Source organism: Epinephelus fuscoguttatus, linkage group LG21, assembly GCF_011397635.1.
Source record: "Epinephelus fuscoguttatus linkage group LG21, E.fuscoguttatus.final_Chr_v1".
In the NCBI taxonomy this organism is placed as follows: domain Eukaryota; kingdom Metazoa; phylum Chordata; class Actinopteri; order Perciformes; family Serranidae; genus Epinephelus; species Epinephelus fuscoguttatus.
This window is the reverse complement of record NC_064772.1, coordinates 39,169,478-39,228,840: the sequence shown is the minus strand read 5'-3', so window position 1 is coordinate 39,228,840 and position 59,363 is coordinate 39,169,478. Positions and strand designations below refer to the sequence as shown.

The 59,363-nt window shown below is 43.0% G+C and overlaps 3 protein-coding genes across 11 annotated transcripts in view; 1 reads left to right on the top strand and 2 right to left on the bottom strand.

Annotated features, from left to right (window-relative positions):
* Window positions 1-10,795: 10,795 nt before the first annotated feature.
* On the top strand, window positions 10,796-30,837 carry chodl (chondrolectin). The gene is made up of 8 exons (XM_049565620.1): window positions 10,796-11,059; window positions 17,208-17,383; window positions 19,497-19,684; window positions 19,811-19,968; window positions 20,078-20,128; window positions 29,153-29,236; window positions 29,311-29,407; window positions 30,414-30,837. The coding sequence occupies exons 1-8, from the start codon at window positions 10,990-10,992 to the stop codon at window positions 30,496-30,498; spliced, it is 909 nt and encodes a 302-aa protein (XP_049421577.1). The 5' UTR covers window positions 10,796-10,989; the 3' UTR covers window positions 30,499-30,837.
* An 8,157-nt stretch (window positions 30,838-38,994) lies between these two features.
* On the bottom strand, window positions 38,995-48,539 carry LOC125881980 (endothelial zinc finger protein induced by tumor necrosis factor alpha-like). The gene is made up of 4 exons (XM_049565514.1): window positions 48,401-48,539; window positions 47,285-47,539; window positions 43,166-43,498; window positions 38,995-40,604 (listed from the first exon to the last, which is right to left on the bottom strand). Exons 2-4 carry the CDS (start codon window positions 47,523-47,525, stop codon window positions 39,178-39,180), a joined length of 2,001 nt encoding a protein of 666 aa, XP_049421471.1. The 5' UTR covers window positions 47,526-47,539; window positions 48,401-48,539; the 3' UTR covers window positions 38,995-39,177.
* Window positions 48,540-58,610: 10,071 nt separating this feature from the next.
* The window catches only part of LOC125881953 (receptor-type tyrosine-protein phosphatase mu-like), a 202,425-nt gene continuing 201,672 nt past the window's right edge, over window positions 58,611-59,363 (bottom strand). For all 9 annotated transcript variants that reach the window (XM_049565455.1, XM_049565447.1, XM_049565451.1 and 6 more), the window contains one exon: window positions 58,611-58,751. In XM_049565455.1, the coding sequence (XP_049421412.1) occupies window positions 58,698-58,751 (54 nt within the window). In that variant the 3' untranslated portion in view covers window positions 58,611-58,697. The remainder of the gene's footprint in view (window positions 58,752-59,363) is intronic.

Genomic DNA, 59,363 nt, shown 5'->3' with positions numbered 1-59,363 from the left:
TCAGCGAAACATTCTGATGGTGAAATGTTCTGTTGGTGAAATGTTCTGATGGTGAAATGTTCTGATGGTCAGTGAAGCACTCCGATGGTGAAACGTTTTGATGGTGAAACATTGATTGTCAGTGAAACATTCTGATGGTGAAATGTTCTGATGGTGAAACGTTCTGATGGTCAGTGAAGCACTCTGATGGTGAAACATTCTGATGGTGAAATGTTCTGATGGCCAGTGAAACATTCTGATGGTGAAACGTTCTGATGGTGAAATGTTCTGATGGTGAAACGTTCTGATGGTCAGTGAAACATTCTGATGGTGAAACGTTCTGATGGTGAAATGTTCTGATGGTCAGTGAAACATTATAATGGTGAAACGTTATGATGGTGAAACTTTCGAATTGTGAAACATTCTGATGGTCAGTTCTGATGGTGAAATGTTCTAATGGTCAGCGAAACATTCTGATGGTGGAACGTTCTGATGGTGAAATGTTCTGATGGTGAAACGTTCTGATGGTGAAACGTTCTGATGGTGAAATGTTCTGATGGTCAGCGAAACATTCTGATGGTGAAACGTTCTGATGGTGAAATGTTCTGATGGTCAGCGAAACATTCTGATGGTGGAACGTTCTGTTGGTGAAATGTTCTGATGGTCAGCGAAACATTATGATGGTGAAATGTTCTGTTGGTGAAATGTTCTGATGGTCAGCGAAACATTATGATGGTGAAATGTTCTGTTGGTGAAATGTTCTGATGGTCAGCGAAACATTCTGATGGTGAAACGTTCTGGTGGTGAAATGTTCTGGTGGTCAGCGAAACATTATGATGGTGAAACGTTATGATGGTGAAATGTTCTGATGGTCAGTGAAACATTCTGATGGTGAAACGTTATGATAGTGAAACTTTCGAATTGTGAAACATTCTGATGGTCAGTTCTGATGGTAAAATGTTCTAATGGTCAGCGAAACATTCTGATGGTGAAATGTTCTGATGGTCAGCGAAATATTCTGATGGTGAAACGTTCTGATGGTGAAATGTTCTGATTGTCAGTGAAACATTCTGATGGTGAAACGTTCTGATGGTGAAATGTTCTGATGGTCAGAGAAACATTCTGATGGTGAAACGTTCTGATGGTGAAACTTTCAAATTGTGAAACATTCTGATGGTCAGTTCTGATGGTAAAATGTTCTAATGGTCAGCGAAACATTATGATGGTGAAATGTTCTGATGGTCAGCGAAATATTCTGATGGTGAAACGTTCTGATGGTGAAATGTTCTGATTGTCAGTGAAACATTCTGATGGTATCACATTCTGACAGTGAATTGCTCTGATGGTGAAATGCTCTGATGGTGTAATGTTCCGATGGTGACATGTTTCAATGGTGAAACATTCTGATGGTGAAATGTTCAGATGGTGAAACACTTGATGGTGAAATGTTCTGATGGTGAAAGGTTCTGATGGTCAGTGAAACATTCTGATGGTGAAATGCTCTGATGCTGAAATGTTCTGATGGTCAGCGAAACATTCTGATGGTGAAATGCTCTGATGGTGAAATGTTCTGATGGTCAGCGAAACATTCTGATGGTGAAAGGTTCTGATGGTGAAAGGTTCTGATGGTCAGTGAAACATTCTGATGGTGAAACGTTATGATGGTGAAACTTTCGAATTGTGAAACATTCTGATGGTCAGTTCTGATGGTAAAATGTTCTGATGCTGAAACGTTCCTATGGTATCACATTCTGACAGTGAATTGCTCTGATGGTGAAATGCTCTGATGGTGTAATGTTCCGATGGTGACATGTTTCAATGGTGAAACATTCTGATGGTGAAATGTTCAGATGGTGAAACACTTGATGGTGAAACGTTCTGATGGTGAAAGGTTCTGATGGTCAGTGAAACATTCTGATGGTGAAATGCTCTGATGCTGAAACGTTCCTATGGTGTCACGTTCTGACAGTGAATTGCTCTGATGGTGAAATGCTCTGATGGTGTAATGTTCCAATGGTGACATGTTTCAATGGTGAAACATTCTGATGGTGAAATGTTCAGATGGTGAAACGTTCAGATGGTGAAAGGTTCTGATGGTCAGTGAAACGTTCTGATGGTGAAACGTTCAGATGGTGAAACGTTCTGATGATGAAAGGTTCTGATGCTGAAACGTTCCTATGGTGTCACGTTCTGACAGTGAATTGCTCTGATGGTGAAAGGTTCTGATGGTGAAAGGTTCTGATGCTGAAACGTTCCTATGGTGTCACATTCTGACAGTGAATTGCTCTGATGGTGAAATGCTCTGATGGTGAAATGCTCTGATGGTGTAATGTTCCGATGGTGACATGTTTCAATGGTGAAACATTCTGATGGTGAAACGTTCTGATGATGAAAGGTTCTGATGCTGAAACGTTCCTATGGTGTCACGTTCTGACAGTGAATTGCTCTGATGGTGAAAGGTTCTGATGGTGAAAGGTTCTGATGCTGAAACGTTCCTATGGTGTCACATTCTGACAGTGAATTGCTCTGATGGTGAAATGCTCTGATGGTGTAATGTTCCGATGGTGACATGTTTCAATGGTGAAACATTCTGATGGTGAAATGTTCAGATGGTGAAACACTTGATGGTGAAACGTTCTGATGGTGAAAGGTTCTGATGGTCAGTGAAACATTCTGATGGTGAAACGTTCAGATGGTGAAAGGTTCTGATGGTGAAACGTTCTGATGGTGAAAGGTTCTGATGCTGAAACGTTCCTATGGTGTCACGTTCTGACAGTGAATTGCTCTGATGGTGAAATGTTCTGATGGTGAAAGGTTCTGATGCTGAAATGTTCCTATGGTGTCACGTTCTGACAGTGAATTGCTCTGATGGTGAAATGTTCTGATGGTGAAAGGTTCTGATGCTGAAATGTTCCTATGGTGTCACGTTCTGACAGTGAATTGCTCTGATGGTGAAATGTTCTGATGGTGAAAGGCTCTGATGGTGTAACGTTCCTATGGTGTCACGTTCTGACAGTGAATTGCTCTGATGGTGAAAGGTTCTGATGCTGAAACATTCCTATGGTGTCACGTTCTGACAGTGAATTGCTCTGATGGTGAAAGGTTCTGATGCTGAAACATTCCTATGGTGTCACGTTCTGACAGTGAATTGCTCTGATGGTGAAATGTTCTGATGGTGAAAGGTTCTGATGCTGAAACGTTCCTATGGTGTCACGTTCTGACAGTGAATTGCTCTGATGGTGAAATGTTCTGATGGTGAAAGGCTCTGATGCTGAAACGTTCCTATGGTGTCACGTTCTAATGGTCAGTGAAACACTCTGATGGTGAAACGTTCCAATGGTGAAACATTCTGATGGTGGAACGTTCTGTTGGTGGAACGTTCCAACGGTGAAACACTTGATGCTGAAATGTTCTGATGGTCAGTGAGTGTCTTGATAAAATCTGATGAACAATTTAACAACATGAATTGATGATCTGAGGCTGATGGATAAACTCATCATCCTCCTCTTCCTCTCTGCTCTGAAGTTAACTCTGTGTGTGTGTGTGTGTGTGTGTGTGTGTGTGTGTGTGTGTGTGTGTGTGTGTGTGTGAGGTAATCAGCAGTAAGTGGAGTGTGTTTCTGGACGGAGACGATCAGCCGCCTGCAGCCGATCAATACGGAGATCAATACTGAGAATGGAGGGAGAGATCTAACAGGTCATTATCTGTGTGTGCGTGCCTGTGTGCGTGTGTGTGTGATTATGTAAAACACTTGTTTATACAAACAGTGAAGTTGTGTGTGTTTGACTCTCGGCTGAACTCTGAACTTCCTGTCAGAGGTTTTAAAGAAGACGCAAAGTTTTGGGTTCAAACTGTGGTCAACACACACACACACACACACACACACACACACACACACACACACACAGTGACAGGATGTTGTTGTTGAACTGTGGTCATTGACACGTGTGTCCCTGCGGTATCATCCTGCTGCAGAGCCACTGTTTGAGATGAGTTGAAGAGGACGGGATGTCTGTCAGGCATTTTTTAATGTGGCCAATCAGAGGCTCACATCTGTCTGTCAATCAAACACTTCTCAGTTTTTAATTCAGCCAATCACCTCTCTGATCATAACGTGTCACTTCAACCATCGCTCGTTTTAGACGGACCGCTGCAAGAAGGCGTGTTCTTTGTTTAAGTCATGGGACAGTGAATCACAGCTGTTTGTTTCTGGCTGCCAGCGTTAGCTAGCGCAGTTAGCACGTTAGCTAAGTTAGCTGAAAAGTTCCACTTTAAAATGATAAATAAAAACGTCTTGTCTGTTGATACTCTGTCGAGGGTTAATGTTGAAATGGACGGTCCAGAGGGACGAGTCCAGCTATCCTGAGGACAGGGACACCAAACCCATGTCTCCACATCCAGGAGTGTGTGGACACTGGAGGAGAGCCGACAGACCCCGCTGACGTCCTGCCCTCCCTCTGGTTCTTGTAGCAGAGGAGCAGATCACAGCCTGATGGTCAGCGGAGTCTGACTTAGAGTCAGGACGCTTGTCTCATCAGTCCCCGGGGATTTCATGTCCCTGTCCTCAGGACAGGTGAATGTGCTCCTCCAGACCAGTTCAGCACTAATCCAAGTATCAACAGAAGGAGACGTTAAAGTGTAAACTTGTCAGCGAGCTAATGTTGCAGCCAGAAACCAACATGTATGATCCATCGTCTGTTTGATCATCTCTCAGTGCTCCTCCTAAAATGTTCCTATATCCTGTCATGATCCAGGACTCAGGAGCTGATCAGGGGACAGCGTTAGCTAACGAGCTGGTGCGCTAGGAAGTAGATAAGTTTTCTATTTCTGCTTTAAACAAGCAGCTGTAAACACAAGGCTAACGTTATTTTTACTGTAACAATCTAACATATGTTTTTATCACTGTGCGTCTGAACAACATGAAACTGAGAGCCTGGTACTTTCTCACTTCCTGTAAAACCTTTTAACAGGTTCATTGTGATGCATTGTCTGATTGTTACATAATGATGTTACACACACACACACACACAGGTTGGGTTTCAGAGTCTAAGTGTGTCAGTAAAATGATCTGATCTGATACTGAACGAAGGGATGAAGTGTCAGAACCAAAGATCCTCCAGGACAAAAAGAAACGCATCACAAGATGCGGCAGCAGAATAAAGATGGCGTCCAGAATCCTGTCTGCTACAGATCCGTTTCCACTGAGCGGTCTGAATCATTGTTTCAATTCAATTTTATTTATACAGCCCAATATCACAAATCACAATTTGCCTCACAGGGCTTTACAGCATACGACATCCCTCTGTCCTTATGACCCTCACAGCTGATCAGGAAAAACTCCCCAAAAAACCCTTTAACGGGGAAAAAATGGTAGAAACCTCAGGAAGAGCAACTGAGGAGGGATCCCTCTTCCAGGACGGACAGACGTGCAATAGATGTCGTACAGAACAGATCAGCATGATAAATTAACAGTAATCCACATGACACAATGAGACAGAGAGAGAGACAGAGAGAGAGACAGAGAGAGAGAGAGAGATGCAGGTAATGACAGTAGCTTACAACAACATTAATGAAAGTAATAATATTATAGTTATAGTTCTGGCTACTGCGGTACAATATGTTGAAAGTATGTATTAATATCTGATAGTATACATGTGTGGGATGTTTCTGATCCCACAGTGAAAAGTTGTGGACATCGCTGTGTCTTCAGAGCCAAACTCCATTCAGGAAACCACTGATTTAACCTCTCTGAAGTCAGGAGCTGCTGCTGACCAGTAGCAACAGCAGACCAGTAGATGCTGGATGCATCATGTTTTCAGGTGGTGTGTACGTTGTCCGTCTCTCAGCTGTGAACGTAATATCTCAACACCTTGAGGAAATGTCGTTAAATTTGACACAAACATCCACCTGGACTGAACCATGAACTGACTGGAGCTTGGTGGTCAAGGGTCAGAGGTCAAGGCTGCTGTGACCTTGACCTCTTATTCTTGTGAATGCAATGTCTCCAGAACATCTTGAGGATGTTGGTTTGATTTGATTGGATTGGATTTTGATGGGTCAAAGGTCATTCTGACCTTGCATCGGTCTCACTTATGAATGTGATATCTCAAGAACACCTTCAGAGAATTTTCCAAATTTGGCAAAAACGTCCACCTGGACTGAAGAATACACTGATTATAATTTTGGCAGTCGAAGGTCAAAGGTCAGAGTGACCTCACAAAACATGTTTTTGCCCAAAACTGAAGAATTCACACACTAATGGTCAAAGGTCATCTTCACTGTGACATCATCATGTTTTCACAGACATGGATGGAAACCTGAGCGGTGGGCGGAGCCAAACAACTGACTCTTTATATTTTGGTTGTGGCTGGAGGTGATGTTGTGTTTGGTGTCTGAGGACAGACGAGGCTCATGTGTCCGTGCTGCGTTCAGGGTCTGTGTGTCCACACTACTGAGCGACACTGAAAGCATCTCAGACTCGTATTGATCATATTGATCTCTGTTCTCCATCAGAGGAACAATAAAGAGTGTTTGTCACGTCACTGCACATGTTCACCTCCTGTTCCCACCAACACACACACACACACACACACACACACAAAGGGGCTTAACGACTGATGCTCTGAAACACATCAGGAGCTGCTTCACCGTCTCACATTTCTGATCAATAAGGAGACGCACAGACGCAGGCTGCGTTTACTGTCACACACCTCACCTGCTCATGATGACCTCATTAAACTCCCTCCGACCAATCAGTGAATGGATGAATTAAACGTGGTTTAATTTGATAGATTAAATTATTGATAGAGAGACGAACCAGCATCTCCTCCTCCGACCCTGATCACCAGGCTGTGATCCAACAGCAACACACTGCTCTGACACTGAGGAAGAGGAGGAAGAGACAGAGGAGGAGGAGGATGTCAGCTGTTTGGTTTGTCTGTCTGAAGGCACTAAAGAATGTTGACCTCATTTTCTCTCCAGTGTTATCAATCAATCAATAAATTCAATCAATCAATTTTATTTATACAGCCCAATATCACAAATCACAATTTGCCTCACAGGGCTTTACAGCATACGACATCCCTCTGTCCTTATGACCCTCACAGCTGATCAGGAAAAACTCCCCAAAAAACCCTTTAACGGGGAAAAAACGGTAGAAACCTCAGGAAGAGCAACTGAGGAGGGATCCCTCTTCCAGGACGGACAGACGTGCAATAGATGTCGTACAGAACAGATCAGCATAATAAATTAACAGTAATCCGTATGACACAATGAGACAGAGAGAGAGAGAGAGAGAGATGCAGGTAATGACAGTAGCTTACAACAACATTAATGAAAGTAATAATATTATAGTTATAGTTCTGGTTACTGCGGTACAATATGTTGAAAGTATGTATTAATATCTGGCAGTATACATGTGTGACAATAGTCATATGTGTATAATAACAGTAGAAGTATGACTAATGACTAATGATGGCAGCAGCAGCAGCAGGAGGCATCTGGCAGGACCACGGCAGCAGCACAACCACACACGTCACGCTGTCCAGGCACTGCTGTGATATGAGTTAATCTGAGAGACAGTGGAGCACAAAGGCTCCGGAGAAGAAGCCGAGTTAGTGACATCCAGAATGGCCAAGTTAGCAAGATGCAGTAATAGAATACGAGAGAGAGAGAGAGAGAGAGAGAGAGAGAGAGAGAGAGAAGGAGAGAAGGTGCCTGGTGTATTATAGGGGGGTCCTCCGGCAGACGAGGCCTAAGTCAGCCTAACTAGGGGCTGGTACAGGACAAGCCTGAGCCAGCCCTAACTATAAGCTTTATCAAAGAGGAAAGTCTTAAGTCTAGTCTTAAATGTGGAGACGGTGTCTGCCTCCCGGACCGTAACAGGAAGATGATTCCACAGGAGAGGAGCCTGATAGCTGAAGGCTCTGGCTCCTGATCTACTTTGGAGACTTTAGGGACCACGAGTAACCCTGCGTTCTCAGAGCGCAGTGTTCTGGTGGGATAATATGGCACTATGAGCTCTCTAAGATATGACGGAGCTTGACCATTTAGAGCTTTATAAGTTAACAGTAAGATTTTAAATTCAGTTCTGGATTTTACAGGGAGCCAGTGCAGAGAAGCTAAAACAGGAGAAATATGATCTCGCTTAGTTCCTGTTAGTACACGTGCTGCTGCATTCTGAATTAGCTGGAGAGTTTTAAGGACTTACTAGAGCTACCTGATAACAGAGAGTTACAGTAATCCAGCCTTGAGGTAACAAAAGCGTGGACCAATTTTTCTGCATCTTTTCAGGTCAGGATAGGCCTAATTTTCACAATATTACGCAGATGAAAAAATGCAGTCCGTGAGGTTTGTTTTAAATGAGAATTAAAAGACAAATCTTGATCAAATGTTACTCCGAGGTTTCTTACGGTAGTGCTAGAGGCCAGAGCAATGCCATCTAGAGAAACTATGTCATCAGATAAAGAGTCTCTGAGTTGTTTGGGGCCAAGAACAATAACTTCAGTTTTGTCTGAATTTAACATCAGGAAATTGGTGCTCATCCAGGTTTTTATGTCTTTAAGGCAGTTATGGAGTTTAGTTAATTGATTACTTTCTTCTGGCTTCATTGATAAATACAACTGAGTATCATCTGCCTAACAATTGAAATTTATAGAGTGATTTCTAATGATGTTACCTAACGGAAGCATATATAGAGTAAATAGGATTGGTCCGAGCACAGAACTCATGGAACTCCAAAACAAACTTTGGTACGTAAGGATGATTCATTATGGACGTCAACAAACTGAAAACGATCAGATAAATAAGATTTAAACCAGCTCAGTGCAGAACCTTTTAGGCCAATTAAGTGATCCAGTCTCTGCAGTAGAATTTGATGGTCAATTGTGTCAAACGCCGCACTAAGATCTAATAAAACAAGTACAGAGACAAGTCCTTTGTCTGAAGCAATCAGAAGGTCATTTGTAATTTTAACTAGTGCTGTCTCAGTGCTATGATGCACTCTAAATCCTGACTGAAATTCCTCAAATAAATTATTATCCTGGAGAAAATCACACAGCTGGTCTGACTACTTTCTCAAGGATCTTTGACATAAAGGGAAGATTAGATATTGGTCTATAGTTGGCTAACACCTCTGGATCCAGGGTGGGCTTTTTTAGTAGAGGTTTAATTACAGCTACCTTAAAAGGTTGTGGTACATAGCCTGTTAATAAGGATATATTGATCATATCTAATATATGAGTGTTAACTAAAGGAAAGACCTCCTTAAGTAGCCTAGTTGGGATGGGGTCTAAGAGACACGTTGATGATTTAGATGAAGAAATCACTGCAGTCAGTTCTTGAAGAGAAATTGGGGAGAAGCAATCTAAATATATATTAGGTCTTACAGCTGTGTTTGAGGTTAGATAGGTACTATCTGAGGACAGGAGGTCATGAATTTTGCCTCTAATAGTTAGAATGTTGTCATTACAAAAGCTCATAAAATCATTACTGCTAAGGGCTAAAGGAATACAAGGCTCAATAGAGCTTTGACTCTCAGTCAGCCTGGCTACAGTGCTGAAAAGAAACCTGGGGTTGTTCTTATTGTCTTCTATTAATGCTGAGTAATAGTTTGCTCTGGCATTGCGGAGGCCCCTCTTATAAGTTTTGAGACTGTCTGTCCAGATTAAACGAGATTCGTCCAGTTTGGTTAATCGCCAATTCCTTTCAAATTTTCGCGATATTTGTTTTAACTTACGGGTTTGAGAGTTATACCAAGGAGCGAACTTTCTTTGCTTTGTTAACTTCTTTTTAAGAGGAGCTACAGAGTCAAGTGTTGTTCGCAGCGAGCCTACGATGCTATCGACAAAATAATCAAAGTCGGTACGGGAAACCTCTGTTACTGAGGGACTTGGTATTGAATTTAATGACGGAGTAATCTTTTCCTTAAATTTTGCGACAGCACTATCTGATAAACATCTAGTATAGTAACTGTTGTTGAGTGGCGTGTAATTGAGTAAAAAGAAATCAAAAGTAATCAGATAATGATCCGATAGCGAGGGATTCTGTGGAAAGACTTTTAGGTTATCAATTTCAATTCCATACGTCAGAACTAGATCGAGGGTATGGTTAAAACAGTGAGTGGGTTCATGTACACCCTGACTGAAGCCAATGGAGTCTAATAATGAGATAAACGCGGTAGCCAGGGAGTCATTATCAACGTCGACATGAATGTTAAAATCGCCTACAATAATAACTTTATCTGATTTAAGAACTAAACTGGATAAAAACTCTGAGAGTTCAGATTATTTGGTTTCAGTTCTGTGTGTCTGTTAGCCTAGCTTAGCACAAAGACCCTGCTTCCGTTCATTGTGCTAAGCTAGGCTAACAGTCTCCCTCTGCTCCCAGTCTTTGTGCTTAGCTGGGCTAAAAGTGTATCTTAGCATCAGATTAACCTTTTAGCGTGTGTGTGGGTGACTGAGGTGAGGGGGCGGAGCTCAGGTTGGTCAGAACTGCAGCAGATATCAGATGATGTCATCGATGATGTCATTAGTTATCAGTGAGAGGGATTCATGTATTGATCAGCTGCTCTGCTGGGAACCAATCAGTTGCCTGTGTGTGTTTAAGTGAATTAAAGTGTGTGTGTGTGTGTGTGTGTGTGTGTGTGTGTGTGTGTGTGGCCCCCCAGGGCCCAATGAAAGAGGAGGTGTACATCTGCATTGATCAGAGTGTAGGAAGAGTGGGGGAGGAGAGATGGAGGAGGAGGAGTGGGGGAGGAGAGATGGAGGAGGAGGAGTGGGGGAAGAGGCGGAGAAGACAGAGCTCAGATGTTGGCGTTGGACAGAAGGCGTCTCGCCGCCTCACGCTTCACATGCTGGCAGCAGAGACGACAGGAAGTGAGGAGAGATGGAAACAACCAGACAGACTTGAGGAAACAAAACAGCTTTTATTTTGAAATTATTTGAGGCTGTTTTGTTTTTTTCTCTGAAAGATTTTTTTTATTTTATTTTTGTGATAAAACATAAGAGGACGATGCTGCTGATGGTCGAGGTCGTCATGGCGATGATGGTGGCCCAGGTGAAGGGAGCACGGGTGGTGAGCGGTGAGTCTGTCACAGTTTGTATTTGAATGAAACCTGAACTGAAGATAAGACGGGGCCTGATTAGGTTATGTGTCAGCTTTTTAAAGGTAGACATTTTGTATTAACGATGTAAAATGAGAGGATTTTAAGATTATTACATAAGAAATATTTCAAGCATCTCGTGCATGGATGAAGATATTTCATTAATAATATTAAAAATTTTCTGTATTTTCTACAGATGAAACTTCCACCATGTGTTTCTTTCTCTAGAGTCAAAATTAAAGGTTTTTTATTCTTTAAAAAAAATCCTTAAACAGTACAGATAAAATCATTTGATTTATTATGATCAATGAATCAAACATGTTCAGCCATATCAGATATCAATGAATAAAGGTGTATCTGAAATGTTAATTTAATGTTTTAATAAGATTTGAAGGCATTAAATACTTAATAACATCATCAGCTCAGATCTGAGTGGAAATAAACTGGTGTATATTTGTTGTGTTTAAAGAACCTGGATCATTTTAATATCAGCTGTTTGATCATTTTCATGTTTCATCTGTTTGTTGTTTTTACAAAGTTTCGGAACGGCCAACGTCTAAAGTTCAGTTCAGACTGACGATTCACGACGAGACGAATCATGTCAGAGAAAAGTGTCAGCGGTGTGAACTGGCCGGTCTGAGCTTGACTCAAGCCGGCTGATGGTGTCACCTGACACTCAGCTGGTCAAATGGCCCGCGGCTGGTTTTAAAGCACGTCACCTGTTTCGATAGTCAATCAGCTTGTAGTGAAGTCTGCTGGTCAAAATGGCCACAGACAGTGTGTTGGCTTGCTGCAGCAGGTGCTCCGTCCCCACAGAGCTCTCTGTTTCTGTCCTCACGGTGTGCCGGTGTCAGACGGTGGGTCGCTGCTGCTGCTGGCTGTATGTGCTTATGCCCCGCCCACACACATTCTCACTGACTGATGAATTGACGCTGGTTATTTATATTATTGTGGCGTATTGATTATGAATACAGTCCATCTGATGCTGGTTTTGTTTCATCACTGTAGCCAGTATCTCACTATCACTATCCTCATTCAGATTTTAAGAAGCTATAAATTATATTCAGCCACAGAATAAGTCTGAAAAGCTGCAAATCAGAACGAAGTACAGAGAGTTGTTGACTAGAGATGATACGCCGTCTCATGGCGGTCACTTCCTGTCAGCGTTACAGATCAGAAGCACAGAGAGTGGTTGACTAAAGATGATACGCCGTCTCATGGCGGTCACTTCCTGTCAGCGTTACAGATCAGAAGCACAGAGAGTCGTTGACTAAAGATGATACGCCGTCTCATGGCGGTCACTTCCTGTCGACGTTACAGATCAGAAGCACAGAGAGTCGTTGACTAGAGATGATACGCCGTCTCATGGCGGTCACTTCCTGTCAGCGTTACAGATCAGAAGCACAGAGAGTCGTTGACTAGAGATGATGCGCCGTCTCATGGCGGTCACTTCCTGTCGACGTTACAGATCAGAAGCACAGAGAGTCGTTGACTAGAGATGATACGCCGTCTCATGGTGGTCACTTCCTGTCAGCGTTACAGATCAGAAGCACAGAGAGTCGTTGACTAGAGATGATACGCTGTCTCATGGTGGTCACTTCCTGTCAACGTTACAGATCAGAAGCACAGAGAGTCGTTGACTAGAGATGATACGCCGTCTCATGGCGGTCACTTCCTGTCAGCGTTACAGATCAGAAGCACAGAGAGTCGTTGACTAGAGATGATGCGCCGTCTCATGGCGGTCACTTCCTGTCGACGTTACAGATCAGAAGCACAGAGAGTCGTTGACTAGAGATGATGCGCCGTCTCATGGCGGTCACTTCCTGTCAACGTTACAGATCAGAAGCACAGAGAGTCGTTGACTAGAGATGATACGCCGTCTCATGGTGGTCACTTCCTGTCAGCGTTACAGATCAGAAGCACAGAGAGTCGTTGACTAGAGATGATACGCCGTCTCATGGCGGTCACTTCCTGTCGACGTTACAGATCAGAAGCACAGAGAGTCGTTGACTAGAGATGATACGCCGTCTCATGGTGGTCACTTCCTGTCAGCGTTACAGATCAGAAGCACAGAGAGTCGTTGACTAGAGATGATACGCCGTCTCATGGTGGTCACTTCCTGTCAGTGTTACAGATCAGAAGCACAGAGAGTCGTTGACTAGAGATGATACGCCGTCTCATGGTGGTCACTTCCTGTCGACGTTACAGATCAGAAGCACAGAGAGTCGTTGACTAGAGATGATGCGCCGTCTCATGGCGGTCACTTCCTGTCAACTTTAACACCTCAACTTCTTTAATGTTTCAGTTCAAACTCCACTTAAGCTCCTTTCAGGTGGTAATGTAATGTTTGCAGTAGTTTGATTTCTACAGATTCTTGCTCCAACCTTCAGGGCTTCACTCTCCACTTCAGCTTCCTCTCGTAATGTTTCAGTTTTGATTTTTATTTAAACTAACCGGTGTTAAAGGTGTCGCACTGAGTGGAGTAGAGGTGATGTTGAAACTGAAATATTGTCAAACTTTAATTAAAAGCCTGGTCCCTTTTACCAGCCCACTGTGGCTACATGTTTAAACAAATAAAGGCCTGGTCTGGTTACCAAATTTCTTCAGATGTATAAAACTGGTTGTTGAATACCCACTGGAGCTAACGTTAGTCAGTGTGATCGTGATTCACTCAGATTTCCCTGCATGATGACAGAACAAGCAGTGACTCCATACGTTTTCTCTGAAGCTGTCATAAAGTCAGATTATGTGTCTGTTCCTGGATTATTCTGTCAATTCTTCATCTTCCTTCAGTCTCTAAGAGTCCTCACATCACAAGAACCAAAAGGGTTTTTTATCCAGATTAATCACAGTTATGAGGAGTGTTTTAACAGGATAATGTGATGTTGTGTCAGGTGATGTAATCCTCTCAGAGTTCAATCAAATCAATGATTGATAACTGATATATTATCTGAAGACTAATTTCTATACAGTAATATTCAGACTGGTTTAAATTAACAGTTTGATTGTGTTTCCTGATCTTTGCTGGGACACAGTTTAATGTGAGATTAATTAAAGGCCTGTCTCAAATAGAGGCCTGTTGACTTCAGTAATTACAGTATGATAATAATCTGGCTGCTGTCAGATGTTTTACGGTGTACAGAGTCAAAGTGGCGTCTGACAGTGAGAGCTGAAAGAAGCTGAAGCGTCAGTTGACACAAAGACTCAACGCTGGGCGGTCAGCTGGTAAAGTGGTTTGTGAGGGAATTATGAGCGTGTTCAGGCTGGTTGCCACAGAGATTCCTGGTGGTTGCCTGGGCGTTGGTATAATGCCAGTCGGTATTTAATCAGCAGATGATGATGATGATGAAGCTCTGTCACACATGTCATAAAAAGTAATAAAACCTGAATCAACAGTTTGAACACAAAGCAGCTTTTATTCTTTTCTTCCAGTAAATCTGATCTCCAGTCTGTATTAGTGTTTGATCATCACAACAAATCGTCCATCGTCTGCTGACGAACAACCTGCCTCAGCAGCAAGACAGCAAGTAACAGAGACGCCAGGGAAGCAAAACTGAGTTTAACAGAGAGAGACGGAGGGATGGAGGGAGAGATGGAGGGAGAAAGGGGGCTGATGGGAGACAGATATATATGGAGCTCTTTAGTGGCTTTAACAGTAAAGTGATGATGGTGCAGAAGAGAATCCAGCTAATCACTTAAAGTAGGTCTGAGTGTGTGTTTGAACCAGAGTGTGTATTAATCACTGCAGCCACACACACACACACACACACACACACACAGATACACACACACACACACACACACACACACACACACACACACACACACACACACACACACACACACACACACACACACACACACACACACACACACACTGTGCTGTCCTGACATCAGCAAACTGTTTCTGGAACTTGATTGTGTCACTGATACCGACTGTTTAAACTTGCGCAGTGGCTACTGTGACCTCACAGTAAGAGGGTTCCTGGTTTGAATCCAGGGTGGGGGAGTCCCTCTGTGTGGAGTCTGCATGTTCTCCCCGTGTCAGCGTGGGTTTCCTCCAGGTGCTCTGACATGTTCTCCCCGTGTCAGCGTGGGTTTCCTCCAGGTGCTCTGACATGTTCTCCCCGTGTCAGTGTGGGTTTCCTCCAGGTGCTCTGACATGTTCTCCCTGTGTCAGTGTGGGTTTCCTCCAGGTGCTCTGACATGTTCTCCCTGTGTCAGTGTGGGTTTCCTCCAGGTGCTCTGACATGTTCTCCCTGTGTCAGCGTGGGTTTCCCCCAGGTGCTCTGACATGTTCTCCTTGTGTCAGCATGGGTTTCCTCCAGGTGCTCTGACATGTTCTCCCTGTGTCAGCATGGGTTTCCTCCAGGTGCTCTGACATGTTCTCCCCGTGTCAGCGTGGATTTCCTCCAGGTGCTCCCACATGTTCTCCCTGTGTCAGCGTGGGTTTCCTCCAGGTGCTCTGACATGTTCTCCCTGTGTCAGTGTGGGTTTCCTCCAGGTGCTCTGACATGTTCTCCCCGTGTCAGCCTGGGTTTCCTCCAGGTGCTCCAGCTTCCTCCCACAGTCCAAAGACATGCAGGTTAATTGGTGACTCTAAATCGTCCGTAGGTGTGAATGTGAGTGTGAATGGTTGTCTGTCTCTATGTGTCAGCCCTGTGATAGTCTAGAAAAACTCCTGGCTGGGGCTTGGGGATTACTTGGTGCTGATTGGATATACTTGAGGCGGAATGTGACGTCAACAGAAAGCAACAAGCCAGCATTTTTAAAACTCAGCAGACGAGGGTTAGCTCGTTCACATAGCTTCCGCCGCCATGTAAAAAAAACTCACTAAATGGCCTGTGAAAGAAATATTTTTTCCAGCGGATATCTTAGTTACAACATGACTGAGCTAGCAAAGTAGTTTTGTGTTGCTATGTGTGGTATTTATTCAGTTTTGGTAAATCACGATGTCTAGAAATCATCAGCTGACAGGGACAGCTAACAGCAGCAGCAAGCTATCTGTTAAAAGCCTCCCGTTATCGGATACGACATGAAACTACTCCAGTTAGTTCAATCATGTTGTAACTAAGACATCTGGTGGAAAAAATATTTTTTTCACGGGCCACTTTGTGAGTTTAGTGAGTTATTACAGACACCGCTATTGGCTAACAGCTAACAGCATCCCTACATCGCCCCGGTCAAAATGGTCGCGCAACAATTACGTCACATCCGGAGCCTGTAACTTCACAGGAACCTTCCTCCTACTCCGCTCTCTCAGTGGAGACACGGCGGTTGAGAGGGCCAAGCGAGAGGATGTTCTCGTCTGTAGTAGTTCCTGCCCCCCAAATAGTACCAGGAACTTCTTCAGTGGAAACAGGCCTTAGTGACCTGTCCAGGGTGAGGATAGGCTCCACCCCACATGACCTACAGGACCAACAGGATAAGCAGTTACAGAAATGAATGAATGAATGAATGGATGACATCAGCTGGCATGAAGTAAACAATGCAGATCCAGTGAAACAGTCTATAGACTGAGTCACCGTGACTTCACACTAACAACAACAGCAACAGCAACAACAGCAACACTTCCAGGTTGAAAAAGGTTGATAATAAGTGTATATAAAATCAGCATCTTGTTTATCCCTGTTGTCTGTAAGGTTTGAAGATCAATCAATCAATCAATCAATCAATTTTATTTATAAAGCCCAATATCACAAATCAAGGAAGAAGAAAGCTTTAAATCGGGGTTTACACAAGAAATAAATCTTCTAGTGAGAGATCGAAGAAGAGGAAGACTTCTTGGTCGAGAGGAAGGATGAAGGTAGTTTCTCACTTAGGCATCAAGCGAGACAGACGCTTCCTAGGTTGGGATCAAGTAAGAGCGAATTCTTCTCATGAGAATTCAAGTCAAAAGGAAGCCTCTGCATCAAAGATAAAGAAAGGAGAATTATAATAATAGGAGATTGCTATCAGAGATCAGGTAAGATAAAAGCCTCCTAGGAAGGAATAAGCCAGGAACCCTCCTAGTCAGAGCTCAAGCCAAAGGGAAACCTTGTTGTTCTAATCAAGCAGGACAGAAGCTTCTTAGTTGAGTCAATCGACCCACAGTGGGGAGGACTAAGACTGTGTCTTTCCCTCTCAGGTCAGACGGTGTGTATGGGGGGTCCAGAGCGTCCCTGCTATAAGATTGCATATTTCCATGATGTGTCGAGCCGTGTCGCATTCAGGGAGGCACATCAGGCCTGTGAGATGGACGGAGGGTCGTTGCTCAGCATCGAGAGTCCAGCCGAGCAGACAGACATCGAAAACCTGCTGCAGGTGAGATTTACCATCGGGGCATGTTCGGTCTGGAAACACTGTTTTGCTACAGTTCTAGGTAGAACGTCATGTTTCCTTGGAGCGGTGTGCAACATGGGTGTGTCAGAGGTGTTACCCAATCAGCAGCAATAAACCTCCTGTATTGAAAAGGCAGTGCGCACAATGAGTAATGATAGTTCCTATAATCATCATAAAGTTATTAGCTCATAGAGATGCTCAGACAGTCTCACAGGTAAGAAGAACCACATAGTACACGTAATCCCTTCACTCAGTTCTGCTTCCAATTTCATCCTCTTATCTGAGGCTGGGTAGTAGGCTGAGCAAAGTCTTCCAGACATCCCTCTCCTCAGCTCCATCCATCCAGCTCCCTCTCGAGGATCCCGAGCCATTCCCAGAGAAGTCCCTCGGGAGTCCTGTGGGGGTACTGTGGGAAGTCCTGTGGGAAGTCCTGTGGGGGTACTGTGGGAAGTCCTGTGGGAAGTCCTGTGGGGGTACTGTGGGAAGTCCTGTGGGAAGTCCTGTGGGGGTACTGTGGGAAGTATTGTGGGGGGTACTGTGGGAAGTATTGTGGGGGGTACTGTGGGTAGTCCTGTGGGGGTACTGTGGAAGTATTGTGGGGGTACTGTGGGAAGTTTTGTGGGGGGTACTGTGGGAAGTATTGTGGGGGGTACTGTGGGAAGTATTGTGGGGGTTACTGTGGGAAGTATTGTGGGGGGTACTGTGGGAAGTCCTGTGGGGGTACTGTGGGAAGTCCTGTGGGGGAGTATTGTGGGGGGTACTGTGGGAAGTCCTGTGGGGGGTACTGTGGGGAGTATTGTGGGGGGTACTGTGGGAAGTATTGTGGGGGGTACTGTGGGGAGTCCTGTGGGGGGTACTGTGGGAAGTATTGTGGGGGGTACTGTGGGGAGTCCTGTGGGGGGTACTGTGGGAAGTATTGTGGGGGGTACTGTGGGAAGTATTGTGGGGGGTACTGTGGGGAGTCCTGTGGGGGGTACTGTGGGAAGTATTGTGGGGGGTACTGTGGGAGTCCTGTGGGGTACTGTGGGAAGTATTGTGGGGGTACTGTGGGAGTCCTGTGGGGGGTACTGTGGGAAGTATTGTGGGGGGTACTGTGGGGAGTCCTGTGGGGGGTACTGTGGGAAGTATTGTGGGGGGTACTGTGGGAAGTATTGTGGGGGGTACTGTGGGGAGTCCTGTGGGGGGTACTGTGGGAAGTATTGTGGGGGATACTGTGGGATTACAGGGTCGCTGCTACGAGCCATCTGGTCCTTGTATGACCAAAGTGAGAGCCGAGTCATCATACTCGGTGTAAGGTCAAACATGAGTGTTGTTCCTGCGCCAGGGTCGTTCTTTGTCTGAAATGAGTTTCCTCTGTAGGGTGTCTGGGCTCAGCCTTAGAGATAGGGGGAGGAGTCAGACATCCGGAGGGAGCTCAGAGTAGAGCCGCTGCTCCTTCATGTTGAGGTGGTTCCACATCTGATCAGGATCCTCCTGGAGGCCTCCACTTAGAGATGTTCCATGCACATCCCACTGGTAGGAGGCCCTGGGGCAGACCCAGAACACACTGGAGGGATTATAGATCTCATCTGGTCTGGGAACGCCTTGGGGTCCTCCAGGAGGAGCTGGAGGAAGGAGCTGAGGAGAGAAACAGGAGTGAATGGATGAACATGAGCCTTGTTCTTTTCTGGAAAATGATAATTCATGTCATCTTAAAAACGTCAGCGACCTGCCTGTCTGTCCTGTGGGAAGTCTTTTGCTAAAATTAGCTAACTTAATATGTGACTATAAACAATGTCTGTGAAAATGTTCTTTTCAACGCAGAGCCTGGCATATAGTAAATCACGGTAGCAGGGTACCCGGGTTCGCAGGTTGCTCAACTGTTATTGGAGCACAGAATGAAAAGCGGCGGGACTTAGGAAGGGCTCATTTTGGATGGCGACTCTAACGTTAAGCATGTTTAGTGTGAAACACATTTAAACTGTTCTCATCTGAAGAGAAGACAAAGAATGACCTTCTCAGCTGCTATAGTTGCAACACATCAGGATGTTCAATGTTTTGTTGGGGCTGAACGCACCCCTAGTCATCTTCATCTCCTCCTCCTCCCTGTCTCCAGGAGCTGCGTTCAGGAGCAGTGGGAGGTGCAGGAGGAGGTGCAGGAGGAGGCGGTATAGCAGATGGTGATTTCTGGATCGGTCTGACTCGGGTGGATGGAGTCGATCAGACTCATCCTGAACTCAGCAACACCTTTACTTCCTGTCCGCAGCTCTACCACTGGACTGACGGCAGCCTAGCCTCCTTCAGGTGAGTGTGATGTCACTGCTGTGGTCATAAGAAAGTTTGATTAACACAGTAACAAAGGGGCGGAGCTTAATGAAGAGCCAATGATTGGATATGATGTGGATAATGATGATTATGATGATGATGTAGGAACTGGTATTCTGACGAGCCTTCCTGTGGAGGAGAGGCCTGCGTCGTAATGTATCATCAACCAACTGCCTTTCCTGGTCTGGGCGGGGCTTATCTCTACCAATGGAATGACGACCGCTGCAACATGAAACACAACTTTATCTGCAAATATGAACCAGGTACCATCAGCCAATCAGCTTCACTCTCTGCTGAACACCTCATCATTCTGCTCTGTTGTTCATCTGTTGAATTCATTCTTTCTTTTCCTGTGTTTGTTTTTTCTTTCAGAGAGCCATCTTGTGAAGGAACATGTTAACACACCTGGAGGGCAGGGCACAGGTGAGCACAAAGTCCTTATAAGGTCATAGCTTCCATATGTTCTTCATTTATTTCGAAACATAAACGTCCATCACTAGAAAGCCTCCAAGTTTTGCAATGATAGCATTTTTTTTGATTTTTAGTCTGATTTGTGTTACTGCATGCCCATTGTTTGTATTTGTGGTGTCCCCATTCAGTTTGAATGAAACTTTCAGGATTTGTGCCTGGTACCTCTTAAGACAAGGTGTGTGGTGATTGGTCCAAATGTTGTGGAGTCATTTGCTAAGCCACGCCCCCTTTAAAGTTCATTAGTCATTATCTTTAACACAGATATCAATAACAGCTAAAGCAGTGGTGATAAAACTAATTGCACATCATTCTGCTGATTTCAGGTATATTGTCAAATATTTTGGTGACATTTGGTTTCAAATGAGATGAAATAGAAAATGTTGTGCATACAGTACAAATTATAACAAGATAATGAACATCATTGTGAGCTAACTGTTAAAGTGATCTGAACACCATTTGAAACATGTGACATCTAGTATCCAAAGAATGTTTGTGCCAATGATGGTTGCATTTAGATGAAGACTTTTGGAGATATAGATGTTAATTGATTTTGCATATTCTTAGAAATATAGAGTGATGGACTTCTGAATTGACTATAGGTTGCAGTGCGACAAAGTTTTGTCACAATTCAATGGATGTGCTGAAAAACTTTAAGCTGTGTCGGACACTCTGGTTATTTATTATGATTATGATGAAGTATGTAATATCTTGAAATTTAGATGCCCCCCTTAAGCAATCATTTTCAAATTTTGTGTATAAACTGAGACATGAGAGTAGATGATGCAAACCAAGTTTTGTGTAAATATCTCTGGCTGATCTTTTTGCTTGTGTAGCGCCCTCTATTGGTAGATTTGAATCAAACTTTCACAATATGAAACAGATACTTATGTTGACATTTCCTACAAGTTTTGTGACAATTGGCTCAGTGGTTAAGGAGTAAAAGCCATTAACGTGCTGAGCCGCGCCCCCTCTAAAGTTCACTGAACAATATCATCAAAACACAACAACATTTCAAAAAGTGTGATAACTTTTGTAAATGTAGCACTTAGAATAGAACACTTACAATTATGCAAAGTGTTGAATGCGTCAAGCTAATGCTAAGCTAATGCTAAGTTACAATTTAACATGAGTAGGGCTAGTAAGGCTCGACCTCTGGAGCTTCAGTTTAGGGTCAATGAAACACACGAGTGCAGTTACTGGTATCATATTGAAAAGTTTGTACAAAAAATACTTGAAATGATTCAAGAGAAAACAAAAAACTAAACCAACAAACAACAGGCCTTTCAGTATAACAGTTACTTCAATTCACTTCAATTCTGTTGTTCTACTAGTAGTTATTTTAACCAGTCTTTTACAGTGCACCTTTTACTTTTCCTAAAGCAGTATATGTTCACACAGATTATGACTTTAGTGTTCTTTTATCTCAGACATGTTAGTATATTACATACCTTGACGCTTGGTGACACTACCGTACGTCAGAGGGGTCACCGAACGCATCCAAAGAACAATGAGGAAACACAACATAAACACACTGGTCAAACCACACACAAAACTACGGCAAATTCTGGTACACCCAAAAGACAAGATCGAACAAAACAATAAATGCAACGCCATATACAAGATACCATGCCAATCATGCAATAAAACATACACTGGGGAGGAGCTTCAGCACACATAAAAAAGAACATAAAAAGGAATGCGAGAAGGAGACAAAAATAAGACAAACAAGATCAATAAAAGAAAAGGCACAACAAGAAACATACAAAACAGCCATAACAGATCACTGCAAAGCAGGGCCGGCCGCTGGCATAAACACTCTATGCGGTTGTTTAGGGCCACAACCACTAGAGGGGGCCACATGATCAGTGTGTATTTTGCATTTTGTCCCTCTCTTTATTCCAATACAACATATAAATCACGGTAACATATCAATTTAAACTGATGTATTAGCAAACTATACAGGAAAAATACGCAGGAGTGAAAAAATAAACCAGTAAAGTCAGTTTGTGATTTGCTGCTTCGTGCGTAACCATGGTGACACGGCACCGCACGGCTCTGGAGGGAAGCCGCCGGCGCCGGGGCGTTGTGGGTAACGTAACGTTCCAATCTTTATTACGCTGGTCTGGGAAAACAGCGTTAGAAATGGCTCCTCCTAAAAGAAAATTTAGGAGTGGTGCTGAAGGACGAAAAAAAAAAAAGATGGAGGCGGAGAGAAGATCACAAGATAAAGGTATGTTATAATGTGACTGTTAAATCTCAGTGAATTAACTGGAGCAATCTGCCTTTTTCTTGCTAGCACGCTGCATTGCAGCTATTCTAAAAATAGCATTGTGAGAGCACTTTAGTGTTGTGTCCGATATGTCGGCAACACTGTCAACAGTATAAGCATGGGGTTATTAAACGTAATAATACATAGCTAGCTAGCTAGCCTGTAAGCTAGCCGGGCAGTCAGGCTCAACACTACAGCTGGGGACGGGGATGATGAGGGCTCTCTGCTGGCTGCATCATGTCAAGAAATGTGAAAAGTAGACGGTGAAAACACAGCTTTTAATCAAGAATGGATTATGAACAGACTCTTGCAGGCAGTTCAATGTGTCAAATAAGAACAACTCTTTTGTGATATTATATAGTCAATCCATTTTATTTTAGGATGCACATTTTTGTCAAAAGCTCACTGTATTTAGCCCCTCACTTGAAAAGAGAAAAAATAAACTATAACAATAATTAACATCTGTGTATAATGTGAATGATAGTTTCTTGGGGTATACATTCATTCACACATCACATCAATAGTATGTGTTGAAGCTGCAGGCCAAGCAATAACATGAATAGGAGTCTAGTTTTAATGTTTTATTGCAACATTAAATTTGTGTTTTGATTTATTATTTTAATACATATCATATTCAATATCTGAACTGGCCCAAAAAGTTTAAGGATATCCATTTACTTTCCAAGCTAGGTTAAATTGTATTTTTTTAAATCTCATATAAAAACATATAAACGTACATAAAAATAATAATATTTTAATGTATTATTTTTTCAGGGGCGTTATTGAAATATTTTGGACCGACCTCCACTACACCAGGTCCATCTACGTCAGCAACTGCCATGACTGAAGGAACATCATCAGAAGCTTCAGGGGCATCTACTCCGTCCTCTGATGTGAGTGTGGCCGCAGAGGACGTAGCTGAGGCACCACAATCTATGATTCCAGCTACAGAGGCCATAACTGATGTGCCTTCTTCATCCACTGATTTTCCCTCTGCCACCTCCCAGGATCCACCTGCAGCACAACCAGTAGATTCATTTGACTGGCCATCTGTCCTGTCAGATGCAGATAGGACAGACATTGTAAGCAGAGGGCCATTTCAGGTTGACCCATCATTCACCTTTCCCAGAAGGCAGGATGGAAGACGCTTTCATTACCACTTCACATATAGGACACTGGTAAATGAGGAAAAAATTAAACGAAGCTGGCTTGTCTACTCCAAGAAAAACAATGCAGTTTACTGTTTCTGTTGTAAACTGTTCTCCAGCAAGAGCTACAAGTTGGTTAAAGAGGGACTGTCAGACTGGATGAACATTGGATCCCTGTTGAAAGCCCATGAAAACAGCCCTGATCACACCAAACATATGGTCACATGGAAAGAACTGGAGCTTCGACTTAAGAAAGGCAAAACAATTGACCAGGTAGAAATGTCACTCATCAAGCATCACGAAAACACTGGAGGGAAGTTCTCAGGCGGCTGATTGCCATTATTCAGTCATTGGCTGAAAGAAACCTGGGTCTCAGGGGAACTGTTGACACGTTACACAGTCAGAATAATGGCAACTTCTTAAAAGAGGTGGAACTTTTAGCCAAGTTTGACCCAGTCATGAGGCAACATGTTAACAAATTGAAAGTGGAATGTATTCACATTCCACCTACTTAGGCAAAACAATTCAGAATGAAGTGATTTCATGCATCAGTAACAAAATTATGGAGACAATGGTGGCTGAAATTAAACAGTCCAAATATTATGCCATAATTTTGGATTGTACCCCAGATCTCAGCCACTTGGAGCAGATGTCTGTTGTGATCAGAACGGTGAAGTTGGGAGAAACACCTGAGATCAAGGAGCACTTTTTGGGCTTTCTGATTGCACCAGAATCGACAGGACTTACGTTGTCTGATCTCATTTTGAGCAGGCTGGAAGAACTGAACATTCCCTTCAGTAACTGCAGAGGACAATCATATGACAATGGTGCAAACATGAAGGGCAAAAACAAAGGAGTGCAGGCAAGGCTTTTGGAGAAGAACGCACGTGCCCTGTATGTCCCCTGTGGGGCTCATACTTTGAATCTAGTTGTGGCTGATGCTGCCAAGACCTCTGTAGATGCAACCAGTTTCTTTGGCAATGTTCAGAAGATTTACAATCTGTTCTCAGCTGCTACCCAGAGATGGTCCATTTTGAAACAGCATGTGACCATTACTGTAAAGTCCTGGAGTGAGACAAGGTGGGAGAGCCGTGTCAACAGCATCATTCCTTTGCGCTACCAAGCATCTGGCCTAAGGGATGCATTGCTAGAAGTCAGGGAAAAAGCAACAGATGCCATCACAAAAATTGAAGCACAATCTTTGGCGGAGGAGGTTGGGTCATACAGATTCCAAATCTGCACAGTTGTGTGGCATGACGTCCTCTCCATGATCAACACAGCCAGCAAGCTACTGCAGTCTCCACAATGCAGCTGGATGTGGCAGTCAACCTCCTGGAGAGCACTAAGAGCCATCTCTTGAGCTACAGAGACAATGGCTTTGCTGCTGCACAAGCTTCTGCAAAAGATGCATGTGAGGAAATGCATGTGGATACTGTACTGAAGGAGAAGAGACTGCGAAGCACAAAGACTCACTTTGCTTATGAATCACCAGATGAACCAGTCAAGGATGCCCTGAAGAGGCTAGAGACCACATTTTTTAATGTGATAGTGGACTCTGCTATTACATCTTTGGATGACCGGTTTGAAACACTTGGACGAGTTGAAAGCCAGTTTGGGGTGCTGCAGAACTTCTCAGCCTTGGATGAGGAAGCACTGAAGAAACAATGTGAGGAGCTTGAGAATACATTGAGGATTGGAGAGGATGCTGACATTGATGGCAGAGAGCTGGCCATGGAAATCAGGAATCTTCCTCAGCTACCCACAAACAGGATGTCTGCATTTGAACTGCTGGACTTTGTCCACAAGAAAGAACTGACAGAGTTGTATCCAAATCTTTGGATATCCCTGAGGATTGCCTGTACCCTCCCAGTTACAGTGGCATCAGCTGAAAGAAGCTTTTCAAAGCTTAAGCTGATAAAAACATACCTGCGATCATCTATGGCAGAAGACCGCCTCACAGGACTTGCCATCATTAGCATAAACCATGAGGTTGGCAAACAGGTGTCCTACGAGGATGTCATTGATGATTTCGCTTCAAGAAAAGCAAGGAGGCAAAGATTTTGAGAACTTTCTTGCTGATGTTGGATGGTGGTGAAAGGATGAAGCTATAGTTTTTACAGTAGCCTATAGCTGTTCTTTTGTACAATAGTTAACACTTTTCACTATTTCACTATACTTATTTTGAATACTTTGAACTGTTATACTATAGTTTTATTTTCTATTTATTTGTCAGAATGTTTTAGCTTTAATTGGTTTCATTTGTCATTGGCTTTACTTATTGACCTTGCTATAGGCAAGTTAATTGATTTTATAGTATAAATTTGTTGACTTTATTATTTATTATTTTGAAAATTTTGCACTCTGATCATTGCTATTTGTCAAAATATGTTACTTTTTGGTGTTCATTTGTCATTGTTTTTACTTATAGGCCTTGTTAAATCCAAGTTAGTTGTTTTTATAGTTTAAATATGTTGACATATATTTTTTTTTTATTTTGAACACTTTTCAATTGGTAATTGTCTTAGCAATTGTCTCTCAGAATTTGATATCGTTTTGAGGATACATTGTTTTAAAATAAAGTAAGATATTTGTTGTTAATCATGTGCATGTCTGTTTTAATTCAATTACGAGCAGTGTGTGTGATTTGGTGGTTGCTCTGTGCGCGTTTTGGGGCCACAAACAAAATCTTGCTTAGGGCCACCAAAGTCCTAGGGCCGGCCCTGCTGCAAAGGGAAAATCATTTTATGGACTGGGACAAGGCCAGAGTCATACGCACCAAGGACAACAAATACTGGCACTGGATCAGGGAGGCCATTGAAATAAGGAAGCAGGGCCCAGCGACAATGAACAGGGACGAGGGGGCATACATGGTCTCCTACACCTGGAGCAGCGTCCTGGAGAGGCGGCGGACGGACAGCAGGTGGCGTGACTGTCCTGTCACGCCTCCCTAATATCGGCTCATTGACCGGTTCAGCTGATAAAGATGCGTCACAACCACCAAGTAACACTTCTGAGGAAGGCGGAAGTTTCTGCCGAAACATGTCAAGGTATGTAACACCACAACATGTCTGCGATAAAAGAACAACTAAAGTCATTATCAGAAACTAAAGACAAAATGAACACCACTAAACTCTCACACAAATTACATCACATAATTCAATAAACAATTTGAAACTCAATTGCACTGTCCCAATAATGCCCAACAGTTTATACACTTTTAAGTCTTTAAAGTTTAGGTGCTTTTAAGTGACTAATGCTGTAGGTGGTTCAGTTATGGCAGTTATTGCACGATCCCAGGCAGTTCAGTATTAAACTGTTATATCAGATAAATACTGTGTCAGGAACAGGGCTAGTTTCATGCGTGCAAAAAGTCCTACCACACCAGGGAACTGTTTGTTGAGCAGGCTTGAGGCCTACTTAGGTGTGAGTCTCCTTTTGGGGATCCAGTTTCTGGTTCAGTTTCTCCAGCTCACCATCCAAAGGGTTCTCCAGCACCGAGGCCTGAAAGCCTGACCTGGTTTGATTACACAGGCATGAGGGTCATGAGACTTTAATCATTATGTATGATAAGCACAATAGTAGTGGACCAACATGGCTCACCAGTGTTGAGAGCAGTCTATGATCTATGAGCAGCTCAGCAGCTCATCTGGTGGCAGCAGTGAGGACTGGCAACTGGAAAACTGAAGCTGGTTAACGCTACCTCTAATTACCAAAGAGGCAAAAGGGTGTCCACATTTCTTAATAATTTACTCACCAAGTCAAGTGAAAGAATGAATAAGGAGTCCCATTCAGCTGGTTCTCAGCTCCAGCTTCCAAATTTCTAGTCTACTTGATGCATATGGTTGAGTACTGAGGTATGGGTCTTGATGTTACCAGGTGGTTGCCTCCAGCTAATCCCCGCCCACCAAAAAACATCATACTGTTCACCAACAGTAAAAGAGTCTATAAAAACTAAGCATATTCAACCATCAGAGTGTAGCATCATTATGAAATAACTTCCAGCATAGCTAGCATAACTGCTACAACCACATGGTTAATAACTAGCACTTCGTCTTCGCCTGAGATGTATTCAGATCTGTCTGACTAGATTTTTTGCCATCTTGAATTCTGACAAGTTTGATATCTCCTCCTAAACCGTAGGTCTGATTTGTACCAAATTTTCTCTGGATCACTGTCGGATAAAATGTATCAAATGTAATTAAAAGCTTGTTGATGTCTCACTGCATTCTGAAGAACCAATGGACTTCAGAGGGGGCGTGGTTTAGCACATAAACAGACGTAACTCCACAATCATTGAGCCAATCATCACAGCACTCGCAGGTTGTGTCAACATGTGGACCTGAATCATACCCTGAATGTTTAACTCAGACCGACTACTAGAGGGCACCACAAAGGCAACAATAGGATGTAGAATAGCATAAATCAGGAGTTGTTTTTCTAATCATCACAAAATGTTAAATAATAATGTTTTAACAGTGTGTGTGAAATTATTTTGCTTGCTCTGTAGGGGGCGCCACCAGCTCCAAACACCATTAATCAGACAGTTTGTCTATCACCAGATTTGGGGGATATTTTTCATGAAGCTGTAGAAACATTTCTCCAAAATGTTTTTGACCAGTCAGGGGTCACGCGTCGCTGCAGAGAGAAGGGGCCGGCAGAGAGCCGGTCTGTCCGATGGTTGTGTAACCTGTCAGTCACATGTGATGTCACCGCTGTAAATGTTCCGAGGTCTCGGCTCATCACACTGGTTCTTCAGAGCACCGCTGTTTTTATTTTTACGACGTGTCAGTCTGCAGATTCCATTTGTCCAGCTGTTAGTCGTCATGTCTGTCAGTGATTGGCTCAGCTGTTGCAGAACAATGCGAGCAGCGATGTTCAATTTATTCTTTATTTCAGACCCAGGGGGATCCATATCACAATGAAAAAAACAGTAAAAAGACAGCAGAGTAAAATAAGAAAGAAAAATAACACACAAGATACACAAAATACAAAGCCTTCCACAACATACAGACATGTTTGCCAGTGGTTCCACAGTCTGGAAGAAAATCTGACAGAACTGTGTAAAGGGTTAGCCAAAACAGCGATTAAGTCGTTTTCTGACTCAGATGCCCTACACATAAATCCATACATCAGGTTACGTAGAACAGCAGAGCAGGTAGGTTCCCCGACACTAACAAACATATGGCTTACACTTGAGCTTCCTGAAACCTCATGCTGTCATTATAAACCACTGTGAGTTTTCTAATGCTGACACAAAGGTGTACAATACGCTCTAAAGAGTGAGATCTTCACAGATACAGAGCACATGCTGAACTTACCACACAGCATGTTTGCTTGGGCACACAGCTTCCGACGCTGCCTAAAGATATCCTTGTCATCAGACAGGTCATTTGCGATAATATGGCCCAAATATGTGATTGGCTGAGAGCGTATTTCACAACCAGACTGAAAAATCTCCATAGATTCAAACGTTCATGTTCTCCAGAGGATAAGACCTCCGTCTCTGACACCACTGTGAGGTCACAATGTGTGTGTGTGTGTGTGTGTGTGTGTCCTCAGAGGCGACTGCAGGTGGGGGTGTGGTCAAACAGCCTGCAGGCAGTGAGGAGGTCCCCCCTCAGGTGACCATGGCTGGAGCTTCAGGTAGGAACCGTTTTGACCTCTGACCTCTGACCTGTGAACACGTCTGATGTCTGTCTGCGTCCGTCTCTCTGCAGGCATGTTACTGGTGTATGTCATCATACCCACAATCCCCCTGCTGCTGCTCATCCTGGTGGCTTCTGGGACGTGTTGTTTTCAGATACTCAGCAGAAGGTATGACTGAAACTACAGATCCCAGCATCCTCAGCTGTGATGATGATGATGATGATGATGCAAATGCAGGCCTTTACAGTGTGTGTGTGTGTGTGTGTGTGTGTGTGTGTGTGTGTGTGTGCGCGTAGTGCTTACTCAGTGATTATGACAGGTCACACATTCGGATGTCTTGTTAACCAGAGCTGATTTACAGCAGCTCCTTGAGCAGCACCCAACCTCGCTGTGTGTGTGTGTGTGTGTGTGTGTGTGTGTGATCTGCTGAATCCGGTGCTTTATACTGTGGTGTTGCAGTGGAGACACACTCTACACTCAGCGTCTCAAACACCAGTCAGATTCATATATATATATATATATATATATATATATATATATATATATATAAATGTATGTTTGTGTGTTGGCTAAAAGAGACCGAGTGTGTGTGTGTGTGTGTGTGTGTGTTGGCTAAATGTAACCACGTGTGTGTGTCGGCTAAACGTAACCGCGTGTGTGTTGGCTAAACGTAACCACGTGTGTGTCGGCTAAACGTAACCACGTGTGTGTTGGCTAAACGTAACCACGTGTGCGTCGGCTAAACGTAACCGCGTGTGTGTTGGCTAAACGTAACCACGTGTGTGTTGGCTAAACGTAACCGCGTGTGTGTTGGCTAAACGTAACCACGTGTGTTGGCTAAACGTAACCACGTTTGCGTGTTGTTGAAGAAAAAAACATCAGTTGGTGGTGTTTTACCGACGTAGCGCTTTTATTTTGAAAGAGACTGTATGCAATCTGTACATTTCGTACCTTGGACGTCATATGTTGATAACCAAACGTGGACATGTGACGAGGTTGCAGTGAGGATGTGACGTCATTTAGGTCATCAACATGTCGTCTGTATCTTCACAGGAGCTCTGTGACAGTCGACACGTTACTGTAACATAACAGGAGGTGATGTGTGTGGTAACCATGGAAACACTGATGGTGGTGATGAAGATGATGATAATGATGATGAGGTCTCTCTCTGCAGTACTCCCCGCACCAAGACCACCTCTGCCAACCAGTCCAACCTGTGGATCACCAGGACGCCCAAACCAGACAGCATGGAGGTCTGACGGTGCCCGGTGACATCACAGTGACATCACAGAGGGATGACGTCACTTTACAGCTCAGCCAATCATCTTCATCGTACGATGACGGACAGGCGGAGCTCTGAGAGGACTATGATGTCATCATGGAGGCTTTTTTTATTCTGTGGGTTTATTCTTTCCTTCCCTCCTTTCCTTCTCTTCCCTCCTCCTTTCCTTCTCTTCCCCCCTTCACTCCCTACATACTATACTTGCCTCCTTCTTTCCTTCTCTTCACTCCTTACATGCTGTATTTCCCTCCTGTAACGCCCACCAATGTAATAATGTCCACAAACGTAATAAAAATCTGCAGCATTTCATGTAATAAACCCACAAATGTAATAAATCTTCCACAAACGTAACAGCCGCTGCCTACTACACACGTAACACGCGATTTCCCACAAATGTAATAACTATTACGTTTGCAGGGATTTATTACGTTTGTGTGAAAATCTTTATTGTATTAACTTCCCACAAATGTAATACTACAATGAATAATGGCCATTGTGGTTGTTGTTTGTTTGTTTGCCTATACACCTAATAATACTACTGACCGTGGGTGCAAAATCCAGCTGCTTCGCTCCGTTGTCACACAACGGATTCCCCCGCCCGCCAATGGCGCCACCAGGGGCGGCCAGGGGTGGCCATGGCCCCCCCTATAAATTTGCTGTCCGCCCCATACGCCAGTGGGGACCAAGCGTTAGTGCGACCTCCCATACGTAGGTCCGACTACCCGCTAATCTGACCATGCAGGTCTACCGTGAGTTTTATCGTTTTAGTCCCATAATGTTGACTGCCCATTAACCCGACCATTTTAATGCCATTATTCCGACCGTCGGATTTCATACTCAGTAGTCCGACCACAACACTTCCAACATGAAGCAGTCTGTGCATTTCTCCCTCACTGCGCCGGCACAGACAGTGAGGACAGTTGCGTTTATCTCGTCGACGGGAAATCACATCCATCTGCTATATGTGACGTACATACCCTTATTTGGATAACATATCCTGGTATTCCCCACACATAAAGCCTATTGACAGCGTAATGCGCTCTGGCTGCAGATGTATATTAAGCATTAATGCGTTCTTGCAGCACGTCTACAGAAAGTATTTTGTTAGAGGCAAACCATCCATCTGTCTGTCATCTCACCTGTACTAACGTTTGGCCTGCCTTGACCAGCAAACTCATCAGCTCGTAACAATTCGCCAACAACAGAAACTGAGGCTTATGTCACAACGCTACTTTTACAGGTTCAGGGTGCCAAGCTGAAACCCCTGATAAAACAAAAAAAAAAAAACGTAAATCTTTTTGCTTTCAAAATGCGGCAATAAATTGGATAAAAACGAAAAGGACTCATATGGGGTTTAACTTTGCTAGACGGCATTTCCCTGAGCCATTCGTTAAAAAGGAAAAAATGTATTTGCTGTGGAAAGAAGGCAACATAATGTGGAATTATAGGTTAAACAATCTTTGCTTCCTTTAATTTAGTTTGGATAACAGTAGTAGCCTAATAGTAGCTGCAGCAGCAACAGCTAGTTGCCAACAGCTGTCTTATTTTTATTTCTTTATTACAGACATGCAATGTTATTTGGCCATGGTGATCGCCGCTTGCTGTTGGTTTGCAGGACTTCTGTTTTTCTGCTGATGTTTTTTTTTAATCTATGTACACTGTCTTGGTTCGTCATGTCAGAGGTAGTGAGTTTTGGACTATAGACATTTGTTTGTTTTTGCATCTTCAGCACCAAGGACAGCGCTCAAACTACGGTAGTTCTTGTCTGCTTTTGTCATGTGGTGAATTCTACTGTTGGCCTCCTTATGGAAAAAATGTAATAAAATTTGCATTCGTTGGAACTTCTGAATGTTTTATTTGTGTGTAGCTTATGGCAGCCAGTCAGCAGCCTAGTGAGTGGCGATGTGTGATGTGCTATACAGCAGGAAAAAAAATACTCATTCATTCATTCAGTTGGCAGCCCCCTGCTACTTAAAACATCTTCCCGTGTGTGGGGAATAGCAGGATGTGTTATCCAAATAAGGGCATGTACGTCACATATAGCAGATGATGTGATTTAACTGTAACTTTCCTGCGGTCGGATTTTTGGGAGGTCGGACCTTTGGGATTTTTTTCTTGTAAATCTAGTTCTTTTTGGATGACATTAAGTCAAGATATGAGTGTTTGTTACACATACTGTATAGCCTGGTAATCAGAATAAGAAAGACTATTGATCCCTGGTGGGAAATTCTAGCATTTCTGTACTTGCTTCTGTTTGTATCTGCCAGTACCTGCTTTTTGCCAGTAATTGTTTTGATTACAATAAATGTACACCTTTCCGATCCGTTGAGTGACAGCGGAGTGGAGAGTGAGCAGCTGGATTTTGCACCCACGGTCAGTAGTATTATTAGGTGTATAGGCAAACAAACAAACAACAACCACAATGGCCATTATTCATTGTAGTATTACATTTGTGGGAAGTTAATACAATAAAGATTTTCACACAAACGTAATAAATCCCTGCAAACGTAATAGTTATTACATTTGTGGGAAATCGCGTGTTACGTGTGTAGTAGGCAGCGGCTGTTACGTTTGTGGAAGATTTATTACATTTGTGGGTTTATTACATGAAATGCTGCAGATTTTTATTACGTTTGTGGACATTATTACATTGGTGGGCGTTACACCTCCTTCTTTCCTTCTCTTCACTCCTCACACTTTACTTCCCTCCTTCTTTCCTTCCCTTCACTTCCTACATACTATACTTGCCTCCTTCTTTCCTTCTCTTCACTCCTCACACTTTACTTCCCTCCTTCTTTCCTTCCCTTCACTTCCTACATACTATATTGCCTCCTTCTTTCCTTCCCTTCACTTCCTACATACTATACTTGCCTCCTTCTTTCCTTCCCTTCACTCCCTACATACTATACTTGCCTCCTTCTTTCCTTCTCTTCACTCCTTACATGCTGTACTTCCCTCCTTCTTGCCTTTATGTCTTACCTCATACTGTGATGTTACATGAATATTAATGTCCTCTGATGAGCTCACAGCTGTGTCACAGTCTATTATGATGTCAGGTGATGATGTCATCGTCCTCTAAGCTCTGACCCACAGACAGTTGCCTGTTCCCAGGTCACCTGAACACAACACAAACCCAGACAAACTGCTCTCAGGTCATCTGAACTTCGGCCGGAAAGTTAGAGAAACATCTGTCACAAAGAACAAAAAACAAACTTTATTGGCATCAGCGTTTTAATTTAAGTTTATTCTATTAATTTATAAGAACAAGTTTCATGATGAAGGTGAATGTGTGTGTGACACCTGTGTGCACGTATGTACATACCGCCTGTTAGAGGTGCAGGAGACACTTGTTCACATAAACACGATATCTCAACACCCTGAAGGAAGACGCCAAATTTGGCACAAACATCGGCATGAATGGTAAAAGGTCAAAGGTCACTGTGACCTCCCATGTTTTTGGCCATAACTCCAGAACTCGTTCACTAATTCTGACAAAGTTTCACACAAATGTCTAAAATGATGACATAATGACATTTTATATCCAAAAGGTCAAAGGTCAGCTTCAATCAATCAATCAATCAAACAAGATCAATCATTCAATTTTATTTATAAAGCCCAATATCACAAATCACAATTTGCCTCACAGGGCTTTACAGCATACGACATCCCTCTGTCCTTATGACCCTCACAGCTGATCAGGAAAAACTCCCCAAAAAACCCTTTAACGGGGAAAAGAAATAGTAGAAACGTTACTGTGACATCATCATGTTCCAGTACCACCCCCCCCCACTGCGTGACTGTAAACATACATGCGTCCATGTATTGGAGCTCCAAATACTTTGTTTTTTGTCCATGGACCCGATTTCTTTACTGCTCCATTCGGGGTGTTGGCCACGCCCACATCCTTCTGACAGACATCCAACACTTCTCTCCCAAACTGTACAGAAATAATGAGACTCATCCAGATGCTCTGTCTGATCTGTCCATGTCCACACCGCTACATCATCAGTTATGAATTTGTTTTTCACTGTGTGAGAAGAGCTCAATGCATGGTTATGTACAGCAGTGATTGTAAATTCACACTGTTCACACCATTCACACTGTACATGTGCACGTAGTAATTTGAGCCTTGTTTATGTGTGTCAGTTTAATGATGTCATCGCCTGTAAAAGTTCTGTTGACTTATGATCCATCAACTGTTGCATTCATTCAGTCGGATTCATTATTGTATCATTGATCAGTCAATCCATCAGCTGACGAACATCAACACACTCTGTACTAATTTGTGTGTGTGTGTGTGTGTGTGTGTGTGTGTGTGCGTGCGTGTGTGTATGAACACTCTAAAGAAAACTCAAGTTTGTCTTTGTCATGAATAAAATACTTTATGTAACTCAGAGGCTGACAATGAATCAGCTGCTTCCATTTTTGTGTTTACAACACCAATACTAATATACTTTAATTAGGAAGTGAAAGAGCAAATAAACAGTCATAGTAGAGTATGTTGAAAAAAATCAGTATAGTACACTGAAAAAAAGTCATAACATAGAATGTCAAAAAAGTCATAGTATAGTATGTTGAAAAAAAGTCATAGTATAATTTGTCAAAAAAAGTCATAGTATGGTATGTTGAAAAAAGTCATGGTATAGCATGTCCAAAAAAGTCACAGTATAGTATGTAAAAAAAAAAAAAAGTATAGTACGTTGCAAAAAATCCATAGGATGGTAAGTCCAAAAAAGTCATAGCACAGTATGTCAAAAAAAATTATAGTATAGTACACTGAATAAAGTCATAGTATAGTATGTCGAAAAAGGCAAAGTATAGTATGTCGAAAAAAGTCATAGTATAGTATGTCAGACAAAGTCAAAGTGTAGTATGTCAAAAAGTCATAGTATAGTATGTTGATAAAAGTCATAGTATACTAAGTCGAAAAAAGTCATAGTGTAGTATGTTGAAAAACCCATAGTAGAGCATGTTGTAAAGTCATAGTATATCGAAAAAAGCCATAGTATAGTATGTCAAAAAAAGTCATAGTGTAGTATGTTGAAAAACCCATAGTAGAGCATGTTGTAAAGTCATAGTATATCGAAAAAAGCCATAGTATAGTATGTCAAAAAAAGTCATAGTGTAGCATGTTGAAAAACCCATAGTAGAGCATGTCGTAAAAAGTCATAGTATAGTATGTCAAAAAAAGTCATAGTATATCAAAAAAAAGTCATTGTATAGTAAGTCACAGTATAGTAAGTCGAAAAAAGTCATAGTGTAGCATGTTGAAAAACCCATAGTAGAGCATGTCGTAAAAAGTCATAGTATAGTATGTGAAAAAAAGTCATAGTATAGGAAGTCGAAAAAAGTCATGGTATAGCATGTCGAAAAAAGTCATTGTATCCTAAGTCGACAAAGTCACAGTATAGTAAGTCAAAAAAGTCATTGTATAGTAAGTCGAAAAAAGTCATAGTATGTTGAAAAGTCATAGTATAGTACTTTGAAAACAGTCATAACAAAGTATGTTTAAAAAAGTCATAGTATATTATGTCGAAAAAAAGTCATAGTATGTCGAAAAAAGTCAAAGTGCAGTATGTTAAAAAGTCATAGTATAGTATGTCGAAAAGTCAAAGTATAGTATGTTGAAAAGTCATAGTATAGTACTTTGAAAAAAGTCCAAGTGTAGTATGTTCAAAAGTCATAGTATAGTACATTGAAAAAAGCCACAGTATAGTAAGTCAAAAAAAATAATAGTATATTGAAAAAAGTCATAGTATAGTATTTCGAAAAATAGTATAGTATGTTAAAAAAAAAGCCATAGTATAGCAAGTCGCAAAAAAGAAAGTGTAGCGTGTCACAAAAATCATAGTATAGTATATTGAAAAAAGTCATAGTATAGTATGTCGAAACGTCATGGCATAGTATGTCAAAAAAGTCATAGTATAGAATGTCGAAAAGTTATAGTATAGTATATCGAAAAAAATCATAGTCTAGTACGTTGAAAAAAGTCATAGTATAGTACATTGATAACAGTCATAGTATAGTATGTCGAAAAAAAAATCATAGTATAGTACATTGAAAAGTCATAGTATAGTATGTCCAAAAAGTCATCGTATAGTATGTCGAAAAAATCATAGTATAGTACATTGAAAAAAAGTCATAGTACAGTATGTTGAAAAAAAGTTATATTATAGTATGTTGAAAAAAAATCGCAGTATAGTATGTCGAAGAAAATCATAGTATAGTAAGTCGAAAGTCATAGTGTAGTACATTGAAAAAAGTCATAGTATAGTAAGTCGAAAAAAGTACATTAAGTCGAAAAAAGTCATAGCAAAGCATGTCGAAAAAAGTCATAGTACAGTATATCGAAAAAGTCTGAAAAAAGTCATAGTACAGCATATGGAAAAGTCATAGTACAGCATATTGAAAAGTCATAGTACAACATATCGAAAAAAGTCATAGTGCAGTATATCGAAAGAAGTCGGAAAGAAGTCATAGTACAGTATATCGAAAAAAGTCATAGTGCAGTATATCGAAAGAAGTCGGAAAGAAGTCATAGTACAGCATATCGAAAAAAGTCATAGTACAGTATATTGAAAAAAGTCATAGTGTAGTATATCGAAAGAAGTCGGAAAGAAGTCATAGTACAGTATATCGAAAAAAGTCATAGTGCAGTATATCGAAAGAAGTCGGAAAGAAGTCATAGTACAGTATATCGAAAAAAGTCATAGTGCAGTATATCGAAAGAAGTCGGAAAGAAGTCATAGTACAGCATATCGAAAAAAGTCATAGTACAGTATATTGAAAAAAGTCATAGTGTAGTATATCGAAAGAAAGTCATAGTATAGTATGTTGGATGAAGTAAATTAATATGTCATAAAAAGACATCAAAAAGTCATGAGTGATGCAAAGTGGCTAACGCTCCACCTGGCTCACTCTTGGCGAGGTGCTGAAACCATCAACATGTCCAGATTGGTATAAAAAGAATTCTGCACACAGTGTTTCATTTTATTGTTTCAGTTTCGGTTCACGTGACCTACGTCAGTGCGAACATGAGGCACCAATGGACCAGCTGGTAAAAGGGACCAGTCTCAGGCTGATTACCGGTTGTATGCAACACACCTGTGTGGTGGTAGGAGCTCCAACTTCTGGGAATCGTATTTCTTTTAATACTGGATGGCAAACTGATAGGAATACAAATGAAAGCCATAATTGTCTTGTCATAGAGTTGCACAATATCAAAGACAGACCTTATAACAATATCACATTACAATAACATCACATAGTGAATGGGGCTCTGACGGGAACCAGGCAGTGTCATCCACAACAGCTCCCATCAGCATATCTTTGTCTCCTGATCTCGTGAACGACACACTAACAATGCTCCTGACCAACATGCTAACGATGCTTCTGACCAACACGCTAATGATGCTCCTGACCAACACACTAATGATGCTCCTAACCAACATGCTAACGATGCTCCTGACCAACACGCTAATGATGCTCCTGACCAACATGCTAATACTGTTCCTGATCCCCATACTAACAATGCTCCTGACCAACACGCTAATACTGCTCCTGACCAACATGCTAACTTTGCTCCTGACCAACATGCTAACGATGCTCCTGACCAACACGCTAATACTGTTCCTGACCCCCATACTAACAATGCTCCTGACCAACATGCTAATACTGTTCCTGATCCCCATACTAACAATGCTCCTGACCAACACGCTAATACTGCTCCTGACCAACATGCTAACTTTGCTCCTGACCAACATGCTAACGATGCTCCTGACCAACACGCTAATACTGTTCCTGACCCCCATACTAACAATGCTCCTGACCAACATGCTAATACTGCTCCTGACCAACATGCTAACAATGCTCTTGACAAACACGCTAATACTGTTCGGAACCAACATGCTAACTTTGCTCCTGACCAACATGCTAACTTTGCTCCTGACCAACACACTAATGATGCTCCTAACCAACATGCTAACTTTGCTCCTGACCAACACACTAATGATGTTCCTAACCAACATGATAACTTTGCTCCTAACCAACATGCTAACTTTGCTCCTGACCAACATGCTAACTTTGCTCCTGACCAACACGCTAATGATGCTCCTAACCAACATGCTAACTTTGCTCCTGACCAACATGCTAACTTTGTTCCTGACCAACACACTAATGATGCTCCTAAACCACATGCCAACAATGCTACTGACCAACATGTTAACAATGCCCCAGACCAACATGCTAAACATGCTCCTTACCAACATGTTAATGATGCTCCTGACGCCCTCAAGCGCACACAGGGGTTGCGCACACATTATGGCGCTGACCAAGCCCTGCGTTGTGGCAGGTGACGGATGGACTCAAAAGACTTGAGGCAGAATTGAAGACAAGAACCGTTGTGGTCGTTTGTTAACCTTTTATTCTGTAGTAAACAAACATTTCAGAGGAAGTGATGATCAAATCGTCTCAGATCGTCACAAGAGAACTGATTCACATTCTGTCCAACTGAAAATCAACAGTGTCATCTCAGTGTCAGTTCCATCTTCAGCCACCGCCATCAGAGCATCAGACAGACCGAGAGGATCAAAGTTAAAGGACTGAGGGCGGAGGTCAGGATGATGTGAGCACGCTCAGTTCAGACAGCGTCCTGCGGTCAGGTAGTGACCAGCTGCTGTAAGTCGTTTGTCTCGTCGCTCACTGTAGCCTCACAGCCTACAGCTGCAGCGTCGACGGCCACCACCGTCTCTTCCTGTTTGTAAGTCAGAGCCTCGTCATCAAACAAGATGGGCGGGGCTTCCTCTACAGTCTCCTTCCCCAGGCCATGCATGCGCTTCCTGTGTTGCTGCAGGTTCCCGAGGCGGTTGAAGCGCGCGGTGCAGAGGTCGCAGGCGAATGGCCGCTCCCCGGTGTGGATGATGACATGTCTGGCGAGCTGCGAGCGGCACTTCTTGTCTTTGCCACAGATGTGGCAGACGAAGGTCTGAGGCAGGCGCGCTCCATTGGCGTGTACAACGTCAAGGTGTCTCTTCAGGTGGCTGAGGCGTCTGAAGCTGCGGCTGCAGAAGTCGCAGCCATATGGCCGGTTCTCGCTGTGGATCAGCGAGTGACTCGCCAAAAGAGACTTGAATTTGAAAACTTTGCTGCAGACTGGACATGGGAACACCTTCGCTGTCGCTGAGCTTTTCCTGCGTTCGATGACGTGAGGTGCCTCATTCACTTTGACACGCAGGTGAACGCGTACGTGGTGCTGCTTCAGGCAGGTGGCACGCTGGAAGCTGCGCAGACAGATGCCGCAGCGGTGAGGCTTATCGCCTGAGTGGATGCTGGAGTGAGCAGCGAGGAGCGTTTCAGATTTTAGCCGCTTCCCACAGACGCCGCAGGTGAACGGTGCGTTGGGTGGCGGGTTTTCCTCACCGTTCACTCGGTTGGCGTGGACTAGGATCTTGTGGCGTTTGAGCTGGTACTGACGTCCGAACTTGCGTCCGCAGATGTCGCAGAGGTGCGGGCGCTCTCCGGTATGAGTCTGGAAATGGACGGCGAGCTGCGACCGGCATTTAAACTCTTTGCCACAGAAGTCACAGAGCAGCGAGCTGGGCTGCTGAGGCTCCGCAGCGCCGTTGACATGGACGATCTTCTTGTGGTGTTCAAGGTCGTTGGTCCTCATGTAGGCTTTAGGGCAGAGGTCGCAGCGGTGAGGTTTGACCCCAGAGTGGATGACCTCGTGTGTTTTCAGCCGGGACCTGCAGCTGAAGGTTTTGCCACAGACGGCGCATAGCCACGCCTGCACCTCACGCTGCTTCTCCAGCTTGGCTACGCCATTGGGGTGGAGCCGGTTCAAGTGGTGCTGCAGGTTGTCGCGGCGGTTGAAGCGCAGTTCGCACAGGTGGCAGGCAAACGGCTTCTGACCCGTGTGGATGAAGGAGTGTCGCGCCAGACTCGACTTGTTCTTCATCACTTTACCACAAACGTCACACATGGTGCTGTCAGGCTCCACCTTCACCGCACAAAGAGGTGCATGCTGGGAGTCTGAGTCCAGCTGGACGTCCTCCAGAGCCGCAGCAGACGGCTGAGAGTCCACACCTGAGGGCGGAGCCACAAACTGTGTCAAACTTTGTCAACAAACAAATACTTCAAAATAAACATGAAATAATCCTGAAATAAAATAAATTTCATTTCTTATCAATTAAACAAACTGAATTAAAAAAACAAACTGAAATTAACGTTATACTTTATATAATATTTGCTAAAGGAACAATAAACAAAATTCATCATTTCTAGACTGAAGGAATTAAAAAACTTCTATGTGAAGAACTAGAGGAGTAATTTCATCTGGAGTATAGCATGACCTCACACACCCTCTCTCTGTGTTGATCTCCAGCCCAGCCGGTCCGGCTGCGCGTTCATGTGAGCCCAGCACCCCAGCTAACATTTGCAATTAGCATTGTAAAATGTAGGACGGCGGGCAGCCTGGCGGGTGTGTTTAGCTATTCCCCTGCATACTTCAATGATGATGGTACCTGTAATAAATGCAATATATTTGCTAAAATGGAGGCGAGGCTCAGTGACTAGAAGAGCTGGTAGAAGCGCTCCATAACTGCAAGCTACTCCAGTAGCCGTAGTAGCTCTAGTGCTAACTGTGGGAGCTAACGCTAACAATCCTCTCTTGGAACGTTAGCGTAGCAGCCGACTAGTGCCAACGCTAACGTCCCCACGCTAGAGCTCGCCGGAGCCGAGAAGCAGGCTCCCGGAACGTTAGCATAGCAGCCGACTACTGCTAACGCTAACGTCCCCACGCTAGAGCTCGCCGGAGCCGAGAAGCAGGCTCCCGGAACGTCAGCATAGCAGCCGACTGGTGCTAACGCTAACGTCCCCACACTTCTCGGCTCCGAGTCACTGAGCCTGGCGGAGAAGCGTGGGGACGGTAGCACTAATGGGCTGCCATGCTAACGTCCCAACTCTTCTACGCGAGACCATGAGCCTGGCTCAGTTGGAGCGTTAGCGTGGCAGCCAAGTAAGTGCTAACGCTAACAGGAAAGCAGGGAAATAGCTAAACACAGCAGAGACCGAGAGGCAGTGAAAGACACTGCTAACTGCTAAACTAAGTTGGCTGTTCAGGTTTTATTTTCTCGCCCCTGTGGTGAGTGAATCTGCCTGCAGTGAAAGCGGGGGCTAACCGGTGCTTCCTCCTCATGCTCCACTTCACTCAGCTGCTAACACAGCCAGTTAGCCTCCGCTAGCTTCCCAGCTAGCGGCTCTCCATTTGGATCCAACCGGAGCACCAAGCCCTGGTTTGTTATTCAGGTTAAAGTGGGAAGAAGCAGCGGGTATATCGAGCAGCTGAGTGAAGCTGAGTGAAGCGGAGCCTGTGGAATAAACTCCAGGACCGTCTGGATGCAATAGTCCGTGGAGGTGCTGCGGTGCTTGCCGGCACAGACGAGGCAAGTTTGGTGGGGGGGGGGGGGGGGAGTGGCTCATGACACACTTTGTTTTGCTCTACAGGCAGTGCACAACAGCGACAAACTATTTCGCTTATTGCCCCTTTAACAAAAAATAGATCTGTTTTTCTTTGAGTAAAACCACTTACAAAACTTAAATCTCAAAAGTCAACATCACAACTAAAACATTTTGAATTATCGTTGAGTGAAACTATGAAGGATAAAATAACTAAAATGTGACTAAAAACATTTTTATCGCGCAGACCTCCTGTCTGTCTCTGTAAGCTGAAACCATTTCCCTCGGTGGAAACAAAGCTTTGATTTACTTTAATTTCGCAGATAAGAAACAATAAATCATGAAGACAATAAAGCCTCCACACACTGAGTGTCATTTATCCTGGCTGAAATATGAGCAGAGGAAATCTCTGCTAGCTGCTAGGCTAATTTATACAATGTAAAATGCCACAGGCTTGTGCTAATAACGTTAGCATGTTGTATTTGTGGGGAAAATGTGTCCAGATAAAGACGTTTGTCTGTGAATGCTGCGAGTTATAGTGAAGCTGATTTGTGTTTGAAACTGTCTCTATTAAGCCATGTTTAATGTGTGTTTAATGTGTGTTCAGTGTGTTAAGTGTGTGTTTGTTTAGTGTATTTAATGAGTGTTTAGTGTGTGTTTAGTGTGTGTTAGTTTAGTGTTTAATGTATGTTTAGTGTATGTGTTTAGTGTGTGTTTAAATGAGTGTTTACTGTGTGTTTAATGTGTGTTTAGTGTGTGTGTGTGTGTTTGTTTAGTGTGTGTTTACTGTGTTTTCTGTGTTTAATGTATGTTTAATGTGTGTTTACTGTGTGTGTGTGTGTTTAGTGCGTGTTTAATGTGTGTTTCGTGTGTGTTTAGTGAGTGTTTATTTTGTGTTTCTGTGTGTTTACTGTGTTTTCTGTTTGTTTAATGTGTGTTTACTGTGTGTTTAGTGAGTGTTTACTGTTTGTTTAGTGTGTGTTTAATGTGTTCAGTGTGTGTTTAGTGTGTGTTTGAATCAACTAAACTTTACAGCACTTCACAGAAACATCTGCTGCGGACCAGTGTTTTGTAACTGCAGAGTGAAATTAAAAATATTCTTCAAAAGTTATTTCTATGAAATAAAATCAGATCTTTAGGGTCTGATATCTGAAGAAAAGCTGAGGACAGTCAGCACTTCATGGACTCACCTCCCTCAGGAGGAGTCCAGGTGGGATCACCTATGTCCTCCTCCACCACCTCCTCCTCCTCTTCCTCCTCCTCCTCCTCCTCCTCCTGTTGGTGACAGGGAACAGGGCACACACGGCGGTGGCGACGTCGAGACGCTCTTTGTCTGGTGGTGTTGGATCTCTTAGGAGGTGGCCTGGTCTGGGACCTGGACCTGGACCTAGACCTGGACCTGGACCGGGTGGGTTTGATGGTCCTGGTTCTGGTGCGGGTTGTGGTGCAGTGCTGCAGCAGAGCACCACCATCTGGTCCATCAGGTCTGACTGCAAAACACTGCAGCAGCATCTCAGACGAGCCTGAAGACACAGACAGACTTAAGAACCTCAAAATAACAAAAGTAAAGAAGTCTTAGGTTTCTCAGAGTCGTAGTTTAACAAACTCCTCCGACAGATTGTGTCTGATCAACTTCACATTCTGTCTGTCTCATTTAAAGACCTAAGAGATGGAAAGTTTTTAACCCTTTATGACCTACCATAGAACATGTCCGCCAGATCATATCTTTACAATTTTACCTGCTGTAGGGCCTTTTTGTTTGGAGTATTTTAATATGCTATACATCAATACAACCCTTAAATCCCAAATTTTAATGTGTGGACATACTAATGAAAGAAATTGCTAAAAAGTGCAATAAACCACTAAAAAACTGAAAATTGTTTTTGTTTTTACACATATTTTTCTAAATACAGACATATCATGGCTGTATCCCTAAAAATTGTAAATTGCACAAAAAGTTGCACAAAATCCTTTCAAACCACAAAAAATTTATTTTGAGTGTTTTTATAACTTAATTTTTGAGAAACAGTCATTTTTATAAAATGTGACCAAAACGAAAGTTAAGTGCACATTGTGCACAATTAGCAAAAATACAACATGTACATCAAAATAAACTATTTACAATAGAACGACCAAAGTTCCAAGTCAAACATTACTTTTCAATAGCACCAGGGGAGCTGTGATAGGTCTTGTGACAGTTCCTGTCCACGATGAGCAATATTTTTGCTACATTTTTATTGGTGTTGGCACACAGTGTTTTGATGGCAGCCCGGTGACAGTACATCCTGAACAGCTCAGATTGGGAGGGATTGTCCACATACTGTGATAGAGGTGGCTGCACACCTGGCCTCCTTTTGGGCAGAAAATGTGGTAGGGGATGTGGCAAGATGTCAGGCTCCTTTTTGGTTCTCCAGCCAGCTGCATGTCTCTGACCTGGAGCCTCTGTTTGCTGGGGACCGACTCCTTCCTCCCCCACTGCCTCCCTCCAGGGTGCAGGGCGAGGAGACCCCACTTCCTCCTCCTCCTCATCGTCAACTCTGCATACAGATGTTACACAGTGTGTTAGATGTGTTCAACATGACAGTAATACAATAATGGTGTGTATGTAGTGCAAAATGCTTTCAGTTGTGTTACATATATAGTTTCTTTACTTTACTCTAACTCATGAACAAACAATATTTCATGAATATATACATACATGTCATAGGAGGGATCTCTCCCTTGGATGAGGTCGGCGTCATCTCCACTGTCGGCAGAATCCGGACCAGATGAGTGGACTGAATCTTCATCCGATGCCGTAATTAGCTCGAAAGCTTTGTGCCGGGAAAAAAGCCGTTTCGCACGTTCAGGTTGTTGCGGTTCCATAAATATGTGTGTGCGATTGTGTGGTGAGTGTGTGTGTGTGTGTGTGGTGAGTATCTGTGTGTGTGTGTGTCTAAGTGTTGTTGTGAAAGAGTAAAATACAAAACGAGAGCAAGTGTGTGACTGCAAGCTGAGAGAAATATTTACCGCGGAAGAAAGAGAGAATTTCCTGGGGAATGACGTCACTCCTTGTTGCCGCGGGTAGTGTCGTGAGAAAGACACGCAAGAAAATAACATGACAGTTCATGCTCACAACGTGATGACGTTTAGTCCAACATAGGAAGTGCTGTGAATACCCACGATCAGGATTATAATGTTTTTGCTCTTAGCGCTTTTTACTGTTTTTCTACAAACCTGTCAGTGCAAGGAAACAGCACTCTGGGACATGATGAATGCATGGTAAGTTAGAGTAACTCCTCCGGTTTTAAATGCAAAAAGAATTATTGCTCTATCTTATTTGGTTGCAATTCTACCGGCATTTAAAAATCAAAATGCAAATGGGATCGTGGGCGCTCCCGCCGGTTTTAAAGGGTTAACAGCTTGAGTTTCGGTCAATCTGCGTGACCGTGGTGAGGTGTCAAATGTCATGCTGAGTCTCAAATCACGTACTTCTGTACTTACACTGCATGCATAAGTGTGTTCACACTGAGAAGTATGAAAAAATGCAGTGCACTATGAGTAACCCCTATGGTGCACTCAAAACGGTCGAGAAGTTGAGTGTGTCATATTAGTGTCATCCCAAAGCCTGGTCGTGACCCCCAAGTAGTCTCATCTTGTCGTCCAATCTCACTACTAGCAGCAGAGACCAAAATCATAGGTAAGATATTTGCAGAGAGGCTGAAGCAGTTTATCTGTAGTATTGGGCATCCAAACCAAATTGGATTTATGTCGGGGAGACAGCTATATTTTATCTTGCGCTGTCTCTTTAATGTCTTGGACAGCAAACAAACTACTGAGGCAGTCATTATCTCCTTGGATGCACAACGTGCATTTGATCAGGTTGAATGGCCTTACATGCAAGTAGCATTGGAACAATTTGGGTTTGGGTCTGTGTTTAGGAAGTGGATAGGGGTGCGCATAGCAAAACAGCACCTATGTAAACCTAAGATGGAAAGAAGGCTTTGGCTTACCTCTTTTTAAACTTTACCACTGGGCTACAGTTTTAAAAATGCCGGCTATTTTGTCACTTTCTGTTGACGTCACATCCCTCCTTGAGTATATCCAATCAGCACCAAGTAAACCCCAAGCCCCACCCAGGAGTTTTTGGGGCCGTTCTGAGTACCTACTTTGAAGCAGGGACTTGTTTAGCCCCTGTAAAAGTTCCGGATCTGTGTCCTTCACGCACCAACGGCCCCGGCCCTGTAAAATTACCCCGAAGTTCCTGCGGTGGAAGCGGGCCTTTGGTGGAAGAAAGGTTCCACGTGTAACCGTGATGACTGCCCAGCATGGTTAAAACTTGAGCATTCCCTTTGCAGGAACACCTCGCTCTTAGCTCTGTTGAATAGCCCAACTAAGGCAAACAAGACAATCCACTGTGGCAGTACTATCATAGCCTCAAAACAGACCTGTACCAAAAACCCACAGACAGAAATTCTTTACTACATGGTGACTCTTAACACCCCACCCCTCTCAAATAGAATATTCCATTGTCTCAGTTCAATCGCATCAGACGGATCTGCAGTTCGGATGAATACTTTAAGATACAAACAAAAGAATTTGGAAGACGTTTCAGACAAAGATGTTATAAGGAGACCTGGGTCCACAATGCTTCCTCATGTTTCTCTAGTATGTCCCAAACTGAGTGCCTTACTAACACCAGATCTAAAGGATCAGACATTGGAACTATTTGTGCAATTCAATATTCACCTGTATCCAGAGACATTGATAAAGGAAATGGCGGCCAAGGACTGTGTGACCGTTAATGTTGCTGCATGATACAAATACATGTGTTTTCTGCACTAAGCACCACTACACTGTTGTCAGGTATAAGCCAGCAGTATGTAGTAGGTTCATTTAGCAGTCTGTAATGATTTGGTACTGCGAATGATAACACGAATGCTAATGCTAGTTTGCTAACTAGCTAACAGCTGTGGTTGTCATTTCCAGTGAGTGCATAACGGCCATGTTTGGTTTGAGACAACATTACCCTGTCGAAATTCACGCACTACGCCAATAAGTACATAGTGCACACAGTATACTGCATGAAAGTGTAACGGAAGTATGTGATTTGAGACACAGCATCAGTGTTTCGCCACCAAACAGGAAGTGGATTTTAACTCCAGCATACATGATCCAATCCGCCCTGAACCCCACAGGTTTAATGAGGCTCCAGACCTGAAGACACCTACATGCACATTAGGCGTCAGCGTGACTGCGCCACCTGCGTGTTTGTGACAAAGGTGTGCGGCGTCTCTGACCGCTTGTAAGCAGGTGCAGGTGAGACTCACCTGTGTGTCTCCAGCTGAGCTGCTGAGTCAGCAGGTCCACCTGGACGGCAGCGTCTCTCCTCTCCGCTGAGTCGCTCTGACAGCCCACCTCCCTCCTCTCCTCCTCTGGACTCTCCCACTGACAGCCCACCTCCCTCTTCCTCTGCTCCTCGTCTCCTTCGTCTCTCAGCAGGAAGACGCAGAGCTGTTCTCCTCCTCCTCCTCCTCCTCCTCCAGGAGGCTCCAGGAGTCCTGATGACATCTTTCAAATGGGACCTGAACACCATCAGAGGACGCATCCTGTTTATCATAGTTATCACATGTTTATCACATGTTTATTGCATGTGTGTTCAATGTGTGTTTAATGCGTGTTTTGAATGAACTAAACTTTACAGCACTTCATATAAACTCTGCTGCCAACTAGTGTTTTGGAGGTATAACTGCAGAGTGACACAGACACACAAGTGTAAATGCTCGCAGCAGCGTGGGGTCTGTCACGCTGGTTTAAATCCCACTTGAGGTGGAGGACGACTTCACCTGCGTCTTCCACTTCAGTGTGAAATGATGAACACAGAGGTCAGAGGTCAGATGTGATGAACACAGAGATTTTTTTAGAGGCTGTTCATCATCTAGTTTGTAAATGGATGAACGTTTGTTTGACTGGTCCAACCCACTGGAGATCAGACTGGGCTCTGTGTGTGTGTGTGTGTGTGTGAGAGAGAGAGAGAGAGTGTGTGACACACAGCTTTACATCAAACCGTGACACACGGTCATTAAAGCTCTGACCAGGAAACATGGCGGCTCTTCATGTCCTGTGTCAGAGGATGTCCCACAGTGTCTCCAGTTTACTGTCCTACAGGACATCTCTGTCTGTCCTCCATCCACAGCTCAGAGTACTCAGAGTACATGTACCCAGTTACTCTACAGCTGTGCACGTGGCTTTAGGTGACTGTTGATCAGCACATGGGTGGAAATATTTAAATGAAATGACACGACATGTTCATACTGTGATATTAAACCTGTCTGTCTGCGCCAAACTTCCTCAAACCGCTCACATGCTAATATTAGCACGATGCTAACGGAAGCTAACTGCCGTCCCCATAAACCCGCCGGGTGAACTCAGTGTCCTCAGTTTACCTGTGAGCGGACGGTCCGCCGGGGCGCGTGAAGAAGAAGCGATGAAGAATAAAACTCAAAGAGCAGATTTCACTTGTTTAACACCTGAACATCACGACACGAAGGGCCGCCGCACCGCCACTCTTCTTCTGTGGTCTGCCATCAGTATCCGGCGGGATGTTGTCAGAGGAGACTCACTGCTGCCCCCACAGGTCACAGCTCACACTGCAACATTCAGACATGACCTCTGCATCAAATGATAAGACATAAAACATAAACAACAACAACGAGTCCACGCGTGAAGCATTATTCTATTATTCTACTGATGTTTACACTGTGGTGGGGAGACTGGGGCTGGTTGTCACGCTCTTTACTCTCATGTGAAATGCTCATCATCAAAACATCTTCTGACAGTCACTGAACATTAAATAAGACACTCTGACACACGCATTAGCACTGCTGACGCCCATGATATTATTAGATCAATGGAGATTGTGTATGATATGTCCATGTCTGATCATATTCCCTTTGTTATATCACTAGACTGTGATAGTCTTCCTGAGCTGTCTCAGGAGGTTAAACATGGCTGTAAGACTAAACTGGATTGGTCTAAGCTCACAGATGAGGAAAAGTACCTATACTATGGGAGAACTGAGGTCCTTTTGAGTGATGTATACCTACCCAAAGATGCAATTTTGTGTTCTGATATGAATTGTAATGAAAGCTCTCAATGTGAGGACCTTTGTGCCATGTATGATTGTATTGTAGGAGCCGTGCATGAGGCCAGTAGGCTGTGCACTATATACTATGGAAGAAGACACAGTATCAAGCCAGGGTGGAATAAATACGTGGCTGATCAACATGCTGAAGCTAAGAATGCTTTTAGGGCCTGGGTCAGGGCAGGTAGGCCCAGAGAGGGGCTGGTTTTTGATATGAAACAGCTTATCAATGCTAGATATAAATATGCAATTCGTTATGTCAATAAACATGAGCAAGAAATGAGAGCGGACTCTATGGCTGAAAAGCTCCTTGGTGATGATGTCACTGGCTTCTGGAAGGAGATGAGAGCTCTGAACAGGGACAGTACAACGTTACCACGTAACATAGAGGGAGTTTCTGGTGCCGACAGCATAGCTGAGCTGTGGAGGCAACATTACTCTGCTCTATTCAATTGTGTTAAAAGTGACCCATATAAAGTGGACAATATTGTTCAAACTGACATAGTGCAAATCACAGCCAGTGAGGTTTATCACGCAATTACACAGCTAGCTGACAACAAAGCAAGCAGCTCAGACCAAATCACTACAGAGCACCTTAAAGTGGCAAGCCTGAAGGTTGCACCTCTTCTTGCTATCTGATTAACTGGCTTTATGACTCATGATCTCTGGCCGGACTCCATGTAGTCTGTAACTCTGGTGCCTGTTATTAAGGACAAAGCAGGCAAAGTAGGGAGTGTGGATAATTACAGACCTATTGCGCTAGCCAGTGTGGTATCCAAAGTCCTGGAAATAATATTATTAGATAAATTATGTGCATTTCTAGATACGTCAGACAATCAGTTTGGTTTTAAGGCCAAGCATGGTACTGATGTATGTATCTATGCATTAAAAGAAATAGTAGAAAATTATAGAAGACAGAACTCCTCTGTTTTAATTGGTTTTATTGATGCCTCTAAGGCTTTTGACCAAGTCAATCATCATAAGCTCTTTTTAAAGTTGAGTCAAAGGGGTGCGCCTGACAGTGTAACTAGGATTCTGGCTTATTGGTATGCTAACCAGAGCATTCAGATAAAATGGGGGAATGTATTCTCTGCTCCATTTGGTGTGGGTAATGGAGTTCGCCAGGGAGGACTTCTATCACCAGCCCTTTTTAACATGTATATGGATGATCTATCAGACCAGCTAAGAAACTGTAAAACAGGTTGTATGATTGGTGATACATTAATTAACCATCTCATGTATGCTGACAACCTGGCTATTGTTTCTCCCAGCAGTGCTGGATTTCAACAACTGTTGAATATATGTACTAATTACGGTGTTAATTTTGATGTCAAGTACAATGATGGTAAGAGTGCTGTTATGATCTGCAGGGTAAAAGGGGATAAGGACCTTGTTTTTCCCTCTTTTTGGTTGGCAGATGATGATGACCTATATAGGCAACGCTGTATGTTATATGCACAAGCTAACATACTGGTTAGGAAAGTTTCTTGGTGTTCAGATTATGTTAAGGTTAATCTTTTTAGAGCTTATTGTACTCCTCTTTATACTGCCCCCCTGTGGGTTGAATTTAAAAAAGCAAACATCCAGAAGCTCCAGGTTGCTTATAATGATGGTATGCGCATATTGCTTAGAAAACCCAGCTGGTGCAGTGCAAGTGATTTGCTTTGTAACGCAAGAGTCAATACGTTTCATGCTTTGTTGAGAAATCTAATGTACAGATTTATCTGTCAACTGAATGGGTCCCACAACTCCATTATTATGCTGCTGTCAAATCCCCATCTAAGTTCTTTGCGGTACCAGTCACCTATGTGGAAATATTGGTATGAGTGCCTTTTTTAAATCTATCTGTGTGTATGTCTTTGTAAATGGACCTTGAGTCTATGAAATAAAAGTTGATTGACTGATTGATTGACACACTGTGACAACCAGCCCCATCACAGGGTTAGTAGTAGTTAGTAGTGGGGTTTTAGAAGAAAAAAAACATTTAAAATAAATGTGTAACTTTTTATTTTAAAGATAGAAACACTAAATCATTTTCTAAATGAATAGCACCTCTATAACAGTAGCTACTCATCAATGCCCCTTGTGTTTCAGCCATGAATCGGAACCAGATGATGGCTTGTTTGAATCATCCTCTGGAATAAAAGTGTATAATGAAGGAATTTACAGTGCTGAAAAAAATCTAGACTTTATTAAAGCCACTGTTTTATAACAGTTCATTATAAATGTAACATTAAATGAAACAGTGAGATTGGAACAGATGGGTCACAGTATGAACAGGAACTTAAAATGTCAATGAAGGATGTAACTGTTTAGATCCAACATTGTTTTCTAATGAGGAACCAAAGCAACGATAGCTAAAAGTTGACTCAAATCAAAGCTCTTACCTTTGAATTTTTAATAAGTGTTTGATTTTTAAACAGCTAATAACCTTCAAGCTTTTAATAAAAAAACAATTACACTTACAGTACAGGCCAAAAGTTTGGACACACCTTCTCATTCAATGCGTTTTCTTTATTTTCATGACTATTTACATTGTAGATTCTCACTGAAGGCATCAAAACTATGAATGAACACATGTGGAGTTATGTACTTAACAAAAAAAGGTCAAATAACTGAAAACATGTTTTATATTCTAGTTTCTTCAAAATAGCCACCCTTTGCTCTGATTACTGCTTTGCACACTCTTGGCATTCTCTCCATGAGCTTCAAGAGGTAGTCACCTGAAATGGTTTCCACTTCACAGGTGTGCCTTATCAGGGTTAATTAGTGGAATTTCTTGCTTTATCAATGGGGTTGGGACCATCAGTTGTGTTGTGCAGAAGTCAGGTTAATACACAGCCGACAGCCCTATTGGACAACTGTTAAAATTCATATTATGCCAAGAACCAATCAGCTAACTAAAGAAAAACGAGTGGCCATCATTACTTTAAGAAATGAAGGTCAGTCAGTCCGGAAAATTGCAAAAACTTTAAATGTGTCCCCAAGTGGAGTCGCAAAAACCATCAAGCGCTACAACGAAACTGGCACACATGAGGACCGACCCAGGAAAGGAAGACCAAGAGTCACCTCTGCTTCTGAGGATAAGTTCATCCGAGTCACCAGCCTCAGAAATCGCAAGTTAACAGCAGCTCAGATCAGAGACCAGATGAATGCCACACAGAGTTCTGTAGACCCATCTCTAGAACAACTGTTAAGAGGAGACTACGCGAATCAGGCCTTCATGGTCAAATAGCTGCTGAAACCACTGCTAAGGAGAGGCAACAAGCAGAAGAGATTTGTTTGGGCCAAGAAACACAAGGAATGGACATTAGACCAGTGGAAATCTGTGCTTTGGTCTGATGAGTCCAAATTTGAGATCTTTGGTTCCAACCGCCCGTGTCTTTGTGAGGCAGAAAAGGTGAGCGGATGGATTCCACATGCCTGGTTCCCACTGTGAAGCATGGAGGAGGAGGTGTGATGGTGTGGGGGTGTTTTTGCTGGTGACACTGTTGGGGATTTATTCAAAATTGAAGGCACACTGAACCAGCATGGCTACCACAGCATCCTGCAGCGACATGCCATCCCATCCGGTTTGCGTTTCGTTGGACGATCATTTATTTTTCAACAGGACAATGACCCCAAACACACCTCCAGGCTGTGTAAGGGCTATTTGACCAAGAAGGAGAGTGATGGAGTGCTGCGGCAGATGACCTGGCCTCCACAGTCACCGGACCTGAACCCAATGGAGATGGTTTGGGGTGAGCTGGACCGCAGAGTGAAGGCAAAGGGGCCAACAAGTGCTCAACACCTCTGGGAACTCCTTCAAGACTGTTGGAAAACCATTTCAGGTGACTACCTCTTGAAGCTCATGGAGAGAATGCCAAGAGTGTGCAAAGCAGTAATCAGAGCAAAGGGTGGCTATTTTGAAGAAACTAGAATATAAAACATGTTTTCAGTTATTTCACCTTTTTTGTTAAGTACATAACTCCACATGTGTTCATTCATAGTTTTGATGCCTTCAGTGAGAATCTACAATGTAAATAGTCATGAAAATAAAGAAAACACATTGAATGAGAAGGTGTGTCCAAACTTTTGGCCTGTACTGTACATTAAAAATTACTCTGACTCAAAAAAATTACAAATTATCTCCTTACCTTAATGTTTTGTATGTTCCACAAAATGACCAGTGCAAAATGAGCAGGTTGTCAGGCCAACTGTTTCATATCAACATAGTGTGGCAGCGCCCTCTAGTATAAGCACTGTGGCCACCAACCCCAGTCTCCTCTAACCATTATAACACAATACATATCTATATTTTACGGACTCCGCACAGTAAGATCTATATTTTAGATGCTAGTGTTAATGATGTAGCTCAATGCACATCTTTATTTATTTATCTTAATGTATTTTATTACTTTATATTTACATACTTGTATTTCATGCTCTTATTCTTACTTCTTATGATTTTCTATTCTTTACATCAGAGCGACTGTAATGAATCGAGGATCAATAAAGTATTTATGATTCTGATCTAGATTTTTTTAGCATATCATTCTTTTTTGTAATAATATAAATTTTAAGGTAAACTCCATAATACTGTGACTGTAACAACTCATTTGACTGATACCTGATATCGATATATATATATATATATATATATATATATATATATATATATATATATATATTTTCCCCACCTAATGTCAGTGATCATCATCAAGTCTCTTCTGTAGTGAATTAACATCATATTACACACACAGGCTGTGATGGTGACGGCCCACCAGCAGGTGGAGACATGAAACACTGTTCAGTGTCTGTGATATTTAGTCATTGTGCTAAATAACAAAAATCAATGTTGCCTGATTCTTTCAGATGATTTTAAAGCCAATACTGGCTGATACCGATGATGTCAATAATGATAATAATAATAAAATAATTAGGGCGGCACGGTGGTGTGATGGTTAGCACTGTCGCCTCACAGCAAGAGGGTTGCCGGTTCGATCCCGGGCGTGGGAGCCCTTCTGTGTGGAGTTTGCATGTTCTCCCTGTGTCAGCGTGGGTTCTCTCCGGGCACTCCAGCTTCCTCCCACAGTCCAAAGACATGCAGGTTAATTGGTGACTCTAAATTGTCCGTAGGTGTGAATGTGAGTGTGAATGGTTGTCTGTCTCTATGTGTCAGCCCTGCGATAGTCTGGTGACCTGTCCAGGGTGAACCCTGCCTCTCACCCAGTGTCAGCTGGGATAGGCTCCACACCTCTGTGACCCTCAAGAGGATGAAGCAGGTAGAAGATGAATGAATGAATGAATGAATAAAATAATTACAACAATAATAATGTTATTTTTACAAGAATAACACTTTCAAAGCCATATATGTATGTATACTAAAATATTGTATATGTAGGCAGTGTTAATATTGTGCCTCCTGTGCACTGTGTCTGTGGTGCCTTGTGATGACTTGATGTTCAGAAAAAAAGGCAGATGCAATTGATGAAAAGGTTTCCCACTGATTTGGCTCCACATTCACACAGGAAGTGAACAGTTGGATCCAGTGTTGTTGAATTCATCCACCTCTCTGCCACCCGTCCTATGAAGGACTCTCCAGGTCCCTAAATTATGTTGTTGTCTGGTGGCATTTCAAACTGAGGCAGTCCGGTGGTGTTAATAACGGACACCATCCAGAGGTGTATCATACCACACATTAAACAGCTGCGACGGGATGCCTGTGTTTTGCCTGAGTTACTTTCAAACCATATTCCACTACAGATTACTGAAAACAAAGTAATGTTTATACTAAATACTTTGGATCACTTTGGGAATAGTCTAAAATCGTCTTTCTGAGCTCATTTGTCTGGGTCTCATACTTCCTGTGCATCTCCAGTGCCGCTGTCCTGTGGCAGCTGCACTGCACACACTTCTTAATGACTTAATGAATAACTGTGTTCATAGTGACAGCTGGCTCTTCAGAAATAGCTGTTAGGACATGCTGTAAAATTCAGATGAGGCATTTTCCATGAACACATATTTTTTTAAAATCATGTTAAAATCCATAAAATTTTGTGTCAAATTATTGATTTCTTTGGTAATTAACTGTGTAATTAGCAGGTGAGAATGATGCAACGTGAGCGGGTTATTGTTGTAAAATAAACAATTTGTTTTTACAAATATAGCCTATGTAAATAAAATTGTTCATGTGTATACGAAACACAATTATAAATACTATACAAGCAGCTAATAAAACAAAAGATGTGCTGATATATCAATATTTCATTTGTCTATTAACTTTATATCAATATATATCTAAAATATAACTTGTAATAAATATATTGAACAGCCGTTCAAGCTTGATCTGACTGGCTGCCTTGGTGACACACACACACACACACACACACACACACACACACACACACACACACAGTGAAGTGATAGACTCAGGCTGAAGAGTGTATACAGATTTTTATTTGTGGTATTTTGGAATCATACAACATAAATAAAAGCTTTCATAACAATAAAGTTCTCAGCAGCACCAGAGCCATATACGTCAACAGGGTTCAACCAAAACCACAACCACACATCACCAGAGTTACACCAGCCCAGAGCCCTGTGTAACCAGAGTTACACCAGCCCAGAGCCGTGTGTAACAAGAGTTACACCAGCCCAGAGCCCTGTGTAACCAGAGTTACACCAGCCCAGAGCCGTGTGTAACCAGAGTTACACCAGCCCAGAGCCCTGTGTAACCAGAGTTACACCAGCCCAGAGCCCTGTGTAACCAGAGTTACACCAGCCCAGAGCCGTGTGTAACCAGAGTTACACCAGCCCAGAGCCATGTGTAACCAGAGTTACACCAACGCAGAGCCCTGTGTAACCAGAGTTACACCAGCCCAGAGCCGTGTGTGACCAGAGTTACACCAGCCCAGAGCCCTGTGTAACCAGAGTTACACCAACGCAGAGCCATGTGTAACCAGAGTTACACCAGCCCAGAGCCCTGTGTAACCAGAGTTACACCAAGAGCCCTGTGTAACCAGAGTTACACCAGCCCAGAGCCCTGTGTAACCAGAGTTACACCAGCCCAGAGCCCTGTGTAACCCGAGTTACACCAGCCCAGAGCCGTGTGTAACCAAAGTTACACCAGCCCAGAGCCCTGTGTAACCAGAGTTACACCAGCCCAGAGCCCTGTGTAACCAGAGTTACACCAGCCCAGAGCCGTGTGTAACCAAAGTTACACCAGCCCAGAGCCCTGTGTAACCCGAGTTACACCAGCCCAGAGCCCTGTGTAACCAGAGTTACACCAGCCCAGAGCCGTGTGTAACCAAAGTTACACCAGCCCAGAGCCCTGTGTAACCAGAGTTACACCAGCCCAGAGCCCTGTGTAACCAGAGTTACACCAACGCAGAGCCCTGTGTAACCAGAGTTACACCAGCCCAGAGCCCTGTGTAACCAGAGTTACACCAGCCCAGAGCCCTGTGTAACCCGAGTTACACCAGCCCAGAGCCGTGTGTAACCAAAGTTACACCAGCCCAGAGCCCTGTGTAACCAGAGTTACACCAGCCCAGAGCCCTGTGTAACCCGAGTTACACCAGCCCAGAGCCGTGTGTAACCAGAGTTACACCAGCCCAGAGCCGTGTGTAACCAGAGTTACACCAATGCAGAGCCAGACTAAGTGTGGTTGTAATGCTGGGGCATTAAAATCGTCGGCCATGATTGTCTCTCTCTGTGTGCTTCACAAGAACAACAACGACAACATTGACACTGAGAACAACTGAAGGAATAAATACTCTTCTTCCTGCTTCCTCCTGCTCTATGTACATTATTAACAGCTTGCCTTCAACCCTGTCCAGAACAAAAGCGCTGACGAGCATTGTTCAGCTGCTGAGGAGGAAACTAACAGAAACCACAGGGTCAAACATCTGGGATTCATTTTAGATTCATCCAAACTGAACAAGATGCAGTCGCACGTTTCCAGCCTAGTTAGATTCTTAATCTGCAAACATACAGTAAAACACCACTGAAGAAGACAGATGGATGGACGGACTTCATATATGTTAATATATCTTTATGAGGAACAAAAACACAGATGATGATCAGAGAACCTCAACTTAAGATCTACTCAGAGAAGATTGAACAGTTGCCATGGAGACGTTTAAAGTTTCCGTTACTCGGAGCTGCTCTCAGGTTTCTCATCAAACTGTGCAAACTGAAAGCTCTGACACAAACACAAGTAAGTGGACCTTGAGTTGAGGTTGTTTTGTGAGGACCAGACTGAACCGTTGAGCTCAGCACTGATGATTGTTTCGATTCTCAGGTGGTCTGAGTGTGATTTAGCCATCTTCTGCCCGATGTTTGTATTCCACTGGACGCTCAGCGTCTTGCTGAAGTGGAAAAATAGGGCGGCTGGCTGACACACACAGAAAAGTTGATTAATGGGCATCACCCTCATAAACAAAGACATGAAGTGCTGTTGGAGGCTACATGCTAACAGACGCTAACAGGTCCCAGGTAAAAAGTCATCATCCTCACCAGCTGATGAAGCATGTAGACGACGTGGAAATAAAGACAACAAAGTCCTCGTTAAAGAGACAAACAGCAGCATACATTAGAGCCAAATGTTTCATCCATCCATACACAAAGTGTTGCTAAGCTGTGATTGGACAATCACTGTGTGGGGGAGGGGTTTGAAATCTTTTCTCAAGTATTTAAGTAGTTTCTCAGAATTTTGATTTTTTTTTCTTATAATTTAAAAATTGTAATTTTAAAATCTTTTCTTGTAATTCTGAAATCTTTTTTTGTAATTTTGAAATCTTTCCTTTTCTTGTAATTTTCAGATCCCTCCTCTTAGAATTTTAAAATCTTTCTTGTAATTTTGAAAATGTTCTTGTAATTCTGAAATCTTTTCTCATATTCAGGAGATTTTTCTCTGGTGTATGCACCACCCTAAGGCATATGCACCACCCTAAGGCATATGCACCACCCTAAGGTGTATGCACCACCCTAAGGTGTATGCACCACCCTAAGGCATATGCACCACCCTAAGGTGGGTGCATCGACTGAGCATTTCATCCAGAAAACTTAAACGACTTGATGAAATATTACAAAGCTGAAATATGACGGCGTGCTTTGGGAAATGACGGCACCAACAGTGTGAACACAGAGAAGTCATTTGTCTCACAAATGATCACTGGAGACACAAAGATACATGAAAGGAAGAGGACTTCCTGTTGTTGACACAGGTGAGTTCAGGTAGATCCCGTGAGTCTGTCAGCTGAACAGGATGCTTCACTCTGATGTGAAAAACAAACCAGGAGGACAGACGTGTCCGAGCTTCACTCCTCACGTCTCATGTTGTTTTGGTTCTTTTAGTTTCAGCTCATCAATTGGACAAATAAAATTAAAAAAAACCAAAGTGACACATGGTGAGGAACAAAGTGAGTATGTCACAGTTCAGTGTGTCCAGTTCAGTCAAACAAGGCAGTGCAAAACCCTCCTCCTCCTCCTCCTCCTCCTCGTCACCTTCAGTCAGTAGTAGACCTCCTCTCCTCGTCCTCCTCCTCTTCCTCCTGTCAGACTGTGTGCAGCGTTTCCAGCGGGGGAGGGGGAGGATGAACAAGTGTCTCTTGTTGAGGCTAAGCAGAGTTAAGATACTCCAGAGCGACCTCATAACAGAACTTATACTGTTCCTGTAGAGACACACACAGGTCAGAGGTCAGAGGTCACAGATAACTCGTCATTATTTAAATCATTTCATTTCATATCACCAAGTATTTAGTGTACACATTAAGTGGTGTTTAACTCTTTCCCCGCCACTGACGAGATATTCCGTTAATCTGTGTTTTCACTGTAATAAGACAGGGGGCCCTGTTTCACATCAACGAAACCGGATCTCCATGACGGTGACAGTGACACACGGACAAGACGACCACAGAGGAGACGGAAACAACAGAACACTGAACGTGACGACCTGTTGCGCTGCTATACCTCAAAGACATTATTATTTTTATTATTATCATAATTTATACAATTCAAACTGACAGAGAGAAATGAGAAAAAAAAACAAAAAAATGTGAAATTGATTTTATATTGAAAAATGACTCCTTGACAGAAATACATTCTCTCAGCTTTTTGTCTGAAATGTTTTATCAATTTATTTATTTATTTTATGGAAAGTGACAAATTCAAGTGTTGATTAAAAGACATGACAGACAAAGACAAAAGGTCTGTCTTTTAATGTGATGTATCTACTGTTTATATATTCATAGAACAAATTATTCTGTGGTTCTTTAAAGATAACT

Bases quoted from the DNA above. Each gene is read 5' to 3' on its own strand.
- LOC125881980 (XM_049565514.1), bottom strand. From the start codon at position 47,525: ATGTCATCAGGACTCCTGGAGCCTCCTGGAGGAGGAGGAGGAGGAGGA. The intron at 43,499-47,284 runs GTGAGTCTCACC...CTGTGTCTTCAG, and splicing joins GCTCAGCTGGAGACACACAG to GCTCGTCTGAGATGCTGCTG. The intron at 40,605-43,165 runs GTGAGTCCATGA...CTCCGCCCTCAG, and splicing joins CTGGACTCCTCCTGAGGGAG to GTGTGGACTCTCAGCCGTCT.
- chodl (XM_049565620.1), top strand. From the start codon at position 10,990: ATGCTGCTGATGGTCGAGGTCGTCATGGCGATGATGGTGGCCCAGGTG. The intron at 19,969-20,077 runs GTACCATCAGCC...TTTTTCTTTCAG, and splicing joins TATCTGCAAATATGAACCAG to AGAGCCATCTTGTGAAGGAA. The intron at 20,129-29,152 runs GTGAGCACAAAG...GTGTGTCCTCAG, and splicing joins ACCTGGAGGGCAGGGCACAG to AGGCGACTGCAGGTGGGGGT.